This window comes from Ipomoea triloba, chromosome 14 (assembly GCF_003576645.1).
Source record: "Ipomoea triloba cultivar NCNSP0323 chromosome 14, ASM357664v1".
NCBI classification, from domain to species: domain Eukaryota; kingdom Viridiplantae; phylum Streptophyta; class Magnoliopsida; order Solanales; family Convolvulaceae; genus Ipomoea; species Ipomoea triloba.
In genome coordinates this window covers 14,024,212-14,096,300 of record NC_044929.1, presented here as the reverse complement: position 1 = coordinate 14,096,300, position 72,089 = coordinate 14,024,212, and the positions used below count along the sequence as shown (strand labels likewise).

The window sequence follows — 72,089 nt, the reverse complement described above, 5'->3', positions numbered from 1 at the left end:
TTGATTGAACTCAATTGGTTATTCGTTCAGATATTTTTAATTATGTTATATCGGATACAAGTTTGGTCCCGAAATCGGATATCGAAATTTCACATATATTACTATATCAAAGTTCAAAATAAAAATTATATATTATATGTCATTCAAATAAATATATCCAAACATATTTTAAATATTAGCTCAAAAAATATTAATATTATCTAAAGTAAATTTTATGTGAACTTAATAGGTTATTTGTTCGGATATATTTTTATTTATTGTTAATTTTATAACGTTAATCTAAAAAAAATAAATTTTAAAAAATAAGTGTTAGTAAACAAGTTTTCTAAACAGAAAACAGAGAATGAAAACTGAAAAATTGGAAAACAGAAAACAGAAAACAGTTTTCTATTAGTAAACATGCCCATAAATTTTTACTACCTGACGGTAATAATGTGTTACCGGTATATTATTTGAATGTTATTGTTGATACAGCGTTTGAGTATTTGAATACAGTATTGAGTACAGTGTTTGAGTGCAGTGCTCAATATAGAATTGAGTTCAGAGTGTTTTTGTCTAAGTTCAAGTGTCGTCCCTCTACTTTGCGTTGTGAGTCTTTTTATTTCCTTCAGCTCAGTAACGGAGCGTTAATGCCAGGGGGCTGGAGAACCGTTGAGCATTAATGCTGAGGAGCTGAACGTTGGGCATCAATGCTGAGGAATTGAACGTTGGTCATCAAGGCTGAGGAGCTGAACGTTGGTCATCAAGGCTGAGGAGCTGAACGTTGGGCATCAATGCTAAGCAGTTGAACCGTTGAGCATTGATGCTGAGGAGTGAGGTGTCTTGGGTAGTTTGAACGTCCATTGTCTTGCCTTTGGGTCCTGCCAGTCGTTACGGGTCGGGTACCCAATTATCCTGTCACTACCTTTTCTAATCTTATTAAAGATATCCACAAGAACTTATTCAACAATAATGATTGAACCAAAAGTACTTCGAGCAAAACACCTAAAAGACTAGTGTGTTTTTATGCTGATGATAATATGTAAATGATAATTAGATTATTATCTTACATAGCTACATTTTAAAATCATTAGAGTTAATTCCACCAATGGTCCTCCGACTATGTTGATTTTCCAAAATTAGTCCCCGACTTTTAATTTGAACAATTTAGGTCCCTTGACTTTCAAATTATTTCCAATGTTGGTCATTTTGTCAAATTTTGGTTAAGTTGAGGTCAAATGAAAGGGGTAAAATTATCCGTTCACATGTTTAATGTATTATTACTCGTATTTCTTCTGTCCTATACGCTGTATATATGAATATGATCTCAGTCAAAGTCTAAATCGGAACCATTAATCTCAGTCAAAGTCTCTTCGACTGAGATTATATTCATATATATAGCGTATAGGACAGGAGAAATACGAGTAATAATACACTATACAGGTGAACGGACAATTTTACCCCTTCATTTGACCTCAACTTAATCAAAATTTGACTAAAGGACCGACATTGGAAAGAATTTGAAAGTCAAGGGACTTAAATTGTCCAAATTAAAAGTCGGGGACTAATTTTGGAAAATCAACATAGTCGGAGGACCATTGGTGGAATTAACTCAAATCATTATTAAAAATGTCAATGTAGGCAATAGAATATCGTGACATACTTTATTGACGCATTGAAAATTAAAAATGCCGAGACTATAACAATGTTGCAATCAATCTTGTAAATCCAGAAAATGAAAAAATTTTAAAAAATAGTCACTGTTGCGGCATTCATTTGATTATGTATGTAAAATGTTTATTGTGCATCCTTTAAATATATTAGAACTAATATAAATTTACAATTCATTTCATTTTATAGACTCAACTTGTTTGGATTAAAGGCAAAATCAGCCTCATATCAACCTTGACAACAAAAACACTTAGTATTCGGGCCATTGTTGTTACTATCAAGTAAACAAGTTATAGAATTGGTAGAACAAGAGGTACTACTCATGAACCTTCTACAAATATAATAAATATTAATATTTTGTACAATACTTTCACATGAGAATCTACAACACACATCTATTAACACATGAAACATGTAGGGGAAAAAAATTATCACTGCCAAGTATCAACAGACGGTTGCAAGATCAATAGTTGATACTTGATAGTACAACTAATATCATATTTATATACACGACAAGGCAATTCAAATCCATAACTTCCTACTCCATAATCTTATTGCATGATGCTGTCGTCTATGCTACCACTAGTCACCCAATTGCACATGACACATTGCTAATAAAAAAAAAAAGAAGAGGACATGTACTAAAGGTGAAGACAATGACAATGCTACCCAAAAGAGAATTAAGAAGATTTAGAAATATTCAAACCAAAAGTAATATTTATTTAGTATCGTTTTTAGACTAGCGTTATTACAAAGTTGCAAACATTTATTTTAGTGACAATTATAATTAGTATCTTCTATATTATATTGTATTCATATACTTTGAATTACCGATTTAAATAAACAAATTCAAGTTTTCAAAAAAAAAAAATAAATTCAACATTCAATTACCTATGCATGAACATCTCTTATATAATATTGCATTGATATACTTTCAAGTATTTATTTTTAAAAATATATATTGGGCATTATCTCATTCGCACAATGCGCGTGCAAAAACTAATAAAATCTAATAAGGGCGAATGAAGATTATACCCTTTATTTATGTCCTTTTTTTCATTAAGTTTTTTTAATACTTTATATTATAAGAGTTGTACTATACAATATTTTGGACAAATATACCTTTAATTTATCGTTATAACTTCCGTTATCTTTTCCACTATTGTTACCATGCACATACATCCACCATATATTTCCTTATCTTTTTCAGTAATTGTAATATATACACATTATAAATATTAGTTATATATTAGTTATTTACTAAAATATAAATATCAAATTTATAACAATGTTTTACATTATTATTTATTTATTTATTTACAATAATATAAATATCTAAAATCTAAATAAATATAATATTTTAATATAAAGTATTAATATTGGGCACCTATATATGTGCATCGCGCATAAAAAACTAGTTCAATAATATCCATCAACATTAAATATACTTTTAAAAATCTTAGCTTTTAATTAATTTAAAAGTATTTTTTTTCTAAACGGAGGTAATATTTATTGTTTTCTTCGTTCTATGCAAATTCAGTTCTTATTTTTTTTCGCATTATTATATTTACCATTTTTTAAAATTAATTTTGTTATTTTAAATTTTTTATTTAATAAAATTTTTAATTAATGATAAATTAGTTAAAATTAAAAAATTAAAATGTAAATAATTTTTTTCTTAACCATCATTAATTTAATTAGATAAATAAAATGGGACAAATTTAGTATAAATTATAATTTTTAGAAGATTTTTAAAAACTATAATTTTTTATTAAATAAATAGCAAGATATATCCAATAAAGATCAACTATTTTATTAATTAAATATTTTTATGATCTTTAATTTATAATTAAATACTTGTTATGATCTTTAATTTATAATTTATTTCAAATATACCAAACATAGGGTGACAAGAAAATGGGAAAGCAGTCTCTTATATTGTTATTTTTTAAATGTAATTCAAGAGCAATGAAGATTTCACAAGAATGTGGAGGGTTAAATCACATAATTCTTTTTCAAAAAAAAAATCACATAATTCAATAGATTATTAATTGGGAGGATCAATGACTATTAACTTGATAGGGCTCGATCCTAATGTCAACGCCCACCATTTGCAACCCAAGAAGTACCAACTGAGCTTCCAACTTGTTTTATTGGTATATGTACTAAGAGCATCTACATAAGAAAATATTGTGTGGTTTATGTCAGACTATGAACTTGAAAAAGCAAACTTGAACGGGTGTGGAGGCTAAAGTTTGAAAAAATAATTTCCAAACAAATATGGAGCTCATGTCAGGAATGGCAGAGAAAATAAAAAAATAATAATAAACAAACAAACGCGAAGTGCGCGGTTGAGTGCACATCACGCCCAGCGGGCGCGTGTTCCTGGGGCGAGTCAGAGTGGCTGCCAGACTTTATACAACCTTTTCATTTTTTTTTTTTTTGTTTTTAAATTGTAAGAATTTGCTTTTCTTTTCAATTTTCTTTTTCTCTTTTTTTTTTTTTTTCTTTCCTCACATATTCTCTTTTCTAATCACACTTACAAAAACTCCTCAATTACTGCGAAATAACACTACTGATAAGGATGCTCCAATAGACAAGCCAATAAACTTTCAAGAATTACTTAACACTGCAGCAGACTTAATTTGCATCATATTGCCAAATAAAAGGAAAAGAGTTACATACTAGTCTGCTTACTGCCACCCCATGATTGGACATCCAAATACTGAGTATATATATAATAAGATTCATTCCTAAGACTGAAAGTTAAAATACACAGTATATGATTCATCCCTCAAACTAAGTAATGGAGCCAATAAAAAGTTCCTTTCTGGTCCTTTTGCCACAAAACTGATAGGGTGATATTCACTGATCCCAGTTTCCAGTTTAAAACTTGCAGCCTGTTTGAATCCAGCATCTGAGGACCCATCCATGCAGCTAAGCTTCACACCTAAACCGGGTTTATAATCCACGCCACTATAAACATAACACCCTTTCTGCGACGTGGATTCTAAGGATACTGTCCCGTTTTTCCCGTCTAAACCAGTGCTCAAAAGAAAGGCAGAAGAGCCACTGTGGTCTGAAGAACTTGCCACTACCAAGTTGTTGTCTTTTCCTTGATGCATCACAACCATTCCTGGATAGTCGAATGGCTCTAACGTGACAAGTTTCCCTATGAAGTCTGAATGCGTTTTAGAAGTGTCTTTTGAGATTAGACGGAAGGTGGCTCTGATGGCAGAATCTGTTCCGGTTTCAGGGTATTTGTCCATGTTGATTGATTGATTTGAGTTTGTAAGAATGAAAACATCGTTCCCGGATTCTTGGGTAAGAGAAATTAGACGAGAATTTTCAGTTGCAACTGGGGCTATCCAGTCTGAAGGAGAATCAGATGGTGTTGCTTTAATAACCCAATCTCCATTGGAGAGACCAGCTAGAAGGTATGGACCATAAATGATTGCCTGCACAGAAGCGTATTCTGACCTATCATCTGAAGCACCAAACAGACAGAATAAGGTGTTATACTAACACAGGCGAGGCGAGGCAGCTAAAGATCTCACAATACCAGTGTATGTTTTAATTAAAGTCCGATTGTTTAATACCTTTAATGGCTTCGGTTCTAATACTCATAGGCAGCTCAAGAGTAATTTTGTCACCAGAGGCCCAACTTCTGGTAATTGATAGGAAGTTGCCTGCATCAATATTAATATTGAGGTGAAACAGAGTAATGGAACCGAACAACAAAAGAAAAGAAAAGAGCTCATATATACATACCTGGTGGTGGTAGAGATACAGCTTCTCCATTTAGCAATGCCTTTGCACCACTTGCATATGTCCAAATTGGTACTCTCAAATGTAATGTAGACGATACACTAGATGACCGCTACAGGAGACAGAAGACATAAGAAGCGACACTTTTTTTTTTTTTTTTTTTTTTTTTAATTTGGATTTATTTCATATTTTAAAGTGAAACAGATAGATACCTGCTTTGATGTTATTGTAATTGTGACGAGAAGGCGATTATCCTGTGAACCAACTGGATCTACACTCTGGGTCAGCGTAATCTGACCAGATTCCCAATCAAGTGAGCTAGATATGTACTGAATAATGTAGATTCCTGGAACTTTTCCTTGTTCTTCAAAGTATATAGAATCTCCCAACTTGGAAAAGGATTCAATTCCTATCCAAAAACCAAGAAATCAAGTCCATAAACACAGTTAAATAATATAGCTTTTCCGCCTATATATGAATTCATATATACCTGTCCCGTAGCAGCACCAGAAAGAATCGAATTGTGTTCCCCATCCATGGTGAGTTTTGGCCTTGGAAGCACCAGGATTTAGTGGAAGCATATAAATCATGACTCCAGGGTCTGCTCCTCTCTGGATGCTAAGAACTCCATTTGTTAAGGCTCTCTCATAATAATCAGCGTAAGCCATTTCCTTGGTCCATCTGAACAGGTTTCGAGAGACCAGCAAACAAATTTAAAATATACGCATTTAGAACCAAACATATACGCATTAAGATAGATTCATCAGACACGCACCTTCAGCATGTTATAAGTTGAACATGATTCTTCATTCTCGCTCTGTAGTGTGGTAGCCAACCTCTTCGGATCAGACCTGATCAGATCAGAGAATGAAAATTAAACAAAATTTCAACTGTCCTGTCACTCTGTCAGATATGAATCAAACCATAAAGGAAGGGAACTTGTTTATAAATAAATATAGTATAATGAATATCACTCGATCTTTATACCAGAATTCATTAACTGCTGTTCCTCCAGTTGCATAGGCGTGCAAAGTATTGACAATATCCATAAAATAAGTCCCAATTTCCTTGATAAACAAAGAAAAACGAGCTCAGAATTGAAGAGAAGATACATTTTTTGTTGGTTATGCATCAAGCTCACAGCTTCTTTCTATTATCATTAAATTCAGTACGAGATCAAGTCACATACATAAGGTCTTGAAATAGAAATATGCATCTAGTGTAGTGTACCTTATAAATTGGATCGCCAGTTATTTCATAACGCATTTGAGATCCAATGACAATTGGGATGTGTGTGTTTGCATGAAAACCTGATAAGTCATCAGCCTAAACACACAAAACAATGACAACGAAGAAATAGATCAGAATTACGCTTTCATTGCACCAAAACATATATAATCAAAGAGAAACTGATCAACCAAGAATAATCATATAATTAGCCACTGAAGTTGAATTTGAAGAAAACTGTGATTGATGGCTACCTTAACTGCCAGCAGACCCAGAAAACATGGTTGGTCAAAAAGGTGAGCCAACAATAAGTGCTTTGGATCAGCCTGCATGCAGTGTATTCAAAAACAAAACGATGAAATAAGGAAGGATTAAGAATATATATATATATATGCAATGTATTATGGATAAGTTATACATACGCACCGTTATGCTGTACAACCTATAAAGAACATCATTCATACCGCCAGTTTCTTCATTTAAGGATAACCAGTGTCTTTCAATCGTATATTTTGAGATCACATTTTGCACACGGTTATAAAAGTAATCAACCATCCAGGTTGTCATTTTCAAAGCTTGAGAATTGCCAGCAACTGTGTACTGATCCAACAGACCTGCCAAAACCTGTCCAACAAACTCCCACATGGACTAGTCTCAAACAAATACATATTTAATCACTGCAAAACAAACTGAATTGAAGCATATATATTCAATTCTACCTTGTGAATCGTATAGTATGGTGCCCATACAGGCTTTATAGCTTCAAAGCGGTCGAAAAACTCAGATGGGAAAGCAGATAAATATCCCGATCCCATTTTCTTTTGACAGGCCGATAACGAAGAAACAACAGCAGACATTTTCACTTTCAGAGTGTCATTGTGTGTACTAGCCCACATTTGTGCTGAGGCACTAAGGTAATGCCCTTCAGTATGTAAATGTAAATTTAAATAAGCAACCTAGCTATCCTCCATGGCATGATTAAAGCTGAAGCTGTATATTTAAAACACGAATTGATCGAACTAACCTACAAAATGACCTCGAAGCTCAATAGTTTCTCCCTCCCATCCTCCATATGGCTCACCAGGAGTGTCCAAACCAGCAGTCTTCCTGAAGCTCCACACCAGTCTATCAACATCCAACATCAACAAGTACTCCAAGTTAGTTTGTTGAGCTCTTCCATGGATCGAATTCGGGTCTAGCCTCACATCATTGAGCGAAACTTCATTCAGAAAACCTCCAGACTTCTTTATCTTCTTATACATCATCATCCAATCAAATGCATCTTCCTCCTTCAACATCTTCCTCGGAAGCAAATTAGACCAGGCCGAATCATCGGTGGGAGTCAAATGGTAGTGACCAAACATTTATTTTCTCCAGCTTTCATTCTTTGATGATAAGAGCTCATATCTCACAGTGTGAGATGACAGATGATTACGAGTCTTAGTACATTCCTTGCTCACAACAAATCCACACATAAACCAAAACATAACCACTCCCAACATCAACAAACACCTCATCTTTTTGTAACAATGATCTCTCATCTTTCAATCAAAAGTAAACCACTAAACCACAAAGTAGGATAAATATATATGTATATGAATACAACCTCAGGATAACATTTTGCTATCAAGATGGTACGTACCAAATTTCTCTCTTACTATGTATGGAATAAAAATAATACTTCATAATTACTTATATAGTAAAAAATCTTATATTCATAATTATCAAATTTACTTGTATCCTTAAAAATCTTATATTTCTATTTGTAGAAAAATAATGCAAAACAATTTAATTACAACAGATGGATATATTATAAATGAAGCAAGCTAACCCAAGAAGACGGGAGCAAGGAGGACTCAAGCGGACCCGAGGTTCCGAGGTAGAGCCCTGTACTCAACCCGGGTGGCCCAGGCCGAGCCTATGCTTGGGCCTCGGCCCACCAAGCCTAACCAACTCCCTCTTTTTATGGAGATGGTTACAACCAACTCCCCTTTTTAGGGGGGCGCGGTTAGGTTGTTTAGCATGTATAAAATGCTTCCTTATTGTCTCATTAAGACATTCCTATCTATTGTTGTCCTAATCCATTCTTGTAATAGCATTACATTTTCTTTGTGGTAGCTTGACAACTACGATCTATTACAATATTGGATTTCCGTTATACACATACTCTTTGTCTTTTCTATCGCATTATTATCCCTTTATTATTTCCTTTATTTATTGGTGCTTTCATTGAAAGTTCGACGTTAGGCTCGAGTGTGCTAACGGGGATCGGTCCAACTCTCGTAACTTGAACGGTTCCCGTAACACCCACATCACCCCAAGCGGGAACGGTCCTAACGGGGCCGCCAACCATCAGTGAACCCTCTCCATGAGGTCGGCGGGGAACCTGAGGGATCATCTCACCAACAATCGTAACGGCAGTCAGCACCTACCGCCCCTCCACCAGCCCCAGCCCCTAGAGGGGTGGGCCGCTATCCAGCAAGTCGCTATTGCGCTCACTCGCCTCGTGGAAGGACTCCAATCCCCCAAGCTTGGCCCCGAGGCCTCTTGCTGAACGCCTACACTTACCCCCTCAACAGAACCGCTAGCCGGCAACAAACTCTCTATAAGGTCGGAAGGTTGGCTCTCGTCGCCCCCTTTCGGCCCAGCGCTTCCAAGAAGGGGTAGCCGCGATCCAACAAGTCGCCGCCCTATTCACTCATCTCGTGGAGGGGCTCCAGGGAGGTATCCGAGCCCCCTAGCTCAGCCAAAGGGCCTCTCGTGAAGTGTTGACCTCCACATCGAGCCCCTTAGGGAGTATGGTGGGCCAAGTACCAGACATACCCGAGCCCCAAGGACCCTAGCCGAGGGGAAGGTAACCTCACCCCGACCATCCGATAGGCGGGGAAGAGGCAAGGTTAGCCGAGACTGGCAAGTGTCATGTCTAGAGTAAATTTAGGATTTTCCATGTCTGTGTTTGCCCTAAAGTTAGTCCACTTAGAGACTAAACCATCACTATCAGACTCATTTATTGACGCATCATCAGAAAAGTTTGAACAATCATTAAGATTAGACCCACTAAAACCACATTTTCTTACTGTTTCTACCTCTGTATCTGCTCCGTTTTTTTTTTATCACCTGCCCCCACATATTCAACACTGGGATCCACATGATTATCAAATTCAAAGTCATTAATAATATCAACATACTTATCCCCCACATATTCACTGTCATTTTCCTCAATACCCTCACCTGTACAATTCAACCTAAATTTACCACATTCAATAAAAATAATATGCACAACGGTAATTCCAACATATTGGTCCCCACAATGTGAATACTTTAACATAAAAAACAAAGCACATTAAACCCATTACTTTATAGAATGACCAATATTTGCATATGAAAACACAGTACAAGAAAACACATTATGAATATAATACTTTACGCAATACAGCATAACACATTAGCCAATACAACAAAACACATTGTCCAATAATTTACACACAACCAACTCGAAACCCAATTTGTTTTACTCACAAAATCAAAATCGAAACCCAATTTCTTCTACTAAAAAAACCAAAGTCAAAACACTCAATGCGAAAGAAAAACTTGTATATAATGAAGGAGACTAACCATACTCTTTTATCGGTTGCTCACTTTCTTCTCTCAGATAATCCATGGTTAACTTCAATGGAAGAATGAAGTTGTTGGCGAGCTCCTTCAATGGCAAAATGAAGTCGTTGTCGAGCTTCTTCAATGACAACAATTTGGAATTTCTACAACTAAGGATTACAATGGAGGATTTCTTTTCATTGGCAGGTGAGGGATTTCTTATAGGAAAAGATTATAATAAAAGATGGATTTCTTTTGCATTGGTAGGTCAGGCGATTGGGTTTAATGGAATTCAAAAAATAGTTTGATTTTAATTACAAATGGACAAAAATACCCTTATTATTTTAAGAATCCGGCCTGTCCTAACCTCTCCAGTGACCGGAGTGATGGACTTTGATAGTAAAACAATAGTGGGATGAGTTTTGGTAGGAATTAACCAAAATTATCATATTGCTAATACTCGTAACCCTAACATTATCAATATCATTAGAGATGATTAAATTAGAGGCAGACGAAGAATTTACCTCATCTTCTTTTTCCATTAAGCATAGCTCTTCTTCATCTTTGGCGAACATGCATATAGACCCTTCTCGTGATCCGAGCTCTAAATTTTATCACTTGAGCTTGAGGATTCAAATTCAGCATTTGCCTTCTTGGGTTCATCTAAGAACCAGACTTTTTCTTCTTTGGTCACTTCTCAATTGACTTTTTTAGTCACCTTTCGAGTGTCGATTATTGATTTCTCTAGGAGAACTTCTCGACTCCTATTTGTTGGATCTTGACTCACTTCCATTTTGGTGATTGCTCACCAATGGATAAAGGCATTATGCTTTGGAAATACTTGGTCGCCTATAGTTGTAGCAAACGTTTTGCACTTCATCCGCTCCTTTATTTCTCGAGCAAGATGACTTCTCAGACGACCTTTTTCTTTAAGAACGATGGACTTGCTTAGCTTAAATAGTTATTCTTCCTCACGAACCTTTTGAATTTACAAAACAAAACGATGGACTTTAACTCCATACAACAACTTTTAGTGGGCACAGCATGCCCACTAAAACGTAACTAATACATATTAAAGACAAGTAGGTAGGAAAATGATATATGTACTACCATGAAGTATAACTCTCACCACGTGTACAAATTTTATTAAGTAAATAAAAGTGAATGAAAAAAAAAATAGTGGCCCACTTTGTTTTTTAAATCAATCGAAGGATGATACCTCAACTGGGAGTAAAAAATGGAAGTACATATAATATTACTCGAGTAGGTCCGACCATAACAATCGAAAATGTCTCCAACTAAGCTTACACGAAGTTCACCATCCCCACACACACATAAAAATTAAAAAGAAAATAAACATCTAGCAATTCAGTCATCAAAAACCTTCCTAAATAGTTTTAGAGTTTATTCAAGTTCGGTGGCTTTAATTACTTCCCAAAAAGTTCAGTAGTTTTTTTTTTTTAATTGGAAAACTAAAAATAAAAAATTAAATTCCCAGGAGTCCAGGTGTCGTGCCTAGGCTGTTTCCAACAGTCACTTCCTTCTTCCTTCACTATCTTCTTCCCCGGCGCAATACAGTAATACACAGCCAAACAATTCGGAATCCCAAAATAGAATATCATACTCTCTTCTGTAAGTTCTACTCTTTTTATACGTATCCTCTCTGTGTGAATATATGCAGTTTCGTATTTTTGTTTACGTGATCAGTGATATATATTGCAATAAATCTGCCGTTCATACCGTAATCTCCACTCTTTGCCGATTACGTTGTTTTGAATTTTAGTTTCTTTAATTATCATTCAGAATTTCATTTCAAGTATGTTTGCCCTGATCCTCACAATTTTCGTTGCTCTCTTGATTTTAATGCCTCTTTTGATTTTATTGTTTATCTTTCCTGTAATATGTGGGTGTATACTTCTATTACCTTTCAACACAGTGGTATTTATGTGCGGAATATTCAACAATTTTCACTGGCTGTGTGCTAATATGTATATAGTTTTGGGGACTCAAAAAAGATGAAGTATTTGGAGTTTTTAAAGTAGATTATATGGTTCAGTAAAAATGGTAGTTTTATTTCAAGTGCAGCTATCAAAACAATTTTTTTTTTTTTTTTTTCACAAAGGCTCACTTAATTGACCCTAGTTCCAACACTCAAGCTAGCTAGATTATTAATTTTTTTATCCACCCTGAGTTTTAAGGGGAATGATAATGATAACAGTGCTTTTGTGTCCACAAATAAATTACGCTTAGGTATTCTCTGTATTTAAAATGAGTTGCAATACCTTTTTCACATCCAATAGTAAACTAGGCATAAGTGTTCTCTGTATTTGGCTATTGTAAACGAGTTGCAATACCTTTTCGCATCCACAAGTATACTAGGCATAAGTATTCTCTGTATTTGGCTTTACTAAAATGAGTTGCAATATCTATTACTGCAGCAATTGGCTTACTGTCTTTTGTCCATGTTCTATACTACTCTTAGGCCAATGGATATTTAGTAGCTCTTGATTTCTTATTTTCTTCTAAATCCTGTGGAAAGCATTCAGTGTCCACAAGTAAACTAGGCATAAGTATTCACTTTATTTGGCTTTACTAAAATGAGTTGTAATATCTATTGAGGCAGCAATTGGCTTACTGTCTTTTGTCCATCTGCTATGCTGCTTTTAGGCCTATGGATATATAAGAGCTCTTGATTTCTTCTAAATCCTGTGGAAAGCATTTAAACATTTAAATAAAAGAAAGGGTCTTCGATGATGTTGCTGGGAGCAGTTGTTTTTTCTCTTATCTATGGGTTTGTTTTGAGTAAGGAATGTACTAACATTCCTTCTCATCTGTCATCACACACTCTGCGATATGAGTTGTTATCATCTAACAATGAAACATGGAGAGAAGAAATGTTTGCTCACTACCATTTGATTCCGACTGATGATTCTGCCTGGTCAAATTTGCTCCCGAGGAAGATGTTGAAGGAAGAGGATGAATTTGATTGGGCAATGATGTATCGAAAGATAAAGAATTCCGGTCACAAAGGTCTTGGCAATTTTCTGAATGAAATTTCACTCCATGATGTGAGATTGGATCCCAATTCAATATACGGAATAGCTCAGCAAACTAACTTGGAGTACTTGTTGTCATTGGATGTTGATAGACTGGTATGGAGCTTTAGAAAGACTGCTGGTCTGGAAAGTCATGGACAGCCTTACGGAGGGTGGGAGGCTCCACATATTGAGCTTCGCGGTCATTTTGTAGGTTTGTCCTGTTTCTGAATCTTGGAAGTGTACAGTCAATTTTTCTCTTGCCCAGTGATCATGTGCTCATTTCTATGTTTTACTGTTTTAGTGTAAGTTAAACTATCTCCTAGATGTTGGATTTGTAGCAATAATTTAATGAAAGTAGCTGTCCTATTAAGTTACTAAACACTCCTCAAATGTCTTTATTTGATATGAGTGAAGATAGAACTAGAAATTTCTTATATTTTTATTGAGACCTAGCTAGTCATAGTATTGCAGCTACTATTCAAAGTAAGTGTTCCAAGTTTTGTTCGTCCTGTTTCTGAATCTTTGAACCATATCATTTATTCACCTACGAATATTTGCTTCTATTGAAGGGCATTACCTCAGTGCCTCAGCACAAACTTGGGCTAGTACACACAATGAGAGTTTGAGAGAGAAAATGTCAGCTGTTGTTTCTGCATTATCTGCTTGCCAACAGAAAATTGGATCGGGATATTTATCTGCTTTCCCATCTGAATTTTTTGACCGCTTTGAAGCTATAAAACCAGTATGGGCACCATACTATACAATTCACAAGGTAATTTGTGTTCCCACTTTTCAATTAGTTGTAGTTGTATCCATTTTTGTTAGGATGTTAGTAACTCACTTTTGGACTTTGATAGATTTTGGCAGGTCTCTTGGATCAGTATACATTGGCTGGTGATTCTCAAGCTTTGAAAATGACAACATGGATGGTTGATTACTTCTATAAACGTGTACAAAATGTGATCGCAAAATATACAATTGAAAGACACTGGAGTTCCTTGAATGATGAAGTTGGTGGTATGAATGATGTTCTGTATAGGCTGTACAGCATAACAGTGAGTATTACTTATCCAGAAAGCTGCCTACTTTGTTCTTCACTTGATTAGGGTTTAATAGATGCTTCTTGGTAGATTTTTATTTAAGATTAACTGTTTACTTTTTTACTTCAAAATTTTTTCATATAGGTTTAGGTTTATTCTTCAATATGTACCATATGTTTTCACATTTTCTAAGTATATATCTTCCAACTTTATACTAATTCGATCTTGTTATAAAAATAAAGTAAATAAAATTATATTGCAGGCTGAACCAAAGCACTTGGTGCTGGCACACCTGTTTGACAAACCATGTTTTCTAGGTTTGCTAGCTGTTAAGGTAGTAGGGGCATCACATTTCTCTCTAAAGTCTATCCATTGGCTAATATGTATACTTAGATATAATATGCTTTAATTTCTATTTTTTACTTTAGGCTGATAGCCTGTCAGGTTTTCATGCAAATACACATATCCCAGTTGTTGTTGGATCTCAAATGCGTTATGAAATAACTGGTGATCCAATTTATAAGGTATTTTTCTCCTACAAGACATTCTTGTATCTCCTCTATCAAATTGTTGAATTGCAGCTGAATGGCTTTATTTTTACTAACTTTGCAGTAGTTAGAACATCAAATGTATGTTCATAAACAGATCATGATTGATAAACTATCCCATTGGTTCCAAAATTTTGGTAGCACTAATGGAAGTAGATGCTCACCAGTGATTTGATGCAGAACATTAATTTTTATAACAGATTTCTTTTCTTCAGAAGTTCTAATTCTGAATTTTTTTTTCATCTTTTCAAGGAAATTGGGAAGTTTTTCATGGATATTGTTAACTCTTCGCATGCCTATGCCACAGGTGGAACATCAGTCAATGAATTGTGGTATAAACTGTATTCATTGCACTATGTGAGTTTTTACCCTTCTATAAACTTTCTTCTTAATCTGTTCTCTTCCTTTCTCTTTGTTTCCTCTGAGCAGGTCAGATCCAAAGCGGCTGGCCAGCACACTACAGACTGAGAACGAAGAATCATGTACAACATATAACATGCTAAAGGTGTGATTTTCTTACATGGTGGCTCCAGGGATCATAACAATTCATTATGAATACTGAAATGAATATTCTTCTCTAATGCAAACTGGATCAAAAGCAGTTAATAATTCATGCTGCATCGCGTTTATTCTTGAGCAAACTGGAAAGTTTTTTTTATTTTTATTTTATTTTTATACAAGTTCACAAATTGTTCATTACAGGTGTCTCGACACTTGTTCAGATGGACTAAGGAAATTGCATATGCCGATTATTATGAGCGAGCCTTAATAAATGGTGTACTCAGCATCCAGAGAGGAACAGACATTGGAGTGATGATTTATATGCTTCCATTACGCCCTGGTGGTTCCAAAGCCCATAGCTCTGATGGATGGGGTACAAAATTTGATTCTTTCTGGTGTTGCTATGGAACAGGTATTGGCCACATTTCTCACTTTTAATGAAATTCCTCTTATTTTTCTTAACTTGCTAAAAAAATAAAAGTGAAGGGCTTCATATTAAATCACCTAGGAATCATAATATTTTCTCCAAACCTTTGTGATTAAAAGCCAAACTTCCTTATCGGTTCTTGGTTGAACACTTGGACCATTATACAGTTCAGAGCTCCACTCTACCAAATTTTGATGGTTACTTTCTGTTTCTAGGAATTGAATCATTTTCCAAGTTGGGGGATTCTATATACTTTGAAGAGCAAGGAAATTCTCCAGGAATCTACATCATCCAGTATATACCTAGTTCGCTTGATTGGAAATTGGGTCAGATCAAGCTGAGCCAGATCATAAAGCCAGTTGCTTCATGGGATAATCACCTTCATGTGACAATTCCAGTAACATCAAAGCAGGTATTTTTTCTGCAAAAAATAAATAAATAAATAAAACCAGAACGGAAGTAGTAAAAAATGTTTCTTGAAAAAGATAAACCAATATTGGTCAATGCAATTCGTCATAGCTTAGTACCAATGCCCTGTCCCTGTAACTGGTAGGCTTTGATTCCTGGCATCATCTTAATCTTAATATGTCTTTGTCATCATAACTAGTGAATGACATCATGCTATATAATGAAGGGTGCAAGGAGCAACATTTGCTAGTTCATAATATAACTTTTGTTTTCCATTGGGAATATTTACCTTCTGTTCTGTTTCACCAGGTGGTTGTCCTTTCCTTTAGAGATTATGTGATGTATTCTACCTTTCTTATGTAGGAATCTAGCCCGCCATCTACATTAAACTTAAGAATACCAACTTGGACGTCTGCAGAAGGTGCAAAAGCCACGCTAAATGGAAAACCTTTGTCTCTGCCACCACCAGGTATGAACTCTTGTTTTTATCTGCATTAGTTGGTCTATTTCTATCATCAAACCTTTACGCCCTGTTCTATGTTTGATGTTTTCCAGAAAAGAGTGCACAAGTATTTTATATAGCTTTTTTTTTTTTTTTTCTAAATTAGGATGGAGATCGAGATTCATATATTTGTGTGTGTCAATGCAGGAAACTTCTTATCAATCACCAAAAATTGGACCTCAAGTGATATAATCACCCTTGACCTACCTCTCAGTCTTAGAACTGAGGCCATTAAAGGTACAACAATGTTTTTATGTTTTGTATGACAATAAAATCTCTATATTTTTTTACGACTGACCAGGTCCTGCCTGGTGCTTCAGATGATCGTGCAGAATATGCGTCTGTACATGCAATTCTTTATGGTCCTTACCTTCTTGCTGGTCTCTCCCGAGGTGATTGGGATATCAATACAACATCAGCAGGTTCTCTTTCGGACTGGATAACTCCAATCCCATCTGACTACAACTCTCATCTGATTTCTCTTTCCCAAAAGTCTGGAAATGGAACGTTTGTGCTGGCAAACTCAAACCAATCAATAATTAAAATGGAGAAATGCCCAGAAGCCGGAACAGATTCTGCCATCAAATCCACCTTCAGACTCATATCAAGACCCACATCTAAAGTCCTCTCAGAACCCAAAGAACTCATAGGGCAGTCTGTGATGCTAGAGCCACTTGATTACCCAGGAACACTAATGAAGCATTGGGGCAAAGACGAAAGCATAGTAGTCGAAACATTCTCAGACGAGAGCGGCTCTTCTGAGTTTCGTTTGGTGAGTGGCTTAGACGGTAAGGATGACACAGTTTCCCTAGAGTCAGAAGACCACGAAGGTTGCTTCATTTATAGCGGCGTCGACTATGAACCCGGTTTAGGTGTCAAGCTTGGGTGCAGTGGTGAATACCCAGATGATGATGATGCTTTCAAACAGGCTGCAAGCTTTAAACTGGAAACTGGGATCACTCAATATCATCCTATCAGCTTTGTGGCAAAGGGAGGATCAGAAAGGAACTTCCTTTTGGTTCCATTATATAGTTTGAGAGATGAATCTTATACTGTGTATTTTAATATTCATGGTATAGGACTGCCACCTGAATCTGAGCATAGGTTGTGGGATCATTAACAGGGTAAATGACCGATTTACGAAATCGTGGCCGACCCGTTTTGTAGATCAGTCGACTTCATAACATTACTTTTTGCCTCCCTTGAAGAACTTAAAATGCTAATATTTGCTACGGAGTACTACTTTTACATTTAATACTCATTCTGAAAATATGAGATATTCTTTTTTCTTCTTAAACTTGGATGATTCCAGCTTCGCTGGACTAATCCTAAGCCCATAGGACTTTGCCTCAAGAGCCTCTATGGATGTAAATTGAGAGTCACGCAATTAGCTTATCGGCTAGATCTTAGTATTGATGTGATCCAATCTAGAGCTTATAACATTCTTGGACCATTTTTCCTATACATGTTTCTAGTTTGCGTCCTCCCATGATGACTTTTTAAGTTAGTTGACGAACCAACTACACTAAATCCCGGAGCAAAGATAAAATATTCTTAAATTTATTATGGACAAAAAGAAAGTATCACTTAATCAATGAATTAAGTTTACTTTTTTTAAGAGAAAATTGTCATTTTGGTCCACTGACTATTGGGGTCTTATTAATTGCAATCCACGACTTTCAAAACTGTTAATTTCGTACCTTAACTATGTAATTTTTATCAATTTTGGTCCATCCGGCCAAATTACCGGCAAAAAGTGGCCGGAAAATTTTAAAGCATAAAATATTAAGGGTAATTTAGTAATTTGTTCCCCTCATTTCTTCTTCTCCGTTCTTGATGCCGCTACTGTCGTAAACAAAGTTGCCGTCTATTCTTCCGCTATCAGTTCTCAACACTACCGTCGGCGCTCTGCCTCCGGCCACGCAAACACAGCTTACCCGTCTCGTGAAGACCCACTTAAAGCCTTCATTCACGCCCAAAGATCTCTTGTCCTTTATCAAGAAGCACACTACTGTCACCCACCTCGACTTCCACTTCTGTATAATATTATGATTCATGGATTTCTTAAATTTAGGCCGGGCTCTTGAGTTTTATGATAGAATGATTAAGGATCGAATCAAGCCTAATCTTATTACTTTCAATACCTTGATTAGTGGCCATTGTAGAAATTCACAGTTAGGGTTAGCATTGCAGATGTTCAAGGAGTTGAAAAACTATGGTTGTGTATCAAATGTGGTTAAATTAGCTTAAACACTTTGATTAAGAGGTTCCTTTGGGAAGGGAAGATTGAGGAGGGGATTCCGATGGCTTATGAGATGATTGAATGGCAGGGGCGGCAGCGGCATCGGCATCAACGGAAGTGGAACGAAGAAGAAGAAGAAAATAGGAGAATAAATGACTAAATTGCCCTTAATATTTTAGTCTTTAAAATTTTTCGGTCACTTTTGCCTGTAATTTGGTCGGATGGATCAAAATTGATAAAAATTGCATAGTTAAGGTACGAAATTAACAGTTTTGAAAGTCGTGGATTGCAATTAACAATACCACAATAGTCAATTAACAATCCTTTTTTTAATAAAATGAAGCAATTTATTATTCAACTACACAATTATATAAGGAAAAAATTTAATTGCAAAATGCGGAAAAATGGACGAGGAGGTAAATGGAGACATGGCCGAGGTGAACACCGGAGCTCCGGCGAACATGCACAAGGTTGAATACCAAATATGGGGAAAATATAATCGAATCAAGAGTAGATAACGGTAAATCAACCACAACTGCTAAAGAACGCGGAGGAAGGAAGGGAAGAGGAAATTGAGGGTGTTACGGGTCTGGAACAAGAGCAATATGGGAGACTAAACTTGGAAGGCAAAAGCACGCTTGGAGATAGGCAAAAAGGGAAAGGAAAGAGAGCTGCGGTTCAAGTCTCCGAGAAACAGATTATTAACAATAAAGGACCTGGACCTAAATATACAGAATCAAGTCAATCAAAACTAAATGATCATGTTAGCACCAAAACAAACACGACTCGGATTCAGCATAAAGCAAATCAAGCGGTAGCTGAGAAAACACATACGGTGGTGCGCGGCTTAATTAAGTAGAGAAAGCAACAATATTAATAAGCTTTGGTTAGCCATGGGAGACTTTAACTCTGTGATGAATAGAGAAGAAGTGAGCTGCCCCAACACATTTAATAACCAAAGGAGTAAGGAATTCTTATAATGGATTGACAATGAGAATCTTATTGACATGGGATTCAATGCACCAACATTTACTTGGAGAAGAGGAACTAAAGCAACCACTTTCAGAGCAGCAAGACTTACCATCAGTGGCGGAGGCAGGAAATTTTTCTAGTGGGGTGAAACATAAAAGAGGTAGTTTAAAAAATGAAACACTTAAAAGAATATAGTCATAAATATTGTTGGATATATGCGAAAAATAAAACACATCAAAACTTTATAAAAATATTCATAACAATACATGAAACATAATTAATTTGATAAAATAACATAAAAGATGTAGTTTAAAAAATGAGAAGAGAGATTTCAAGAGAAAGTGTGTTTTGATTTTGGTTGTAATTGTGTTAGTTTTACTTGAGATTACGTTGTAATGAACGCTTCTATTAATGACTTTATAGTATTTAGGATATCTTGTAATGAAAGTTTGTTACTCTAATGCCATTTGAATGCAATTTCTGTTTATTCATTTATTTATAACTGATTGTGCATAGAGCATTTGTTTTGTTGTTTTCTGGAATACACAATGTACATAGTAACTTGTTCTTTTTTTGCAAGATTTGGTTAGCATTTTGTGTATTTTGCAACTTGGATTAGCATTTGGCAACCTGCAAGAACAACTCCTCTTTTTTAAGCTCATTTTAAATTGATGCCTCACCTTCTTTATCTCATATCAATCATCACCACTGAAATTCACCTCCCAACCAACACTGGCTACAATGTTGTCATTCAGTTTCTTCATAATAAATAACCCAAATTGGTCACTCTACCTTACAACTGAAGACTTCTTGGCTGTAATTCTCTTCATCACTCCAACTCTAATGTCTTCCAACATTGAAAGATTTGGTTTTGCCCTAGCATTTACCAGTGTGTTGTTGAATTCTTCTAAAAGGTTGTTGTCCACTATGTCACACTTAACATTAGTCCTAAAGAAAGCTTTACACCACAACTTCATTGGGTATATATTTTTCTAAGTCCTTTCTTGCATTCACGTCTCTTTTTTCGAATGACTTGAGTTCTTCTTCAAGTTGTGCTTCTGTGGTTGCCTTAGCACATTGCTAGAAATGCTTCTTCAAGACCTTGCCTCTATGAGTTTTACTCCAATTGGCATGGGCATGCCTAGCACAATTCTTGTGCTCAATTTTAGGAAATAATTCAGAAATTATATTACTTAAGCAATGCAGAATAACATAATTAATTAGGTAATATTTTGGCAAGCTAGCAGTTTATAAACAATGATTAACCAAAAATGATATCTTTTGTTGATCACTCATGACTGTCGAGTCACTGCTATTCCACATCCTTATATCTGCCTTCAACAATTCTAGAAATCATCTCCAAGAGAAATTATTCTACATCTCAACAATAGCTCAGGCAATTAGATACATTAGGTTGTTTCCATCCCTACTAACAGTAGTTAATATCTCTCCCGCCAACATACCTTTCAAGAAACACTCATCTAACCCAATGACATTCCTACAACCTTTTAAAACCCCTTTCCTTTAGTGCAGAAAAAAAAACATATATTCTTTGAAATACACATGGAGCATTAAGAACTACCCTGTCTATTTTTATCACAACTGTGCTACTTGGATTTGAGTTAAAACAATCTTCAACATAATCTCTCAGTCTTTTAAACTACCCTTTATAGCTTATATCAAGTTTTTTCAGAATTCCTCTTATAGTCCTTCTAGCCATGTTGATCGAAATATTTAGCTTTAAATATGCCTTTATGTCATTTCTCAGCTGAGTATATCCTATGCAAGGATCCTTCCTGACTTTGTCCTCGACTTTTGACTCACAACTCTTAACTTGAACTTTGAATTGCATCTATGGACCAAATTAATAGCCTTCACTTGAAAACATTTGCACCTTTCTTCCCACCCTACACTACAATAAAATGGACATATCTCTCTAATACTCTATCCTTACATATTTAGGCTCATTTTTTCAATAAATATTCTTTTATTATGTACAATATAACTTATCATTGCATGTTTAAATTGGCTATTGTCATCAAATAGCATACCGAACTCAATACCAGGTGGATCAGAATAAGGAGTATACCTTGGGTTGGACCTCTTCACCAACATCATTGTCATCATCTTCTTGAATGGTGGGTGGATCATCAGAATCATAGTATGCACTTGCATTCCCTTCATGATGATCTACATCTCTAGTTTCAAGTTGCCTACCCACACCCTCATTGTCATCATCTTCATCTTCCTCACAATATTTAGCCCCGACATCACCTTTATCTTCATCATCAAGCTCAGCTCCACCATCACTTTCAAATTCAACCCCAACATCACTTCCTATTTCAGCCCAACCATCACTTTCAAATTCAACCCCAACATCACCCTCATTCATTATTCTCAAATTCTGCCCTATCAATATCTAATTCAATGTCACTCAAACCCACAAATTGAGCCATATTTTCAGTTTCTTAAAAAAAAAAAAACACCAGGTAAAGACAATGAAACAAATTATGGATCCTCTAGTCAACATATATCTCACACTCATTACCTAGCTGAGCAATCTAAACTAAGTGTAAAGTGCTGGCATTATCACTTAAAAGCTTCAAGCACTTAAAGGATTCTTGTGTTAATTTGTAAGATAGTGATAGAATTTTTTTTCATATCTCGACTCTTTTATATACTTCATCATATGTGAATAACATAGAAAGTCTAGGTCAATTTTCACAGATTCTACCTGTCCATATATGTACTCAAGGCTAGGATTTTGTATAAAGTTACCATCATGGTGAATTATTAATTCAATATTATCTGGCATCCTGAAACAAAATAAGTAAATGCACAATTTTAAAATCACAACAACCAGACAAAAATTTATCTCTTTCACATGTTTTTTTTTCAAGTGTAGACAACATGTAGCACCACGCATATTCTACTTCTTAAATTGTACTCCCTCTGTCCTATTTTATCTGTCCTACTTACTATTCATTGGTCAAACCAACTCTTTCTTCTTTCTTTATTTTCTTTAGTATTTTTTACTTATTTTTAAATTTGATTTTTTTTTGTGTTTAATAGTATTTGTAGTGTAATTTCTAAATATCTAAATTTTGAATAATAATACTAAACTTAATATTATGAAAAATTGAATTAAAAGTAACTTTAGTCAAGTCTCGTTAACCGAACCAGACACATAAAATGAGACAGAGGGAGTACACAAAATATATGACCCCCACAAAAAAAAAAAAAAAAAAAAAAAAANAAAAAAAAAAGCACAAGCTTTAGGAAACATATTATGCACAAAAGTAATCCTTTCCAAAAAAACAAAGCAGGACCACAAACATACTACACACTTTATCCACCTACTGCTACAAATTCAACACGTACAGAATAAAAACCATACCACTACATATTTATTCGTATTTGCTACCGAACATACCACAACATAATTTTAAGCTTACATTCTCGATCCTCTTGAGTTTGCTACAGATTCTCCACCTCACCGGTCATCAATGTTGTCAACTCTCTTGCCGGTTATCAATGTCTAGTCACTACGAATTAGGGATCTTTGGTTGCAAGCTCTGTCAATTAGATTAAGGATTTGAGATTTTGTGGATTACGTTGCACATCTGTCATTTTTTATTCGTATTTGGGGAGATTTTAGGATTTAGTTTAGGGGGGATTTTGGGGATATCCACATATTATAAAATAATAAAATATTAAATTATTTTACCATGCCACCTCATCCTAACCGACTACTAAGTCATCACAACCAGAGGAAAACCTAGGAAAAAAGCTAATTCAACATCTTATTGTTGAATGTTCATTTGAATGATTATGTTATTCATCATGGACCTCATCTCCTCATCAATATGTTGGCTTGCTTGTGGAGGTTCTTGATAGAATGGCTCTTGAGGTTCCCATTGATTATTGGCATATTCTTCCTCACTTGGTCTCATGGGATATCCAACATCCTCAGTGTCATCATCAGGTACAATAGTTACTCCCCAATGCCTAGCCAATGCTAAGGTCTCCTCATCAATAGGTTTGCGTGCTTGTGGAGGTTTTTGGTAGAATGGCTCTTGATGTTCCCATTGATCATTGGCATATTCTTCCTCACTTGGTCTCATGGGATATCCACCATCCTCAATGTCATCATCGGGTACAATAGTAACTCCCCAACGTCTAGCCAATGCTAAGGTTTCCTCATCAATAGGTCGGTTTGTTTGTGGAGGTCTTTGATAGAATGACTCTTGATGTTCTTGATGTACAGGTACTTGAACTTGGCCTGGATATCGAAAGTTAGGATCAAAGATGTAGCATCTTTCGGCTTCATGTGATCCTCCACATATGGCAAACCAAAGAGGTTGTGGCATGAGCCTTGGTGGTGCACCTCCTTGAAAAACTTCTTGATTCATATTGGCACCAAACTCTTGAGTGAAAGGTTGATATTCCTGAGGATGTGGTGGGTAAGGATTTTGGTAGTGTGGATTGAAATCTTGTGAAGGTTGTGGGTATGGATGTTGGTAGTTTGGAGTGTATTGAGAGTATGAGTTTTGGGGGTGGAATGGTGGTGGATGAAAATTTTGGGATTGAACATCATAGTAATGGTTAGGAGGTGGGGCTTGAATTGTACAAGGATTTCCATATCCATCATATTGGTTGCCCTCATAAGATTGAGAATCGTAGTATCCTCCTTGACCCAACATGGGAATCCCTTTCAATCAAATTAAAAGATATAGACTTGCAGGCACATTAGCAACAATTTTTTTTTTTTTGTCTTTTTTTTTTTTGATAAAAACTTGATCTCTTAAAATTCACTAAGTCTAATGCTAGTAAGAAAATAATCACACAATTAAAACCAAATAAACCAATCCCCGGCAACGGCGCCAAAATGAAATGAGTACAAATGATGAGTGTAAAAAGGGTGTAATGTTGTTCCGCTGAGGATTGGGGCTATGGCACGTAATTGTGTGAATTACCAGGCACTAGAGTATGTGAATTAATAGAATCCAAGCAACAAAGACTGAATGATGTGGAATAAAAGAAAGCAATTGATTAGGGTGAAAACTATATGATAAAAGTATGGGCCAGATTAGGGGGATTGTAACTTTGATGTTCTAACAAGCTCAGGATTAGGGAAAGAATAATTAACCAAGGGATATATAGGCAATGCACAAAAGAATTCTACTCAGCTACTTTCGTAATCAATAAGAGAATTAGGCTAAGATTGCCCCACTGTCGTGATGCATCAATCATAACCTTAAGCACCTAAGCATTGTAAGCCCCCAATATTACCTCTACTTTCATAGTAGGAAAATTAGGTTGAAATTGGTAAGGCTCGAGGTCTCCATCCAACTTTCGTTGTAATGAATCACTCTCCCAGACTAGCAATTAATTGTGGCCATCAATCAATAACAAGTAGAAAGAAATCCCCAAATCAACATAAACCCTAGGTAAAAGATTCAATCCCTTTATGCAATTAATTACCAATTGAACATCAAGATTAACAATGGATCCCTAATCCAAACCCATAAACGAACTACTCCCGCATGATGGGAGTAAACAAAACAAAGCAATAATTAATAACCATAAACATTGCAAGAAAGTAATAAAGGAATAAGAGAACTTAACTGATAAAGAACAAATCCAATCTTCAATCTTTGATTCCAATCTTGAAATTAAATAATCTAATGAATAACTAATCTAAACTATGCTAGGGAGATATAAACTAAAAGCTAGGGTTTTGAACTCTCTAAGGGGACCTCCGAATATATAGGAGATAGATGGGCCTTGGGCCCATGAGGCAACTTCCAATTCTTTTCCAATTCATATTCTTGTTTCCTATTCTTCCTGGGTAATTTCCTTTTCTTCCAAAACTTGTTCAAAATGTTCCAAAACTCTTCCTTTGCTGCTCCTTGTGAATAATTCAACTCTTGGGATAATATAACACACAAACAATTCTCAATTTCATTAGGATAAAGAAAATAAACACCAAAACAACTAAAATAAGGGGTGAATTATTGTACAAAATAGTAGATATCAGCATGCATTATCTTCTAGATGCATAATACAACCTAAGGATTGTGGAAAAATCACACAACCAAGGGATTGAGGGGATGCACATAGGAATCCTAGTCTATACGCCACTCTTGTGATCAATAAACAAGGATTAGAACAATGAATTGCCTCACTCTTGTGATGCATTAAGTCCAAGTTCTTCAAGCACAATTAACATCAAACCCCCAATTTTCCCAATTTTTATAGAGAGATATCGGATTTATGCAAGGAGTGGCTTGGAATCTTGACCCAACTCTCATTGTAGACAAAATTCCTCCAAAGGCATGCTAATGAATGTTGTACACCAAATATTAACAAATTACAAACACAAATTTTTCATAAACTCAAGAACCCTAGGTGGGCAAAAATTTCCTTTATGCAATAATCAAAGAATATAACATCAAGATAGATAATACAATCCTAACTTAAGTCTATAAACACATTACTCACGCATATTAAGCATAATCACCATAAAAGCACAAAAATAAATCATAAATGGCATAAAGGAAAGAGAGAGAAAGAAAAGAGAACTTATCTAATAAAATAGAATAACAATCTTGAAATTCATGCTTCAAATCCAAAGTTGCAAATTTCAAAAGTGTTAAGGAAGAACATAAATCTAAGTATCTAACCCTAAAATATGAAAGAAATTAGTAGAAAATGGCTAGGGCTCAACCATGGGTCGGAACCATGAAAATAAAGCTCAATTGATCTTTAAATAAGTGGTAGAGCAGGTATAGATGTCCTTTGGGACGGTCGTCCAAGAGACTATCCAACATTCCGGTAGAGAAAATCACGATCATGGACTAGAGGGCGTCCAAGTAATTCCAAAATGCACAAAAACTTCACTTTCTAGGCCAGAGGTGGACACCCTCTTGGACAGTCATCCAAGAGGCAATTCCTTGCTATTTAGAAAACTCTCAATTTGCTTCCTAGTGCTTTCCAATTGATTTCTTGGTTCAAGAATATAATTGTTCAAAATTCTTCAATCTCTTACTTGTTGTGAATAATTGCACCTTGAAATAAAACCAACACAAATTAGTCATATTTCACACAAGTTTTGAAGCAATTCACAAATAAAATAGATTTAAAAAAAAAAACAATAATGCACTTATCACGGTGCCGTCATCTCCTTCGAGATCTAAAAGGAGACGGGTGCACTGTTTTCTTCTAGACTAGAAGAAGACAAAAGGTGTTGTCATGGTAATCAACAGTGGTTGCCAAACTGCCATGGCAACTATAATCTTATATTAAAAAAATAATAATAGCAGCCCAAACGCACAGTGAAGAAATGAATTGAAGCATATGTAAACTTTAGAAATTTATTATTTATTTTTTTTATTTATTACTATTATTATTATTATCATTATCATTATCATTATCATTATCATTATCTCTAGATACACGTGAATGTCAACTTATATACCTTTAACTCGTTACATAATGGTAACATGTTAACAGTGGTTAACTGCATTTTCATTGTATATTTAAGGGGTTAATTGAAATTTTTATAGTTCAAGGTTCTAATTATATTTCTGTAGATATTAATTGAACAATCTATGAAACTTTTTATAGTTCAAGATATTTATTTGTTTATTTATTATTATTATTATTATTATTATTATTATTATTATTATTATTATTATTATTATTATTAGAAACATTATCTCAATTATAAAATCTAATCAAATTATAGAGAACTTAATTTTCAAATTTACATTGTTAGTATCATAAATTATTACAAATATTCATAACATTTTTTTTTTGTTTTTTTTTTCTTTTTAAACCAGGAAGGCAACCCTGATTACCTTAAAAGTGTAATAATTCATTTATGCGACTCCTATGGCTCATGGTGGTTTTGCCTTGATAATGTGCTTAAAATAGAGAATTAATTCCTTGTTGAAATTTTATTTATTTATTTCAAAGTAATTATTGATCACATCGCCGGTCGTTATACCGTGGACCATAGATCATGGCTGATACTGCAGTTGTGTTGAACTGATACTGAAGTTGTGTTGAACGGATATTGCAGTTGTGTTGAAAGGAAACTGCAGTTGCGCGGAACAGAGGCCGTGTCATCCGTCTGGAACTGTAGTTGTGTTGAACGGATACTACAGTTGTGTTGAAAGGATACTGCAGTTGTGTTGAACGGATGAACGGTCTCTGTTCCGCGCAACTGTAGTTTCCTTTCAACACAACTACATTATCTTTTCAACACAACCGCATTATCCGTTCAACACAACTGCAGTATCAGTCATGATCATTATCCACAATATAATTTGCGTCACATCGCATGTCCTCCCATCCCTATAAGGCTTTATCTTACGCCAAAATAACACCCAAAATTATGGTACATCTAGGGACGATGGCACTATGTATCTATTTATTTAATACTACTTGACATTATGAAGATAGGTGGGTAAATAGAGACGGTGGTGGATATATAAGGCCTTTTGATATTTTGTACTTTTAATCCCACGACTATGGTGTCACTAACAATTTTGATTCATAACTTTCAAAACTTGCAGAATTCGTCCACGACTATTGTCTTTTTCATCGCACCATTAGTAATAGTGTCTTTTCCTCTTTCATCTTCTTTTTTAAATAAAATAAAAAATTCTTCTTGTATTTAACAATATTACAAAAATGATTGCTTAAGGCTCTATTTGACAGAGCTTATTTAGGAGCTTATAGCTTATTTTAAGCTATTAATAAGCTATAAGCTCTGTTTGGTAATGTTATCAAAATAAGCTAATAGCTTAAAATAAGAGCTTATTTTGAAACGCTACTTGGGGTAGCTTTTCAAAATAAGCTAGTAGCTTTTTAACTTTTTTTCATCTTTATTCTTATTATTTTAAATAAATGACATCCTTTACCCCTCTCAATTAAAACCCTTTTGACATTTTCTTTTCATTATATTTGGTTGTAATTTCAATTCAGTTTGATATTTATGTTTGAACATTAATTTTTGTATGAACTAATCTTATGAATTATAAATTTTTTTTTTTACTTTATATATTTTCAAATATATGTTCTTACTTTATATTTTATTTAAATATATTGATTTCATTATTTTATATTATAATATGTAAACAAACCTATTTAAATTTATAATTATTTAAATTGTATGAAGATGTCCTTTTTAGTCTTTATACATTTATCAGCTTATCAAAAAGCTAATTTTACCAAACACTTTTAAGCATAACAGCTCTTCAGATTTCAGCTTCGACCTTATAGCTTTTCAGTTTTCAGCTACTTTTCAGCTTTCAACTACCTTTTCAGCTAGGTTTGCCAAACATAGCCTAAGATGCATTTGGCGATTTATTTATTTTTCGTATTCGCATCTCTATCGTCCGTCAGCATGTTCAACACACAAAAAAAAAAAAAAACAAGAGAGAGAGATAGTGATTTGATTTTATTCAAAAAATAATAATAATTTTTTTTACTTGATGGGGTCATGCGACCCCATGGTTCATTTTATTGGGAAAATCTTGACCCAAATGAGAGTAGTGAAGGAAGAAAGGAGGTCGGCCAAAAATCTTGTTGGGCTAGGAAGACATGGTTGCCCAAAAAGACATAAAAGAAGGGAGATAAATAGTTTGCCGGGGAAAACCACCGATGGCCGACCGGCCATAGACCGGCGGGTTGGCTTGCTAGAATCCCCACGACATGGCTGGCAGTGGTAGTGCGGGTCCCGCTAGAATCCCCACGACGTGGTCGGCAGTGGCGATCCGGGTCCTGCTGGACCGGTTGCGCCCTACTGGCAAGCTGGTATGCATGTATGTATATATGTATGGAACTTTAAAGATGTAAGAATAATTTTGTCAGATAAATAAATAATAGTATAATATCTGTAAAATAATGTACAATTGTACCATTATAGAAATACATGCAAAAATATTAATACCATAATGACCTAAATCATTCCCAATAATGCAAAAGAATAATTAAAATATTGAGTCTTATTCTAAATAAAAAATGATTAATTAAATGGAAAAAAAAAAAAAACTTAACCTAGATTTGTTTACAAAAATGCAAGAAAATAATTTTCAAGGTTCCTTATTTGTGATCTTTGAAGCTCAAGTTTGAATGCTATGTATATTGTCAGGCTAATTAATTGACCAAAGTTTATATTAAAATTTATATTGTATTTTGTAATATACTCTAACATATACTCAATTTATATTGTATTTTTTAATATACTCTAACATATTCATAGAAAAATAATAAAAATATACCAAAATCAAAATAATATAACCATTCATTTCAATAAACAATTGGTCCAACGTTTTTTAGTTTCCTTATAGACCTAACTTTATTAATTCTTATTAGATTTATTATATACTTATTATTAGGAAAAATGACACTTTTCACCCTGAGTTATATGTTTATTACACTTTTTCCCCATGAATTATTTATGTATCCACATTTACCCCTCAATTATATTAAAAGTGACAGTTTTTCCTCTTGTTGTTGAATAAACATTTTTACCCTTAAAAATAAATATTTTATTTATTTTTTTCTCCAACAAATTATTGCTTATATGTAGGGATGAGTACTGTTTGATTCAAACCTAACCGGGCACTGTAACAATCGAACCGAAACAGTAGGGACGATTTTGATTATAATTCAAAACCGAAATAAAATAAAATAAAATAATTATTGAATTTAGACTATTTTAAAAATAAGAAATAAAATTTATAACAATAAATAAATAAATAAAAATTTTTTTTAATCAGTGTTTCAAAACTGATACTGGAACAGAACCGAACTGATTTATCATTTATCAATAGTGTTTGATCATTTTCACATTTATTCTAATTCCACATATAAGTAGATATGATTGCGGTTCCATTTTGGTTCATGGTTCTGGGAAGGTTATAGTTTCGGTTTGAACCGCCAATTCAAAATGTATTTATTTATTTTTGTAAATTCTATTTTCTATTTTTAAAATAGTCTAAAATTCAATAATTATTTTTTTTCTGGTTATAAATCGTAACCAAAACCGTCCTTACTATTTTGGTTTGGTTGCTACAGTGTCGGTTAGGTTCAAATCGAACCGTGGCATCCATAATATAAGCAATAATTTGTTGGAGAAGATAAATAAAAAAAATACTTATTTTTAAGGGTAAAAATGTTTATCTACATAAAAGGGAAAAACCGTCTCTTTTAATATAACTGAGGGAGCAAATGTGGATACATGAATAGCTCAGGGAGAAAAGCACTATAAACATAAAATTCAAGGGGAAAAAATGTCATTTTTCCATATAAGTAGATTCAATTAAAATTTAAGTTTACCAAAAATATATTTAATGCAATTGATGAAAATATCTAATACCTAAAAAAGCATAATCCCTAACAGGGATTTGATGCTTCCACTTTCCAGGAGTTTGACCACACTCGCGGCTTTTTTTCCTTCCCTAGCATTGACTTTCATCTACTCTCGCCCCTTTCGCTGTTCAAATTGGGTTTTAACTCTTAAAACTCTCATTCATGGCAGTCGCCGAATTGCTTAGTCATGGTAAGTGCTTCTGTAATTCTTATGATGTACTACTATGGGTTAATGCTTTCAACATTTTCTTGCAATTTCACCCGGTGGGTGATTTTTATTTTTATTTTTCCTCGTTTTTGTACTTGAGTTTGTGAAAAATTGGATCTTTATTCTGGATCTACTGGTTAGGTTCGTTTCCATTTTCTATTGCCATTCGATTTTTCGTTGAGATTTTAAAGAATTCTTAGTTGTTCTGCTTCTGATGATTGTGGTTGGGGATAAATGGCTTTGGTTTTTCTGGTAGTTCTTGCGATTAGACTTATCTGATCATTTCGGTACTTGTAAATTGAAATTTCAACTATTGATAATTATAATGCTAATAATAGATTAATTGAATGAATGAGTTCCATTTGAGTTTTGTAGCACTTAATATTCTCCTAGATTTTCAGATAGAGAACAAGAGACCTGGATTTGAAAATCAATTGAGTTTAGATCAAAAGTTTAAATCTGTAATTGCTGGGACAAGAGGTCTCACATTCAATCTCCCTTCCCCTCAAATGTTCCATAAAAATATGTAATTGTTCTTGAGTTTACTTTAAGATTTTTAAATTCTTAGTCTATTGTGCAATCATTTGTGGACTGCCTTTTTGGTTTACTTACTCTGTTTTTTTTGGCACCTCTTCATCTTAGACCCTTATCTCTAATACTTTAGAAATTCAATTCGACCCAATTGCTAGTATGATCTAATTCCCCTTTCTCTTCTTTGTATATTGTTGAGGCCAGTTAGTATTGTTTATGCTCCTCAGTTCATTATCACATTTTTTGTGGTTATTTTAATAGGAATTGGAGATATGTCCATCACTGTGATCAAACATTGGCCTGCAAAGTGACAGTCATTAAACTAAGAAGTCATTGTGAGCTTGAGGTGTTTAATGTGCTATTTTATTGTATTATCGACTTTCACCAGCCCTCCTGTCTGATCAGAGCCCAGTCTGCACAAAGTGTCCTGGGCGCATTTCATTTACATTCATTATACTTGGAAATATGGGGAGCAAGAGGTTTCCAACACGTTACTTGATTGTATTCTTGACATTCATCTGCACTTGTGTCTGTTATATAGAGCGTGTGGGCTTCTCTATTGCCTATACGGTTGCTGCTGATGCTGCTGGAATAAACCAGACGAGCAAAGGGATGATCCTTTCTTCATTTTACTATGGGTATGCCTGCTCGCAGGTTCCCGGTGGCTGGGCCGCTCAGAAAATTGGAGGAAGGCGTGTGCTTCTCTTTTCATTTATATTATGGTCTCTAACTTGTGCTTTGGTACCGCTTGATCCAAATCGAGAAATTGTTTTGATAATTGCCCGCTTGCTTGTTGGGGTGGCCCAAGGTTTCATCTTTCCCTCTATTCACACTGTCCTAGCACAATGGGTACCACCACATGAAAGATCAAGATCTGTTTCTCTTACAACTTCTGGAATGTATTTTGGTGCAGCTATAGGAATGCTTTTGCTTCCTAGCCTTGTAAAGTTCAGAGGTCCTCAATCTGTATTTCTTGCTGAAGCAGCTTTAGGCGCCCTGTGGTCTTTACTCTGGTTAAAGTATGCTAGCGATCCGCCTCGTTCTGAGCATCCAAAAGCAACTGCTGCTGGCTTTGGGGAAACATTACTACCCCTCAAAGGGAATTTAAAGATGAAACTGGAGAATGGAGTACATTCTAGCAGAAGTCCCAAAATCCCTTGGAAGCGAATTGTCTTCTGCCTACCAGTTTGGGCAATTGTTGTGAACAATTTCACTTTTCATTATGCTCTCTATGTGCTAATGAACTGGCTTCCCACATATTTTGAACTGGGCCTCCAGCATAGCCTTCAAGAAATGGGGTCTTCCAAGATGATGCCTTACTTCAACATGTTTGTGTTCTCAAATATTGGTGGGGTGGTTGCTGATTACTTTATTACGAGGAGAATCTTTTCTGTAACTAATACCAGAAAAATTTTGAACACTGTGGGTTTCATTATAGCTTCTTTTGCATTGATGGCAATTCCCACTTTTGGAACACCTGGCGGGGCTTTGTTTTGCTCATCTATTGCTCTTGGGTTCCTAGCTCTTGGAAGAGCCGGGTTTGCTGTCAATCACATGGATATTGCTCCAAAGTATGCTGGAATTCTTATGGGTGTTTCCAATACAGCTGGTACATTAGCTGGCATTGTGGGTGTTGATCTTACCGGTCGACTACTTGAAGCTGCTAAAAGTGCTGAACTAGATCTTACAAGTCCAGATAGTTGGACAGCGGTTTTTTATATTCCAGGGTTCCTCTGCATTTTCAGCTCTTTAGCTTTTATATTATTGTCAACGGGAGAGAGAATTTTCGACTGAGGAGAACCTAAGGTGCTTGTGCATTGATTCTGTGGCTCATTTTAATGTGTATTTATGAAAAGTGTTTCTTGGAGATATATTTCGACAAGTCATAGGGTTACAGAATTGTTATAACATTGTTATACTTGGCTATGGTACTTGTTAAAGTATATGGCCAACTCTCTGATATGTGGTAATTATCATCAATGAAGTTCACATAAGATGTCCTCTACAGCCTAATTGCAAGTTCACTGACAGGAGTAATCAGATGCATAGATTCTTTTTAAGATTTTGGATTATTTTTGCAGCTAGAACATTGTCAAATTGCTGTAATGTGTTAGATTTCTTGATTTTCCCATTGTATTTGCACACTAACAATGAATTTCATGTTTTCTGTATTGCCATTGTTTTAAAATTTTGTATAAACGAGAATGCAGCAGCTAGTATGCAGAATAGTTTCCTTTCCTACATATATGTAACCTCTCTTCATTTGGAAAAATAAAAAAGTACCTAGGGTCATGCTTCCTTGGATTCATGCATTGCTAAGAACTTGATCTTCACCTCTGTTTTTGAGCATCAGGGCAAAATGTTGCTCGAGAAATATGTGCTTCTTGTCTATACAGTGGCGGGTAAAGCAGAGAAAAAGGAAAGGAGCTGCAGATACCTTATCCTGTGTGATACTACTTCAAAATGGTGAGTTGATCTTTTCCTAACAATTGAGAACATACTGAATTGTGAGGATGTGTTGGATTTCTGCAAGGGAATAGTGTCTGATACATGAGTATGTGATAGATCTTTGCCTAACAATTGAGAAATTGATGGCAAATTATACAATGAACTAGGGTCTACCTTGCATTGTAGACCCTGGTCTAAAAATAACCTTCAGATTCTGTATCTGTAGTTGATACATTCTGTAGATGCAGTGACAGTTTCTGTACTTGTAGTTATCATATTATGTGTCAGCAATTATCAAGGTATTTGTTTACATGTATAGAAAATATTAACTGTAGGTACAAAATGTGTTAACTAAAGGTACATAATTTTGTATCAGGGTTCACAATGCAATATGAACTTTGATCCATGGTGTAACACTTGAAAATTGATGATTCCCAGTTCATTGATGGACTAATTTTATTGTGTGTCCAATTTATTTTATACCCTTATAAGATTAACATGACCTATTTTGCAGATTGCTAGCTTGTTCTTGCCTAAATTTGAGTGTGCATTCACATGGAGTGGGTAACAAGATGTACTTGCGGTTCATAAACCTTGCAAATAGTGAAAGCATGAACCAAGATTCATATTGGCCATAATGGTTATCTTGATCTCATGTATATAGAAGCCACTCTCATGGCAAAATGAATGAAATTTCCCACAAATTGCACTGTTTTGTGGATTGGATACACTGCCTATAATAAATAACAAAATTTCTCATCTCTTGTTAGACTAATATTATCCATGCCTTATTAGGTCTAACCCAATACGTCTTGATACATCTCAAGTCACAAACTGTTCGATATCTGCTTGATTATTACCCAAATTACTTACATATCATGTCATTTGATTCATCATATGATGAATCATGTCTGTGGTGTTTTTTGTGGTGTATTTGGCGCATTTTATTGTTTTGCGTTTCCTAACACTATTGGTCGTTTTTGCATACATAATGGTGAGGATGCACCGGCAGTACTAGAACTTGGGGCCCTTATATATGTATGTATGTATGTATGTATATATATGGTCATAATCAGGTGTGGCCGTGCCTTTTCGTGCGGTCGGTGCGGTTTACACCACTCAATGTTAAGAAATGCACCACTCAATATTAAGAAATACATCACACAAATATGCACTATTAGGTACACATCACCAAAAACACACCACTACGAATGAAAAAATACACCACACAGTGTTAAGAAATACACAAGGAGAGTTATGAGGTGTTTTTATGCATTTTCATTGTAGTGCATTTCTTAACATTGAGTGGTGTGGACCGCACGGGAAAGCGCGGCCACATTTGAACAGATTTCTATATATATATATATATATATATATATATATATATATATATATATATATATATATATATAACTCTTTTGTAAATCGGACAATTATGATTTCACTTGTTGGAGTTATTATTCATGTTCCAATACGTGCGTCTTGGTGTACCTCAATTCATTTAGACTTGACCAAGATGTTTTATCTATGTGAATTACTTGATTATTACCCACATATCAAGTCATTTGATTCACCAATGGATGAATCATCTCGGGTCATCTAATAGTACTAAGATCTTTTGAGTCTAAAAGAAATCACTAAGACAAGTTAAACGATTATCACCAACAATTCAAATTGGTTGGAATAGTTATCTTGATCTTATGTACATGGAAGCCACTCTCATGGAAAAATGAATGCAATTCCCCATCCACCACCACTTGCACTGTTTTATGGGATGGATAGAACAGTACAATATATGATAAATGACAAATCCTATGATTTCAACTAATCTTGAACTTTGACAACACAGGAAGTTGATGAAATTGGGATCAACATCATGATGCTATACTGAACTTCAATTCTTGAAAGGGTCATCATATTGAAGCCCACAGGATTCTTAATGGATTTAGGTAACATACCATGTTATTTGTTGTTTCTAATGACATATGTCAAACTTGTAACCACTGAGATCGAGCAGAGCTGTGTTCCTCTCTGTGGGTAGTAAAATGTCACAACACACTTTCTTTCTTGTGGGGATGGATTCATTGTTTTTGGCTTAGCCCTCTGAGAATTAATTACAAAGCCATCTTCAACCATTCATTGCATAATCAATGAAATGCATCCTCCTTTCACTTTCACTTTCGATCTCCAGGCCAGTTGTCCCACCCAATAGAAGTGCCTACAATCTAGCGGAGAGATTAATCACTGTGTCCGAGTGAATGTCCGAGTGAATAGAATTGAAGTGCCTATAATCCAGTGGAGAGATTAATCACAGTGTCCGAGTGGAAACTCTGGGCTACACCCAAAAAAAAATGAAATGCATGCTCCTTTCACTTTCAATTATATATATATACTTTTTAAAAAATTTATTGCTTTCTATAAATTTTCAAAGAAATGGAAATATATCAATATAATTATAATCCTTTATAAATCAGTACTAATCAATTAGGTACAAATTACATATAAAATATAATAACTCATAACTAATAGAATGTGAATAAGGTCACAAGTTCACCACACACTATAAGACTCAAACACCTACCATAATGCATCATCATAATTGATTGTTTTAAAAGTGAATATATATATATATATATATATAACACATACAACTAAAATTATTTTTTTTAAAAAAAAACACGAAGGAATGTTTATCCCTTGGATAATGGTTGTTAGGCAGCGACTCGCATAACTGAGTCCTGCAACTTGTCATTGAAACACGACGCCGACTGCTACATAAGTATAACGAAATAAAGTCACATTTTTGCTACTAGCTATTACTTTTGGCATAATAGTAAGCATTTGATCTCACGTACAATTTATATATATATCAGAACAGGTCAGTGGTAAGTGCTTGTTTTGAGTCTTAACATTTTAATTCTTGGAATAATTAATAGTGTTATGTTGATTCTTGACTATTAATTTAAACATTTTTAATCTCTCAACTTTTTAAAATCATCAAACTGCATCTAAACTATATATACCAAAAACTCTCATATAAAAAATGGTTAAATTTTTGTGGAAGTGAGAGCATTCCAACGATTAAACGTTATAGCTAATATTGAACCAAATTAAAGTATTAGTTTATACAAACAAATTAAACTACTCAAAGTTGAAACCAAATAATTAATTAAGTGCAATGCATGAAACCCCAATCAAGCAAAATCTCAACAAAAAGAAAAACTGATTTGATGCCTTATGCATGTAAGAGCAATGATTGAGAAATAATGAGAAAATCAGAAATGAAATGACATAATAATAATAAGAAGAATAATTAATTAAGAAAGTGATTATATTAAAGCTGAAGTGGAATTGAAGAATTCCTTTTCAGTGCCAAATCCGTGTTTGATTGCAAATGCAAGATAGGCCAGGTTTGGTCCACCGCAAAAGGGCCTTCACGTGTGCTGTCGTGCCACTCTTCATTGCCAATTCACCACTCTTCTTCAATGTACACACAACTAATAATTTACATAATAATTCTAAATCACACACTATAAGTAAATTGTTGCATTAAAAAATATATTATGTGATAGACTCAATTGATGGAATATTGGACATGTTAAATCAAGAGAGTATTGTTAAAAATCAAACTTGTGATTTTCATGTGCAAAAATAGACAGAAGTGTCAAATAGTTTCATTTACCAATCGCAAGTGTTCAATTAACCCCTTATTCTAAAATAAGATTAAACTAATCACATTTACTTTTAAAATTGTGTTCGCGTAGCATTTTCTCCAAGTTTACATCAGGTAATCCTTCCATAATGCTGACATGTAATTTAAATAAAAATAATTTGATGACTTGTTTCATATATTGTTGATTCATTCAAACCCAAAGAAAACCACTACTCCCTCCCTCCTCATCCTCACCACCATCATCACGGTTGCTGATCTAAAACCAAAATCAACAGCTTCTCTTGACTTTGCACTATCATTTAGACTCTTCCTTGTGTGCTCGTGAAAGGTTGGTGAGTGATAGCACTATTGACACTCTGCATATCCAAAATAAACAGAATAGATGCACTCATTGGTTGTCCATGTTAAAGTTTCATGGCAAATTTAGTTTCAAACACCTCGTAGATTATAGGACATTTTACAGTTGATGTAGGCCCAACCGAGCCAGCTGAAGCAAACAGGAGAAATAAAATTTCAAATTGTGACTAGGAGCACAAGGCCACGAATAAGTTCTGCCTCCGAGCATGTTTAGAAATTTGGCAGCGAAGAGTTTCGGGAGGGATGCTAGTGAGATCTACAGCAAAGCATGAAAGGGAATGATAATAGGCATATAAGTATTGTACAACCATAGAAAGTTTAAGCAACCCCATACTAAAGATATTGTGGGATTACTTGGGCACACAAGTAGCAAGTAGGAAGCATCAAACAATTTTCAGCTTTCAGATCGACAGCCGCGATTATGGTGGTGTGGATGAGGAGGAAGAGAGTAGTGATTTTCTCTGAGTTTGAGTGAACCAACAATGAAACAAGTCATCAAATTATTTTTATTTAAATTTTATGTCAGCAATAATATAGAAGGGTTACCTGATGGAAACCTGGAGAAAAAGTAAAGCGAACATAATTTTAAAAGTAAATGTGGCCAATTAGATCTTATTTTAGAACAAGGGATTAATTGAGGACTTGTGAATAGTAGATGGAGCTATTTGACACTTCTGCCACAAAAATATGTTCTACTTGGCAACCTCTTTCAAAGCTGTTTTTCATTTTTTTATACATTAAGTTTCCCACACCGTTGTTGGAGCAAGACTTTAGGGTGATTGGCCGAACCAACTAAGCTAGCCCCGTGGGACTTTTCCTTGTTCTCCTATATCTATATAAAATAGAGATCTAATTAATGCGATGAATGTGTCTAGGTGAAAGATGCGGTAGAATGGTAGCCATTGCTCTCTCTAAAATCAACTATCTAGATTGGACACGGATTAAAAGCAATAACGCGGTGGCATTTTGGTCATTTTTCTTTTATATTAAAATTAAGGTGCATGGTTTCTGTGCTTAATGTGCGTCAGTTCTTCAGTTGAGAACTTAATGTGCGTTTTTGTTGAAACTTAAGGCCCGTCGATCTAAAGGTTTAGGTGCGTTGCTTTACTTCTTAAGGTGCATGGTTTTTCTTCTTAAGATGTGTGATTTGCCTTCTTAAGGTGCGTACGTTTGTGTGATTAAGGTGTGTCATTTGTTGAAACTTAATGTGCGCCGGTCTAAAGCTTTAGGTGCGTGGTTTTACTTCTTAAAATGTGTGGTTTTCCTTCTTAAGGTGTGTGATTTGTGTCCTTAAGGTGCATCAGTTGTTGAAACTTAAGGTGCGTCATTTTAAAACTTTAGGTGCGTGGTTTGTGTTTTTAAGGTGTTTTGTTTGTGTGCTTAAGGTGTGTAGTTTGTGTACATGGTGTGTCATTTTAATGCTTAAGATTAGGTGCGTCAATTCTAAGTGCGTCCTTTTGTGTTATCTACTTATCTGCACTTCCGTACGGAAAGTTAATTACCTTCGCACCTGATCCAATATATATATATATATATATGTCCTTAATCAGGTGAGAACCATGTTCCAGGTGAGAACGTAAGGACAAATTCAGATCATTGATCTAGTAGATCTAACGGTTGAAATAAACAAAATTTTGTAATATTTATGAAAATGACCCCGCTCATTTTAAAAGTTTATAATATTTATGAAAATGACCCCGCACATTGTTTACTTTATTTCTCATTCGTCATATCTTGCAGATCAATGGTTTGGATTTATCCTCACGTTCTCACTTGAGGGCATAGTTCTCATATGATTAGGATTATATATATATATATATATATATATATATATATATATATATATATATATATATATATATATATATGACTTGTTTGATATATATGCAATATAAAGTGAAAACCTAATCATTTCGTGTCTCAAAATAATTCGTTTGTTAAAAGTTTCATAGGATAAATAATTTCAATTTATCTCATCATTTGTAAAGTATGTAATATCACTTAAATAAATAAGCTATATAACCTTATTAATAAAAGCAAGGTTAGGTTAGCTTGTTACATGAACTTACTTAATATTAGTAAGCCCATCACAAAAACTAATGAAAATGCATTTACATAACTACTGATATCAACTTTATACTCTATCTTCATAAGAAGAAAAATTTGAAACTAAAAAGATTTATGCGATAAAATATATATTGTTGATAAAAATTCTTATAAATATATTATAATGATGACTCGTAAAACTTTTGTGTATAAATATAATATAATACTTCGTATAGTATCAAATCTACTCAAGAGAATAAGTAGTAATAGACAATATTGAAAGAAAATTATTTTATTTAACACTCTAATTTCATATTCTCTTTCCAATTAAATACACCAAAAGACAACATTTTTCTTGGCATATTTGCTACTCCCAATTCCCAAACCATGAATCAACATGTGCTTGTAATTTATATGCAAAGAAATTATAGAATAGAAAAGAAATAGATGCAAATATGCAATACATAAAATAATATAATTTTCATAATGGGAATTAGGTTTACGGCTTCAATTATGAACAACGTAGTGGTAACAAATGTGATAACAATTATAAATTTTTTTTGTGTGTGTTTGTTTTTGTTTTTGTTTTTGCAGTCTCGATCTGTACACTTGCTTGTGGTGATGAGATGGATGATTTGGTCTTATCATGTTTCCAACATCAACATCGCCTGTCATGAGGCATGTGATCAAGAAGCTTGGCCAGCAATATCCCATTGAAAATGAGTTGACGTACTGGTACAATCTCACATTGTCCACCTCTATTATAATAATAATAATAATAATAATAATAAAAAAAGGTGAAATATGCCCTTAAATTTTATATGAGAAAGTGATTAGATCCTTGAATTTTTAAAAGTTACAATTAAATACTTTAATTTGTGATTTTTGTGTATTTGAACTCAATAACCGGCTACCAAGGACTTTGTGGTCCAGTAGTATCAAACACTTCTCTTTATACGGGAGGTGGTGAGTTCGAGCCTCAGTGGAGGAGAGGAGACAATATTGACTCTTGTGCTTCAATAGGTTGAGTGGTGGGTCCACTCCTCAGTGGAGGGCTCTTGTGTTTCAATAGATTGAGAAAGTAGTTATGGGAGGTGGTGGGTCTAATAGAGTTAGTAGTATTCAAAAAAAAACAAAAGAACTCAATAACCGGCTATCTACCTAGAATAACTATTCAAAAAAAGAACTCAATAACCGATGAATCTGCCACTGACAACCGGTGACCGTGTGAAGAAGGTACCAGTCCGGTTGATCGGCATTCAATTTGGTCACCTTTTTGCGAATGACCGTGATTTTGTTATTAGAGGCGGTGATCAATGGTCTATTTAACTGAAAAATTAGATTTATTTGATCGATTTTAATAAGTTAGAGTTTTTAATTGTAACTTTTAAAAATTTAGGAATTTAATTATTTTTTCGTGTAAAGTTAAATATCATATTTAACTCTTTCCCCTAAAAGTATTGTACAGTGATACTTAAATTGAGAATAAATCTTCACTTTTGAATTATTTATGTAGTATGATTCAAGTTTTGATTTGAGTGTAGTGTCAGTACTCGCCATATTTTTTTTGAATTTTAATCAAGTCGAATCAATCAAAGGGTTTCGTTTGTCTGCTTCAGTTAAACAAATGTGTAGATTCGTTTGTATTATTACTATATATATTGTTGTGTCAATGAGTTGTTACTTTTCCCATGCGACATTATTGTACAATCCCCAAAACTTTATCTGATCTCCCATGTATATGTAAGCCAACACATACTATAGTACTATACCCAGTGTTAGTTAAAACAATATAACAAGTCTTTTATTTATAGTATTGCCAAAAATAATAATAATGCCTTCGTGAAATAAGTTTGTAATAAAAATGTATTCTAGAAGTAATTTATTATCACTCGGGACGACTAATTAAACAGATTTGAGCAGGTCATGAATTAGACTATCTAAGAGCATGATCAATGGCGGTTTTTTTTTAATATTTTTTTTAAAATTTTTTACAGGTTTTTTCAAGTCAAGTAAGAAGGAGAAAATGAAAGAAAAAATAGTCTCAGAAAAAAAAAAAAAAGGAAACTAATTAATTTACATGCCTGCTGGACGCATAATGTTAGAAAATTGACTTATGCAAGCAGCTATTTTGAGTTGAGTCTATTAACAATTTGAATCAAGTCAAAATAATTGAATTCGAATTTCTTTAAATTAGTATATACAAATCATATATTTATATACTCAAAATAGATAATAAATAAATAAATAAAAATAATTTTCAAATTACTCCCTGAATCATGAACACTAATGACACGACAATTGTTACCTTTTTATAAATTATTTGATAGTACAAATATTGAAGTAATACAATGCACAAAGTAATTTGAGAGTGTGATTGAGTGGCAATCTCATTTATTCTTAATCAACGGTCAACTATAAATATTAGTCATTGTGTTTCACGGTAAAAATCTGAATACACCCAACAAACAATGCAGGTAGACAAACGTAGTAACATGTTGTATGTGATATGTACTGTAAATTTCTAAGCAATTGGGGTTGGTCAATAATTGCATCTACCGCCACCAAAACACTGTAAATACACATATATTTATGCAGGAAATATTTTACTATTTTTTTTAACTCACAAGTACAGACAAGATCGTTACCAGACGCCTTTACTTACCACAGAAAGCAGATAAAATATATTTTTATCTTAAAATTTTACATCAACCCACAAAATTAAAATATATATGGATATTAATTAATATCCAATAATACTAAAATTATGTTATCTTAATTAACAGGCTCTAAGTGGCTTCCCACAGAGACAGTCGTTGAAGACGAAAGATGAGGCCTCCAGCCGGTCGAACGGTGGACCGGACGGGATTGGACCGCAGAGATGGTTGTGGCTGACGTCAAGGTGGCCGATATATGACGCGGTTTTGATCGAGCTTGGAATATTTCCGGTGAGTTTATTGTAGGATAAATCCATTACCATGAAGTATGATTTGGGGAGAAAAGCGTCGGGGATGTGGCCTTCAATCGCGTTGTGGCTTAAGTTTAGTATGCTTATGCCGGAGCTCAGCAACTGCGGCGGAATGCTGCCGGAGAAATTGTTGCCGTCGAGGTTTAGTGTGGCGAGAACCGGCATTTTCCCCAGAGAAACCGGGATTGGACCGGAGAGGCGGTTCATTGAGAGGTCTAAATCGGCGAGACGGTAGATGTAGGAAACCGAGTTGGGGACTGGACCGATGAACCGGTTTCCGCTCAGCAATGCCCGGCTCAGCATTCTAAGCCGGCCGAAGGTTCTCGGGATTCCGCCGGAGAATCTGTTGTTCCGGAGATCTAAATGCTTCAGATCGGTGAGGTTAGCGATGGACCGGGGGATCCGGCCGTTGAGGGCGTTATCCGCCACGTTTAACACAGTGAGCCGGCTCAACCGGCCTATATCAGCCGGGAGCCGACCGGAGAGCTTGTTTCCGATCAAATCAATGATTCGGAGGTACGGCAAGGAAGTAATGCACTCCGGGATGGACCCACTAATCCCCTTCCAATCCGCTATCGTAAGGCTGGAAAGCCGCTCGAGTTTACATATCTCGGGCGAAATCGAACCGGTCATGAACCCGGTTTTATTCGCGAGAATCGGGTCCTCCGATTCGCCTCGGAGGTTAATGTCGGCGACTCGGTGAATCTCCGGGTCACAACTCACTCCATACCACCCTTTACAACAGTTTTCCCCTTCCCACGTCTTGAATACCCCCACCTTGAATTCATGAAACCCATTCTTGAAAGCCAGCAGCGCCGCCCTGTCCGACGGCGGGCACGATTTCACGCCGGAGATCATCGCCGTCAAAAGTAGACTACTAATGTATAAAAAGACGAATCTACCCATGATGATGAGTGTCAGTTTCTCTCTCTACAGCTCGGTGCTCTTTTTATTTCTCTCTGTAAAACTAAGTTAGTTTCTCTCTCTGTAAAGCAGCTTGCATGTGGAGTGCCTTCTCCATGCACGTAGCTTTGTAGGGGCATATATATGTGTATATATAGCGATGATCTTTATTCGCTTGGACGATTTTGCCCCTCACGTGTGTTGTTTAGATTTGGAACAGCAAGTCAACATGGGTAGGTAACTCCGTAACTTAACATTTTATGTAATTATATTTATTTATGGAAGTGACATGATTTAAAGTTTTAACTTATATATATTGATTATTTTTAAAAAAACTTATGTATATTGACAAAACTCTAAAAAGGCATAATATTATAATGCTCTATGGAACACCTAATATAGTATATAAATGTGAAATAGAGAATTTGAATCTAGATCTTGGTTTTATAGAAATTCAAGGAAAATAATTAAGGTTATTTTTATTTTAATAAAAAAAATTTCAAATATCATTAGTTTTACATTTTGCATTATCTATTTTTGAATTGAAGAAATATATCAAATAAGCATATTTTATTTCTTTAATTTTCATTTCTCTTGAAAAATGGATCGGAGAATAACACACTCTAAAAATTTGTAGTAATTAAAATGTATATACTCATGAATTTTTAAAATTAAATATTTACATAGGATCAAAGGGAAAGATGTTTGCAGTCAACATTGGGTTACTAATAGCTTTCTTGCTAAGTTGTGAGGCCGAAGGGAAGGTCTACGGTTTAGTAAGATGAGAGGGTTCCAGAGTTGGTCGTGGAACTGGATTCAGAAGTAGGGGTTAATATGGTGATGAGTGAAAGTTATGAAGTTAGTGATTCCATCATTATGTTCTGATGGTAAAATTTTAGCCTCGAGGTTTGAAGAGGTGACCTTCACGCATGTGTTGAGAGAAGGCAACAAATGTGCTGAATTTTCTTGTCAACCTTAGCTTGGTCAAAGCCTAAGCTGATAGTTGGATTGCACATTTATGTTTATATATTATATATGCTCAACACCATTGCACGGTCTTAGAGGATCCACTGGAGAACATGTTGGGGCTCCTTTCTGTCGATACCAGAGGGGCAAGATTCAGAAGGATCAGTTAATGCTCGCCTTGAGCGATGTCGATCTCACCAAAAAAAGGGAAAGATGTTTGGTTATTTTCAAGTAAGGTTGAAATTCAAATTTTATAAATAGAGTAATAAGCAAACACTCGTTGTAATGGTTTATTTTTTCTTACTTCCTTGGTATTAAAAAGAAAAAAAAAATAAAACAAAAAAAACAAAAAAAAAAAAACAAAGTAATAAGAATGGAAAATTTTCTTTTAACATACAGTTAAATAGCTGCTCGATTCAAATTATTATAATCGAATTTGACGTGAATATGGAATATTAAAATGCTATGGTACCAAAAACATAATGAAATTTTCAACTTAAAATTTGCTTGAATTTGAAGGAAAGGAACATTTGTAGAGATTTGGCTCCTCCCATGCATAAAATTGAGGATAAGATTGAGATGAAAGAAAAATAAAAATAAAAATAAAGTAAAGTAGTAATTAATGAATGATAAGAAGGTGAGAGAAAATGGGGAATTTGGCAACGTGGCAATAGGGTGTCCAGATTCTGGGAATGAATTATATGGAGGATAAATTGAAGAAGACGAAGTGAATGTTAGGTGACGCAATGATATCTTTTTGGAGGTAAAACATTAATTCGAACATCACATATCGATAAGAGTTTAATTAATGTTGCTGAGGATATCAGAAATGGAAATCTAAGACGACACACTTTATTGCTGGAATAGTGGAATATTTAAACTCGCTCATAAAAAAAAAATTTAAAAAATAGGCAAAAGGGTCAAATAGGCCCATGTACTACTATTGATTGTTCATCTAGCACCATGAACTAAAATATGGTCCATCTAGGCCATTATATTCTTAATAATTTTTCATCTAGCATTTGTAGCCTATTTCTAACAAGTTACCCATCTAATTTGATAACATGGAAAAATAAAATTAGAAAAAATGATGACATGTTATTTATGTAGATGTTTTGGATGATTTTACCTTATTTCATTAATGAAGAAAATGATTTCTTGTAATGAAATATGGTACAAATCAAAGTTGTTATATAAATGTTTTAACTACAGTGTACTGCACTACTGTGTATGTATAGTGGGGTATTCAAAATTGTTCGGCAATGAAATTCCATGAAAATCGATATATGAAAATTAAATATAATAACTTGAGATATTGTATTGGGTAAATTTTATTATTTTTTAAAAAATAATTTAATTTTCATATATCGATTTTAATGAAATCTCATTGTTGAATGACATTGAATAATAGCCCGCTATATATATACAGTACACTGTAGTTGAAACTTTATATAGCAACTTTGATCTCTATTCTATTTCATTGCAAGAAATCATCCAAAAATACAATATCTTAAGTTATTCAATTATCCAAAAATCCAAAAATATTAATTTATTTTTAAAATAAAATAAATTTACCCAATAAAATATCTTAAGTTATTATAAAAATAATTTAATTTTCATATATCGATTTTCATGAAATCTCATTGCTGAACGATAGTGAATACCCCGCTATACATACACTGTAGTTAAAACTTGAACTAATATCATTTTTGGTCTCACGACTTTTGAGGTGTTATCACTTTTGGTTCACAACTTTAAATTTTTTCAATTTTGGTACCTAACTTTGTTATTTTTATCAGTTTTGGTCATTCCGGCCAAATTGATGGCAAAATGTTGCAGAATTTTATATTTTAAGGACAAAATCATTATCCCAAAGAAAGATCTTCAATATCTAAACAAAAGAAAAATCATATTAAGAGAAAAATAAGGATTTGTCAATCGTCGATGCTATAAATCTCATAGATCTCTATCTAGTTTCTGTCTGTCTTCCCCATTATTTGCGCCGATAAAACACCTATAAATATGATTTTACAGTGATTTTGTTTAGATAATGAAGACATTTCATTGAGATGACGATTTTACTCTTAAAATATAAAATTCGTCAATTTGGTCGGAAGATCAAAACTGATAAAAATTATAAAGTTAGAGACCAAAATTGAAAAAATTTAAAGTTGTGTACCAAAATTGATAAAACTCAAAAGTCGTGGGACCAAAAGTGAAATTAATTCTTAAAACTTTATATAGCAATTTTGATTTCTACCCTATTTCATTGCAAGAAATTATTTTTTTCATTAATGAAATAGGGTAGAAATCATCCAAAACATCCACATAAATAACATGTCATCATTTTTTCTAATTTTATTTTTCCATGTCATCAAATTAGATGGGTAACTTGTTAGAAATAGGCTAAAAATGCTAGATGAAAAATTATTAAGAGTATAATGGCCTAGATGGACCATATTTTAGTTCATGGTGCTAGATGAACAATCAATGGTAGTACATGAGCCTATTTGACCCTTTTGTCAAAAAAATAAAATTTCTCATCCCAAAAGTTTCCAAACTTCAGCCAGATAGAATTGCGAAAGAGTACGTAAATTATGATGACCCAAAAAAAAATGAGAGAATCAGTGCCTAGTGCTCACAATGAGTCACTCTACAAGAGAGTGAAATTCTCACATTACGACTGTCAAGACTGATCCGGCGTTCTTGTCCGGAATATTTAAGCTTAACTTCAACTAATATTTCATTATGATATATATAAGCTTGATGTTCATTTCACTTAAGCTTTATATTGATGAGAACTGTATGAATTGTAATGAATGAGATTGTCCAAAGATACACATTATATATAATGAAAGAATCTCAGGAAGACTTGAATAGGGAAATCACAGGAAGCCTAGAATAGGAAGTTATAATATGACTCAAATATATAGTGTCCTAATACTCCCTCTCAAGCACAAGATAAACTAGTAATTTGTAGCTTGTCTCTAAGAAAAGAAAATCTAGGACCAAACAAATCTTTTAAATATATCAGCAAGTTGATATTTGGTTGAAATAAAGTTGACTTGAATATCTCCTGAAGCAACTCTGTCTCTAACAAAGTAATTATCAATCTCAATATGTTTGGTACACATATGCATAGAAAACTGGATTTGCAGACATGTATGTAGCACAAAGATTGTTACATCATAATTTGGGAACAGAAATATTGGGGACATTGATCTCACGTAGTAAAGAAAAAATTCAAACTAGTTCAGCACAAACATCTGCTAGTGCTTTGTACTCAGCCTCAGTAGAAGATCTAGCAACAATTCTTTGTTTCTTACAGACCCAAGACACAAGATTGGACCCAAGAAACACAACATAACCACTAGTTGACTTTCGGTCTTCAGGACAGCCAACCTAATTAGAATTAGAAAAAGCATGCAAATCTCTAGATATTGACTTTCTTATTCCCAGATTATAAGTGATAGTTCCCTTAACTCAATACTCGTTTCAGTTGTTCCCAATGTGAAACTGTAGGAGCATGCATATGTTGACTGCAAAAGATAGATTCGGACGCGTGACAATCAGATATTATAGTGCTCTTGCCAAACTCCTATAGTGCGTAGTATCCTCATACAAGTCTGCACTGAAAGGAATAGATTTCAAAACAGAAATAAGAGTAGATAATGCTTTGCATTCTGCCATTCAAGAACATTTCAAAATATCAGTAATATATCTCTTTTGTGAAAGTAGTATCTCATCATCACATTTAACTGTCTCAATACCAAGAAAGAAACCAGGTTCACCAAGATCCTTAATCTTAAAAACAATAGACAACTTTGATAATAAATGAGTTACAAGATTTGGATCACTCCCCATCATAAGTATGTCATCAACATAGACTAAGAGGTACACATAAGCAAAATCTTGTGAGTAATAAAACAGAGACACATATGTTTTGGATGCTTGAAAACCAACAGAAAGTAAAAAAGGAGTGCAGACGATTAAACCAAGCTCTAGGAGCCTGTTTTAAGCCATACAACGAACATTTAAGCAAGCAAACATGGGTAAGATACCGAGTGTCAATATAATCAGGGGGTTGCTTCGTATCAGTTTCAGACAAATTGCTATTTAGAAAGGTATTATAGACATCAAGCTGTCTAACAACCTAACTAGAGGATATAGCTAAAGACAATAATAATCTAACAATAGTGGGTTTGACCACAGCGCTAAATGCATCAAAGAAGTCCTGACCTGGAACCTGATTAAAACTTTTTGCTACTAGCCTAGCCTTGTGTTTCTCAATTGTACCATCAGCCTTTCGTTTTGTGCGAAAGACTCATTTGTGTCCAATGATATTCATATCGGGTCTAGAAGGAACAAGACACCATGTCTGATTTTGAAGAAAAACATTGAATTCTTGATCCATTGCCTCATGCCATTCGGTGTGCTTAACTACTTGAGTGTAACAAGTGGGTTCAGTAGGACAAACCTGAGCAGTTAGAGTTGTATGAGGAGCCTGAGATTGGCTCTGAGTAGTCATGGCGTGAGTGCGAGCTGATGGCCAAACAGATCTGCCACGTGGGTGAGGAGCAGGAATGTTAGACTTCATCACAGATTAGGCCCATTGTGTATCGCAAGTGTGCGACACCACCTGCAAGGGAGATTTAATAGTAAAGGGAAAAAGCCCTTCATCAAATCTGACATGTCTATATACATATATAGATTTTATTAGTCTGTAAGTCCATGCACCTATACCCCCTAAAAGACTCTGGGTAACCTAGAAAGATACAAGGAGAGGGACCTATAGTCCATTTTATGACGATTATAGGGCCTTAAGTAATGATAACATAGACAATCAAATACACGAAGAAAAGAATAGGAAGGAGGGGGATTTATGTAGCATAAGATGATGGCTGAAGTTATTTAACACAGAGAATGTCATTTTATTGATTAAACATACTGCAGTCTCAAAAGCATAATCCCAAAACTTAGATGGAACAGAGGCATGAGCCAGGAGTGCTAGACCAGTTTCAACTATACGTTTGTGTTTTCTTTCAACACGACCATTCTGTTCATGAGTATACGCACAAGATTGTCTATGATGGATCCCTAACTGAACAAAAGATTGATGTAGCATTTTGTATTCAACTCCCAAATCAGACTAAATGGATTTTATTTTTCGATTAAAGGATCTCTCAACAAGGGTACGAAATCTATCAAAAATAGCATCGAGATCATATTTCAGTTTCATGGGAAAGAATCAAGTGTAGCGAGAGTAATCATCAACAAAATGACAAAATAACGATAGCCATTTGTAGACAATAAAGGAGTTGGACCCCAAATATCAATGTATACTATATCAATAATATTCAAACTAGATGACTCAACACGTGGTAAAGGAAACCACGCAAATGTTCCCAATTGACACGCATTACACAAATTAGAAGTATCATGAATATTATTTCTAGACCCACTAACTGAACATAACTGAAGAACGCGACTAAGGACACGATGATGAGGATGACCTAGTTGGTTATGCCAAATAGACAGAGAAGCACGAGTTGACAAAAAGGCAGAAGGAGAGGAAACTGGAATAGGAAGAGTATAGAGCTCCCCTAGAGCTATTGCCCTGTAGAAGAATTTCCTTGGTGGTGATATCCTTTACAACAAAAAAGGAGGGGTGAAACTCAAAAAACACTTTATTATCTGATACAAACTTTTGAACAGACAATAAAGATGTTGACAAACCAGAAACATGGAGAATGTTAGATAACTTAAGAGACCTAGATGGGGTATCAAAAGAAGCATGACCAACACGACTAATAAACAGGCCCATACCATTACCGATACGTAAAGTGTCATTAATTACCAATGTACTTCTCCGAGGTAGAATGGGCATCTATGTCCAGAGTTGTATGATGTGTAGCTCTAGTGTCCGATAACCAAGTCTGAGAATTTGATGAGGCACCCAAACCATTATGAACCTCCAATTTAGCTTAAGGATGCGAAGTCCTTAGACGATGCCAAAAACAATTTGTTGCCATGTGTCCGAAACTAGAACAAATGAGACACAGTTTTTCAAAGCGTAGAACACACTTAGTTGCCACGTGACTGAAGCCATTACAAAGTTGACACTGAACATCAAAGTGACTGAAAACAATTGTATGTCATGTGACTGAAACTATAACAAGCGTGACATCGTTTTTAAAGCGTAGAAAACAATTGGATGTAAAGTGAACGAAGCTATATCACAAAGTTGATACTGAATATTAAAGCTGTGTCTGCCGCGACTCCAACTACTACGCTGAGGGTGCTGATGATGGTGCTGCGCCATGTGTGTTAATGAATTGGCAGCTGAATATTATTCTACGATGTCGAGGCAGCGCAACAATAGGCGGCTTTAATTCCAATCTCTGGGCAGAGATTTTCACGAATGCTTTGGATTAAATTGGATTTGCTCCTTCTCGCAAATTGAAACTTTTTGGATTTGAATGTTGCTTCTGGACTTCAACCTCACGTCCCAAAACTGTGAATTGCAACATAGATTAAAGCTTAGCAAGAATTTCTAATACAAATTGTTTTTCGGAACCCCATCATCGAATTTCACTTTGGTGTTTAGGCGTGATGATGTGGTGTGTCCACTCCAAACATGAGCTTGCCTCACAAGCAGATTGTGTTGAAACAACAACAATTATTATAAATAATAATTATCATGAACCCTAGCTAACTGATACTACATGAGAATTGTATGAATTGTATTGAATAAGATTGTCCAAAGATACAAATTACATGAATATATATAATGAGAGAATCTCAGGGAGACTATAATAGAGGAATCACAGGAAGCCTAGAATATAGAGTTATAATCTGACTCAAATACATAGAGTCCTAATAATATTCATCTTATCTTTCATTTTTATTACATTTCATGTCATTTATACACGGAAGATGTCTTTTACCCGTCCTAAAGTTTTTTCTCCTAAATTCTCTCTTAATGTGCGTAACTTATAATCAATGGGTGCTTGTCAAATCTCACAGAGGGGCGGCCATAGTCATGTTTGCTGTCAAAGGACCACAATTGTTTGATAGTTGTAAGACACTAGTAGAAAACAACACATCCACTACACGTACTTGTACAAGTGTAGCGGATGTGGGTGTTGTGAAAAGGCCTAGACTTTTAACGAAACTTATTATGGTTTCACGAAAAGTCTTTTTTTTTTTAATTAATGACTTTCCGCAACACTCTACCCCGAAAGGGTCGCGGAAAGTATATTATTATTATAAATTTTTTTCACTTTTAGTCCTATGACTTTACTGCTTTCGTCAATTTAGGTACACGATTTTCATTTATGACATAAGTAGTGCTTGACTTTGATTTTTTTCCCACTTTTAGTCCTTGACTTTGATTTGTTTTCCACTTTTAGTCCTTTTGGCCATCCAAGCGACAACTTTTAATTGGAATCAACAAACTATTGTGTCAGAGTAAAAGTGTCTTTTGATAAAGCCCTAAATATATTTATAAATAAAATCAGAGAAAAAATAGGAAAAAGAAACGTTATTTGCTTGTTTTGCTTCGCTTTTTAAGCGGCAACTTTTAATCAGAATCAACAAATTGTTGTGCCATTAAGGGTAAAATTGTCTATTCATAAATCCCTAAATACATTAAACGTTATTTACCCTTAATGGCACAACAGTTTATTGATTTCGATTAAAATTTGTCGCTCAGATGGCCGAAAGGACTAAAAGTGGAAAAAAAAATCAAAGTCAAGGACTAAAAGTGACAAAAAAAATTAAAGTCAAGCACTACTTATGTCAGGAATGAAAGTCGTGTACCTAAATTGACGGAGACACTAAAGTCATAGGACCAAAAGTGGAAAAAACTCTATTATAATTATTATTATTATTATTATTATTATTATTATTATTAAATACAATCCACGACACTTTCTTCCTTAATTATTTACAAAATATATTATTTAATTTTAAAACACATTAATTATTTTGTTTATTCAAAACCTTGTACAGAAATTTCCAAAACCAACAAATCAACTCAAAAATTAACAAAACTAATACAACAAACTATCTATTCAAAATAGTTTACAACCAACACAACAAACTATCTACTCACAATAATAACTATCAACACAAAAATCTTCACAATATATAGTTTGTAAATTATACTTTAGAATTAACAATCAACACAATATATTATCACAATATACTTAATATCAACACGGTAATAACAATCAACACATTTAAAATTGAAATCAAGATATATAATTGATCAATAAAACCTTATAATAATAATAATAATAATAATAATAATAATAATCAAGATAATGTTTAATCTAAATAAAGTTACACGCATTCTTCTAAAAAGTATTTTGCCCACAACTCTCGGATCTCATCTATTTCATTCATACAGTATACTGCTTCTTCAAATGCGTGCTTACAAAAAATTTTAATTAATCAAATTAGTAAATATGTTAACTGATATATTATAATTTAACTAGACATAGTTCTATTTAAATTACTTACCACATCTAAATAATCAACCAATAATGAATGTTTAGTAACAATGTCATACATGCATCTCAATACATAGTATCCACATTCATCACCTCCCGTTTGTTATGGATACTACAAAATATATATATATATATATATATATATATATATATATATATATATATATAATTTCAGGTTAATATCATATTGAAGAAATAAACAAAAATTAAGTTAAATAAACATTCATCACCTCGCGTGTTGCACTGCCGGCCGGAGAAGGCGACCAGCCTTCTTCATCCGGACGTCACCAGCGACCGTGACAGTCGCCGGTGGTTGATGTTTGGCTTTGTTCGTCGAAGCTTCGCAGGAGGATCGTCGGAGTTGGCCAGAATTGTAGATGACCTGCAATCACAGGTCAGAAATAGGCTAAAGGGCTTATTTGCTTCAAAATAACAAATTTGAGTGCCTAATTCGAGCTTTATAAAGTTGAAGGGCTTAATTGTACATTTGAGTATAGTTTGAGAGTCTATTTTATCCATATCCCAAATTTTTATCTAGATCAAATAGTCGTAATTGTAGGCGCTCTCAAGGTGCATTAACTCATATATTCGTTTCAATCAACGGTATGGTCGATCATTAATTTGCGGTAGCATCATGCTCATCTTGGATAGTGTGCATTATTCATTTGATCCATGCCGCTTCATGTTATATAAATTAAACACGCAATATATAATAGTACAATAATTAGAGAAGATAGAGCCAGCGGTGCAGTGTTGTACTAGTTTTGTAATGTTTTACTGCTTAAAATTTTCATATTTAGAATTATTATTATTTTTATTTTCAACCACTTCGAAACTTTATGAATTTTGATCTTTAAAAAAACTCAATTTTTTATTACTTTTCAAGTGATTGCAAAATCTTTTATGGACAATTCAAAATGTTTTTTTTTTTTTTGAAATCATCAGAAACTAACATTGACAGACAAATTTTTAAAAGTTTTAAAAGATTTCACTTCCCCTATAGTGAAGAAAGAATTTTATTTTTTTTTTAAAAGGGGTTTCTATTTGAACAGAACCCTAGAAAAAAAAAAGGTTTCGCAATGCAATCAAGGAGGTAGAAACCTAGTTACGTATTTGTGATTATGATGATAACTATGGTAAAAAAATATAATTTGTCCTAAGACCTAATCAGTCAAATTTTCTAACGACTTTGATGTTGGTTACGTTGATGCTACATATCACTTTTAATGGTGGTATGTAATAATAATGATGAAAAGGTAAATTAATTTAAAAGTTACAAAATAAAATTAAAGAAAAAAAAAAGATAATTTGTTCAATAAACAATAAACAAATAGATTAGTCTAACCCATCATCATATACATTTATGTATTGGATTAAATAAAAGAGTTTATTCTAGTGGATGTGCCTTGTTTTTTGTGGCAATAATTATAAATTTATTTTCATACTATTGTTTTTGTTATTAAACACCTCATATTATCATATTTTGGACACTTTTTATCCTTTCGATGACTTTTCCGGTGAAACCCTATTTTAGGCAGTGGTATATTCGTCTCTTCAAATTTTTAAATTATTTTTTCCAATAAGTTAATTCAAGTTGAAGTCCATTGTCTTTGGTCACATTTCTAAATTTAGTCTTAGACAATCGTTTTTGTCATTTAGCACCCCATACTATCATATTTTGGACACTTTTGGTTCTCTTGATGACTTTTTTCTTCTAAAATCCTATTTTATGAAAGAGTATTTTTCGATGACAAATAAGAGGCTTTTTTTTTTTGTTTTTTTTGTTTTTGCTCTACAACTGTAGTAGATGATTCACAAAGTCATCATGGACTAAAACAATAATGGTCAGACTAGAGCCGATTGGGTGGTGACATCTTGAGTTTTCCAATTGCGTTGCAAAATGATTCTCTCACACCCGGAGGTCCTCACGTACTTGGTACCGTGACAAAGGATGATTTAGGGTCGGGTTGAAGGAGATGAAGATAAGAGCTGGGAAAAGGATATGGTGCAATCCATGGCTGAAGAGACGAAAATCAGGAAAAAAAAATATGGCGCAGAAAACTATGAAAATTTTGAAAAAACGAAATTGTCATTGTCTAAAATAGGATTTCACTTGAAAAAGTCATCGAAAATACCAAAAATATTCAAAATGTAATAGTATGGGTTGTTAAATGGCAAAAATGATTGTTTTTGACAAAATTTAGAATTGTTACAAAACACAAGAGACTTCCGCTGGAATTAACTCATTGAAAAAAAGTTAAAGAGACGAAAATACTATTGACTAAAATAAGTTTTCATAGAAAAAGTCGTCGTAAAGATCAAAATTTTCTAAAATATAATAGAATATGGTGTTAAATGACAAAAGCAATAATCTTTGACTAAATTTAAAATTATCAATAAAGACAAATGACCTCTGCTGAAATTAACTCTTAAATAAAACCTTTTATCATTACCATGCCTAAGATCTAACTAGGTACAAAAGATTCAAATAATTCTCAGTAAAATAATGAAATACATGCGTAAACTTTGGTCCCCGACTGAGACTGAATCTTTGGGTGTGAATCCAATTCACCAATTCAAATTGGTACGTTAGTTATACATACTGAATTCTGAAAGGGGTGCAGACATTTTGTCTAGCTAAGGTGAAATGAATTGAACCCTACTTATCTACACACACTGTTAGATTGGCCCACAAATAATGGCGATTATTTAAAGCTGGGCATTCATGAACGTAAAGCTGTTCGAGCTACGACAAGACAAGATGTTCTTTCTCCATGTGTACGTGGTCAGCAGCTTTTTATAATTATTATTATTATTTTTTTCTTTTACAGTGATTATATTAGGTAAATTTTGTTCCTATATAATACACCCTTCGTGCCGAATTGGATGTCTCATTTGCTTTTTGCACGTTTTTTAAGAAATTAAAGTAAATGTGATGTACTTTCCAATTATGCCTATAACTTTTTCACTTTTGAGAATAAAAGCAATAAAGAAAGCAAAAGTCATTAGGGTAAATTGGGAAAAGTAGAATGATGGTGATGTCCAATTTTAGAAAGAGGACAACATTTTGGGACAAACTAAAAAGGAAAGTAAGACAAGTAAAATGGGACAGAGGGAGTAACATATAAGTTAAACAGGAGAGGTAAATGAGTAAATCTATAAGTCTATAATCACATTAAAAAAATCATGTGGAATAGACTCGACTAAAAGAATGTTGATAAAAATCAAACTCATACTTTTCAATAGAATCATACTCCACATGCTCGACCACCCCTTTCAGGATTTTAGCAGCTCGGGAGTAACAAAAAGAAGACTCAGGGAGAAATTAGTATGAAGATTGAAGAGTTTTGTTGTTTTAATTTTTCTTTTAAATAATATTACACCAATATCTACAGTGCTAAACTAATTTAATTGAATTTTGATTAGAGCCTATTTAGAAAGACGTGGGATGAAGAACTTTTTTAATCCCGGATGATATGTAAATTAATATATAATATATGTAAAGTTAATTTGCATGCAATAGCTTTGGGTAATTACAGTATTTTTTTAAAAAAATATTTTTATAGAAATGGTATTAGTGATGTTTACAATAATAATGTTATGTTATATATTAATTTATTTATGAAGGCCGTTTATTATAGATAATTATTTATAACATTATTCATTAAAAAAATTACAAGTGTCTGTCACATGGTATAAAAAATATTGTTTCCTTTGTCTTGACACATATGTTTTGAAAAACATGTTTAATGTATTGATTAAGTGATGTCTTTAATAATGCATAAAAAAATTTCACTGTATGAGACATTAGAAAAAGAAAAAAAATAGTTCGTGAATTTTTGTATTGAGCATTAATTACATATGTAGGTAATAAATATTAATATTTTGAATTTATATTTAAAGTCCAAGTATTTTAGTTAATGAAGTTATACATGTTATATTTATGATAATTGAAAATTTGTTGGGCATTACGTAAGATTTTCCCGTATAATAATATATACTATACATTAGGATCTTAAATTAAGTTGACTAGACGTATTAAGTAATTTGGTTTGACTGAATAACTGTAAGTTGTTAGTCAACCAGACTCAATGCCTAATATATAACCTATATTGATGACATATTGGCGATACATTATATAGCACATTCAGTTACGGTACTCATGCTGCTCAGAAAATACTAATACACCATTTAGGGTTCTGTGTCAAATATGAGCAAAAGAGTTAATACCACAAATAGTCCTCTAACTATTGGGATTGTACTCCGTTTAGTCCTCGACTTTCAATTCGACCACAAATGGTCCTTTGACTTTCATTTTTGACCACAAATAGTCATCCATTAAAATTTCCGTTAAATAGGTGTTAAATCTAGGGATATTATTGTCAAATTGATATATATATATATATATATATATATATAATGGTCATAAAATAAAAATGTTTAGAATTTTTCACCAACAAGCATAATTGAAACAATTAACAAATATAAATACTCCTAATAAAAAGACAATACACCTTATTCTCGTAATTATGCATACAAAATGAAGATTTAATAGTAAAGCTATCTGTTTTAATTTAATCAACAGATTAAAATGGAAGAATTTTTTTTTTTTTTTTAAAAACCTTGCTTCAATCATTTTCATGGTTATTCATACATGACCGATTAATAGTTTTCAGTTTTTATTAATTGATCAAACATTTTGTTTGGGATATAACTGAAGGCTGCCACCGTTGAATTAATATAATTAATCAAGTACAAATTATGAACATTAATCATTGATTTTTATTTAATTTGTTCATTTATGTAATTTGTCACGTCCATTTTGTTTTTATATTTATTAACTTAATGTTTATTAATGTTTGAAATTAATTATGTTCTCATATAATTCTAATAAAGAAGTAATCATAATAATATTAATCAATTTGACGATATTACCCATAGATTTAACACATATTTAACAGAAATTTTAACAGGAGACTATTTGTGGTCAAAAATGAAAGTCAGAGGATCATTTGTGATCGAATTGAAAGTCGATGACTAAAAGGAGTACTACCTCAATAGTCAGAGGACCATTTGTGGTATTAACTTTGAGCAAAAACATGCTAACATTACTCTGCAGGTCTGCCATTCAAAAGGCAACAGAACACATCACTGATTCTGCCTCTGCTGCTACGAGTAAGGTTCCTCGTATTTAATTTATTCAGCATCGTTACACGACAGATATATCTAACACATTTGATAGGGTAGGAAGGACAATTTTTTACAAATAAATATCAAAGAAGTAGAAGTGAAAATTTTATAATTTATAATTTTCTAGAGTCCAAACACTTTCTCTTTTTTTTTTTATTAATTATTGGTGCTGCCTCCAAGGGCAGTCCAAAATGTATAATCCCTGGTATAAGTACAAAATGTATGATGTGTGAATAAAGCACATAGAATAAGGATATGTGTGAAAGAAGGAATTGAAATTTCATTTCCTTTAACAGGAAATGTCACATGATGAAGATATGATTCTTGTGTGCCAAGGGAGGGGAGAAAAATTTTCAAGCAAAGAATCAATCTACTACTTTCCCATGTGTAAATTCAGAACCATTGAGATGAAAATATTAGATGTTGGAAATAAGGTAAAAAGAAAGATGTTTATTCATTCAACTTTTTCTTGCCATGGTTCAATTCGAACTCATAAAGTCATAATAATAACTCAATCTCACGATGGAGGGGTAATTTTATCCTAATTTTTTTCTCCCATTTTATAATAATAATAATAATAATAATAATAATAATAATATTCAAAGCCACTTAAATATAATAATATGAACAAACTAAAGCAAACATAAGTATTTGACAAGCGAAGTAACGGCAAATTTATTCATTCATTATCTTTTCTCTTCTCATCTAGCATGGAATAGAAATTCCTGGGGTGGAGTTGTAATTAAAATCCTATGAAACAAAGGAATTGCAATTCTCTTATTTAGAAATTAAGGTGTTTTGTAAGAAATGGATTGAATTGAAATAATCAATTGTACCAAACAACTTTTTTTTTTTTTTTGAATACTATTGACCCTATTACATGTAGTATCTGACGATATACTTTTCTCAACCTACTGAAGCCCAACAAAGTCAACATTGCCCCACTGAGGCTCAAACCCATGACCTCCCACTTGGGAGAATCACATCATGTCGCTTGACCACAAGGCCTTTGGCTGTACCAAACAACCTGTAATAATCAGATTACACATTTATATTTTGTATGTTACTCAATAAAAATAAACATAATTAAACGGTATACGGCATCAAACTTTCATTTTATGTTATAAGATTTTATATATGACTAGTTGTATAATTATTGACAATTAATTTAAAAATTTATATTATATCTACACATTAATCTAGGCCTAGTTGTTCATTATTACATGGATCATGGTCCACACAACTATGTGAACCATAAATAAAAAGATACATTTTTAATATACAAAAAATACATTATTTGTGTACGTAAAGTATATTATTTGAAAGTACATATTATTTGAATATTGAAAGTTCATTATTTTATATATTATCAAATAATGTACATCCAGTACTCAAATAATGTACTTTTAGTATATTAAAAATGTATCTTATGTTCATGATTCACACAACTACGTGTACCATTTCCTACACAATAATTTGCCTTAGTTTGGTACTGCTAAATAATAATACTCGTATATGAGCTCAGAAATGATTCAAGAGATATATTACATAAAGGATGAAAATAATCACCATACAAATAATTCAGATATTAAGGCCCTGTTTGGTAAATAATCAGCCTATCAGCCAATTTTGGCTTATTTGACCACTATTAGTTATTTGGTTAATAAGGTTTTTGTAACTCCAAAATACTAAAATTGAAAAGGCTACTCAAAGCAAACAACTTTTTGAGAAAAGAAATTATACTAAACAGCTATTCTATCTACAATCAGCTAATAGCTCTAACTCCACTGGCTCGAACCCACTCCCATTATCCATGTAAAAGTGTTAATCAAAACACTGGATGCCACTTGACCACAAGGTCTTTGGCGCCTAAACAAAATTATAATTATAATTAAATAACTGAATTGTTCATTATGTCACAATTCATGGGCTAATTAAAGTATTAATTTTCTCTAATAATTTAACAAATTCAGCACTACGTTTTTTTTTTTTAGTAAATATAAATTTATTACAAACTCAGGCATTATTAGCCAACATTAAATCAAGCAAAGAAGGAAAAGTGAGAACATCCCATTCCATACGAGCTGTCCTAGAAATGGCATTTCTAGCAAAAAGATGAGTTGTTATATTCGCAGATCACTTAGTAAATAAAAAGCTAATATTACCAAAATGTTTAGCTATTTCCTTAATATCTTTTACAATAAGATCAAAAGAGGAGAAATCATTGTTAGACTTTAGCCCATCAATAACTAGCTAATTAAGCTATCAGTTTCAACTAAAACTTGGTCTACTTGTTTCTCTTTAAGCCAACTAAGAGCCCCCTCATGCTAACTGCTTCTGCAATTTTAGGAGGAAAAGTGCCTGCCCATTGAATGAATCTGCAGCTTGGCTGCAACTAATTCAACCCTGGGTTTATATACTGATCGAAATATTAAATCAAATTTAACAATCAAGATTGTATGTATTAAAATAATAAATTTGACGTATACATATTTTATGCGTAATGATTACATCAAGATTAAAAGCGGCAAAACTTTCATTGATACATGTGTTGGAACTTTGAATCTATTTATATTAAAAGAAATAAAATTATATAAATATCTTTTTAAGGTTAAAAAAAATTGAAAAATGGATGGTTATCCTATCTAGGAATAGTATAGTGCACATGTGGTTTGGCCAGTAGTGGGCAAGTGCATGTTGTCACACTGCAGCCTATTATATGCATATTTAATGGAATATAATTGAAGCAACTAATTAAATACAATGTCATAACATGTGCAAATATTAATTAAGAAATATTGTTTTAGGAAATCTTAATTGTGTTGATGATATCCTGAAATGACCGCTGACTCCACCGTCTTCAGATAATGCTCGAGGGAATTTAGGCATGTCCTACGTAATCTTGTACAATGTTATCACCAATTAAGCTTTTTTATTATTTTATTTATTTTTTACCCCATTGACCTTCCCCAAACATATAATTAAAAAGGTAATAAATCGAGACGATTTAGATTTAGAACTTAACACTAAATTGTAGGAGTCGATTCTCAGCAAATTGTTAGAAACAAGTTTTAATTAAGTCTTCTTATTTACTTAGACTAATGCTCTAAGAAAACATTTTTTTAGATTTAAAAAAAAAAAAAAAAAAACGTAAACGGTACACATTATATTAATATTTATCAAAAACTTGCCTTAGCTTGGGCAAGAGATGTCCAGAAGGTGTTATTCAACAATAACTTTCGTTATTTCTGGTGTAGGTTTTGTTTGCTCTTTCTAGCTATTGTATTGGCTAATTTTTATGGGCAAATTATACTATGGACCCGGATATAGCCGTACACTCCCATGTGGAAGGGAGTGGGTTCGAGCCTCAGTGGAGGCATCTGTTGACTCTTGTACTTCAGTAGGTTGAGAAAGTAGCTATGAACAGATACTACATTGTAACAAAGTCAGTAGAATTCAAAAAAAAATAAATAAATTGAAGGTACATAACATGGTAAATATATACACATAACATGATAATTACAAACACATAAACTATTAACTGCAGGTACAAATAAAATATGTTTACTGCATACACATAACATGTTAATCAAGGTCTTATGTGACTGCAGTTAACATATTCTTTACCTGCAGTTAACAATTTGTGTATGTAGTTATCATATTATGCGTTTGTAATTATCATGTTAATTATGTACTTAATTTCTATTTGTTTACAAGTACAAAAATTGTTAACTGTAGGTATAGAATGTGTTAATTGCAAACACATAATTTTTGGATCAGAATTCACAATGCAATATGAACCATGGTACATGGTATAACAATTGATCTTTATGTTAGCCATAAAATCAACAACTTAGTTTTGGAGACAGTATACATGTGTGGTTGTTATATCGAATTTTTACTTGATATGCATTTAATCGTTGTCGTTGAAGGATCCTTATTTATCAAAATGTAAGTATTTGAAAGCTAAGGTATTTAGTTATTTTGTTAGGGTATTGCATTTGATGGATATATTAGAGATTGACCCAGAATAAGTTGACGCAGTGGAGCGGAACAAGATGGCTTTGTTTGGACCCGGGATCCCGAAGTGGAGTCCCGCGCTTGACCCCTGGCTGCCTGGTTCTGAGCCCAGGCTCAACCTAGGCCTTGGCTTGGCAACTCTGGCCCAAGGCCTTGACCTAGGCCTCGGCCTCGGGCTCAGCTTGGGTTCAACTTAGACCCAGCCCCAAGTCCTTGACCTAGACCTCTGAAAATTATTGTGTAGACCATGGTCCACATAGTGCTGTGTGGAGCATAACAAAAAGTACATTTTTAATATACTAAATGTAAATTATTTGTGTACTGAATGTACATTATACAATATAATGTACATTCAGTACACAAATAATGTACATTCCCTAAATACAATGTACATTTTTAATATACTAAAAGTACATTATTTTTATACTGAATGTACATTATTTGATAGTATGGTCCACATAATAATGATTGTTAGGCCTCGACCTCGGTCGACGGCACCGGGTGGGGGCCTAACCACGGGGCGGGGCTGAGCGCAGTCCAAGTAGTTGCAACTAACTCCTTTTTAGGGGGACGGTTAGGAAGCTCTTGAGTATAAATACTAGGGTGATTGTCCTATTGAGACATCATCATCTCTATTGTTTAAACACATACTCGTTTGTAATCATCTTACTATATTCCTTAATACAAGATTTGTCTCCATCGCACAATTTTCTTGTCTTTTCATATATTTGTTTATCATTTACTGTATCCTTGTTCCTTAATTAATCTAGTTTATTAATTCAGGCCGCCCGAGTTAATTAAATCCATTATTGGTGCTTTCATTGATATACAAGCTCGAGCGTTCTATTGTATGGCTTTGGGCATCAAAGTGGTGCATCTTGTACCATGACAGGGGATCAATTTACCGCAAGGTACGCTGACTACATATTTTATGAAGATCATTTCCCTGCATTAGGGGGAGATAAAAGTCCATACTTAATAAAATGCCGACAAATTTCATGAGACAAAAAAAAAATCTTTGCTATCTAGATCCACGTACTAGTTAAACTGAACTGGAAGTTTAGAAGATTTTTAATTTGTAGAATTTAGCAAAATTGTCTGCTAGATGCTTTCACTAATTATAGAGGGATGACTAGGTCCCATATTCCTGCTAAGAATACTCCTTCGAGAGTAGATGTCCCTGAGGGACAGAGTATGCATGTTGACACTCCCCATTACTAGAAGTGTGGGAGACCAGTCAGTGCAAAAGATTTAAATCCTTGAAAAATCAAAATTGGTAAAATGTCACAATCACTCCATAAAGCTTTTAACCGTCCCGAAGACGGAGAACCCAGTAAACCTGTACGTGCTCTATGTAATATTAACACTAGGGATGTGAAACTTCTAAATCAAAATATTTTTTGAAAATGACAATGATTTTGTTTATGTAAACATTGAAACTACCATAAACTTTGTTGATACAGGAGAAACTTATAGTAGAGAATTAATAGTCATCGACAACACATTTGCCTGCGCGATTGGCTCTAATGTATCACATGAAAATCTGAATCCAGAACCAAAATCAATAACAAAGTGTCGGTAGCACTCTGTCTAGTTAAAATGGAAAGAGGGAATTAAGTTAGAGCTAACTCGCTTAATAAAAGGAAAGTGTTTGGTCCCACCGTACTTACCCCGAGTAGTGTGATCTTAGTAGGATCTAAGTAGATGTTCGTACAGAAGAGGAACGAAAACAATGAGGTAAAGCGAGATTAGTTGCTCAAGGGTTTACGTAGAGACTCGAAATTGATTTTGAAGATATATATATATATATATATATATATATATTCTCTTGTTATTGATGGCACATCGTTCCTCTATTTGATCTCACTGACAGTAAAATTGAATTTAGATATGCAGTTGATGGATGTAGTGACCGCTTATCTGTATGGGTCACTATATGCTGATATATACATGAGATTACCCGAGGGCTTTCCAAACCCCATTATGAGGGAGAAAAAGGATCATAACATGTATAGTATCAAACTTCAAAGATCATTATATAGTTTTAAGCAATCGGGTGGTATAACTGATTAAGTGAATTCCTCTTGAAGAATGAATATGTAAACAATGATATTTGTCATTGTATTTTCATTAAGAAGTCATCTGATGGTTTTTGCATTATCTCTATCTATGTTGATGACATAAACATTGTTGGGACATACAATGTAACACCCCTAATTCTAGGCTGAGATAAAGGCAATAAACTTAAGGGAATACTGGAATATCTCAACACTTAAAAGAAATGAATGCGGAAGTGATAACTATTATAAGCGGGGTGCTATGCCACACCTAAGCCCAACAAGACCTAGATGCTAAGGCTTGTCCACAAACAGTCATACACTCCTCAAATAAGGACTAACAAATCCATTATTACAACTAGCAAAGTACTAAGGCACGCAGGCCCACAGTCTAGATAACTAAAAACACAACTAGAACATAAGAGAGGATAGGACATAAATCTAACGCGCCCGCGAACTGGTCCTACTCCATACCTGGAAAATATTTAAATAAAACCTTAGCAAATGAATGCTAAGTAATACTCCATTCACACCTGTAAAAGTACAATAATATACCATAGTAAAGAAACTAGGTTTTACTCACGCATATAGAATATATGCCAACATAATTTTTATTCTTGATTATAATTATCTACAACAATAGTCATTTCATGACTACTTTTGTTACAAGTTGAAAATATTCATTTTAATTTGATTAAATTGAAAATAATAATTTTTTTTATATTAATTAACTTTGATATTTAAAAATTGTACTAAATATTTTACTTATTTTAATTTTTATGTTGGAGCATTAATTTAATCGGGCAATGTTCACCTTATAACTAGTACTTATATAAGAACGTTGGATACATTTATATAACTAATAAATCCCTCAAACTTGCGTCCATCCTTATGCACAATACTCATTAAGAACATGAACTTCTCTCATATCACAACACCCACTTACTTTCACCTCATAATTGATCATGGAGCGATTGAAAATTAAATGGCCCGCCCAAGAATATAGGTATGAGGTCTAAGCAATCATTATTGGTCTACACAGCTGTGTGGACCATACTATTAAATAATGCACATTCAATATAAAAATAATGTACATTCAGTATAAAAATAATGTACATTATATTCAGGGGATGTACATTATTTGTGTATTGAATGTACATTATTTTTATAGTATAAAAATAATATACATTTAGTACAAAAATAATGTACATTTAGTACATTAAAAATGTACATTTGATTATGGTCCACATAGCTGTGTGGACCATGGTCCACACAATAATTTGCCAGGTCTAAGAGTCTGTAACTCGAGGATCAAGGGTAGGATCTGGGTAGTGGGCAAGGGCCCTTGGGGTCGGCTTTTGAAGCCAGCCCCGAGCCGGTAGTCACTCTCGCTTCGAAGCCGGTCTTTGCGCCTACATGGTGGGTCGTGACTTGGTGTCTTGGCCCATCACAATTTTAAGAGTTTGTTGGGCTTTCCACTTTGTATAAATTAGCATTGATGACTTATCAATTGCAAATTATGTTCAACTCCATTACAAATCTTGTAATACTCTAGCATTAATCCAAAAGAAATATTATTACACTTGATTCATCTTTACTATTTTACCTATATTATTTATGCAGAGTTATTGATTCGCACATACCCTGGGTCAAATTGCTTCATTATTGGTACTTTCATTTAGAACTCGACGTACAAGCTCGAGCATGGTTTTCACTTTCGATCTACAATGATCACAATCAACCATGGCGAGGTCCACCTCTCGCAATTCCCGAGATTCCCACAGCACAAATGTCATCTCGGGTAAAAATAAATCGAACCAAGTCATGAGCCGACAAATTGTGCCGTTGGGCCTAAGAGGCGACAAGGGGACCAAATTAGTCCGAGTTAAAAAAAAACCATGTGAGCGAGCAGTGCACCTTTGAGGCTCAATATCATCCCAAGGATGTGGCAACCATGCGAAAGAAAGCCCAGGCCAGAGACCCCACGTCGCCCGGGGAGGGCATCCCTCAATCCCAAGACGCGGCCCCGTTCACGGTGGACGATCGGTGTAAAAGATGGCGAAAAAGAGTTCGAAGGGCACATCATGGTCAGACTAATGGTGTGTACTTGAACGACGTACTTACTTAGGGAGGGCTCGAGTAGCCAACTCGGGTCCAATAATTGTCTGATCTAAGCGAAAGGTCCCAAATGACGTGTTCTAAAGGGTCCGTGAAATAGGCCTGAACCATGCGAGGGCCCAAGGTGAGGGTCTGGAAAGAGAAACAACGGAGGCAAGATAGCTTTGGAGAGATTATTGTTGGGCACTTCCTATGCTCGGCTAGAACTCGGAGACTCATCGCGGGCTGTTAGGTGCTAAGAGTGGTTGCTCTATCTCTCTTGTTGTGGACTTCTCAGAACTCAGAGGGTGGAAAACTGATGATGGAGATATTGAAAATGGCCTAAAAATATATGCTTAGGGTTTATGAGCCTGTAACTTGAGGACCCAAGGGCGGGACCTGGGCAGTGGGCAAGGAGGCTGGCACCGAGCCGCTGGCCATTCCCGCAATCTCGCTCCAAAGCTTGTCTCGAGGCCTGCGTGGTAGGCCTTGACTTGGTTTCTTGGCCCACCACGATTTTATGAGTTTGTTTGGCTTTCCACTTTGTAACACTTGCTTATCAATTGCAAATCGTGTTCAACTCCATTACAAATCTTGTAGTACTCTAGCATTGATCCAAAAGAAATAATATTACACTTATTTCGTCTTTATTATTTTACTCATATTATTTATGCGGACTTATTAATTTGCATATACCTCTGGTAAATTTGTTCCATCAATCGCTATATATCATGATATATCACTTGTAATCACAAATTCACTTAACTTTAACGTGAACCCGTTATTGTGAATTCGCTCTCTCAAGCAGTGGGAAGTTTCATTCTCAAAGGATCACTTTGGCCAGCCCTTTATTATATGGAAATTATATATAGAATAGGCCGGATAACTTTTGCCAGCCCTTTATTATATATAGAATATATTATATGACTCTTATATTTGAACTAGTTTTTCTTATGAGTGATGCGCAAAAAATAGGTGCCCAATATTAATATTTTATATTAAAATTTTAAATTTATTTAAATTTTAATATAGTAAATAATAATAATAATGCAAAATATTTTTATAAATTGGATATTTATATTATTAAAAATAAATAATATATAACTCTAATATTTAATGTTATATATTATTATTATTATTGAAGAAGATAAGAAAATATATGGTGGATGGATGTGCATAGTAACAATAGTGGAAAAGATAACGGAAGTTATAACGGCAGGGGTATATTTGTCCAAAATATTATGTAGTACAACTTTTATAGCATAATAATGTACAAAAAGACTTAACGGAAAAAACTGACATAAATGAGGGATATCACATTCATTCACATTTATTATGTTTTTAGATTAGATGTTATGAGCTCGATTTTTGTTAACCCTATATCAATCGAGCTCATTATATACAAGATCAATGCAATTTACTTGTGTGGAGGTGACTCATTACATATCCTCAAATTGTGATGGTAAGTTTTGCTCAACAAAAAAATAAATAAATAAATAAAAGATTGCAAAAAAGAATCTAAGGTAAATTAGGAAGAAAAAAAAAACATATTCTTTAGATCGGACAGGCGGACTCGCACGAACATCGCCGCAATAGTGCAGCGTATGTTCTGCCGGTTGACTCTCAGCCCACAGCTCCTATCTGGTGGAGTTTATATCCCCATGATTATGGGAAACAAATAATAATAATAATAATAATAATAATAATAATAATAATAATAGTTAATACCTAATTTAGTCATCGATTATATTAATTTTTCTCGATTTAGTTATAAATTATTTTTTGTGCTTAATTAGGTCTTTGACTTTGATGATTTTACCCAATTGAGCCCTCGTTTGTTAGAATCAAAGATTAAATGGAGAAAAATCACTATAGTCGATAACTAAATTGGATAAAATCACTATAGTCGAATACTAACTTGGGTAACTATTATAGTTGTGGACTAAATTGGATATTTATAGAGGTGAAATTATTAAACTATCCTAACATATAACTCAATTTGGTAAAATCATCAAAGTCAATGACTTAATAAAGCACAAAAAGTTATTTAGGACTAAATCGAGAAAACCACTATAGTCGACGACTAAATTATGTATTAATTCATAATAGGGTTAATACCATATATGGTCATCCGAGTATAGTGATTTTGTCACATTTCGTCCTAAACTTTCAAATTGACTACTCGTTCTTCTTCGACTTTCAAATTGTTACCATTCGTGATCCAAGTTAACTAGCCGTCACCCATGTCCCATGGTCCTTCCAGGAGGACCACGACTGGTTAAAATTTGAAAGTTGAAAAACCATTGGTGGTTAACTTGAACCACATATGGTAACAATTTAAAAGTCGAAGGGCCACGGGTGGTCAATTCGAAAGTTTAAGACTAGACGTGACAAAACCACTATACTCGGGAGATCTCATATGACATTAACTCATTCATAATAATAATACGTAGTAATTTTTATTGATGTTTTGAGTTCATGTTAATTACTCTATTTTGGTTCACATAATGAATTTTAACGGAATAGAAATGTTATTTCATAAGGATTAGAATAAGCAAGGAATAGAATAAGAGTTGTATATGCATATATGAGGACATGAGCAAATGAGAACATGCTCCTACGATAAAAAGTGAGGACTGAACTCAGTCGTTTATCAAGGTTAATCAATGGTTGAGAGTTTTAGTAAAAAAGCATGATTAATTTTATAATTATTAAAAAATTTTAAATGCGGGATTCATTTTATATATAATTATTGCAAACATAAAATTAATTTAGTAATGATAATATCCTAGCCGGCTACAAAAGACATTAACATACAACGAAATATGTATGTTTTTAAGAATCTCATTCCATTTCAAGCTTATTCGACGAACTAAACATGTTGTAAATATCTAATTCTAGATTCTAATATTATGAGAAGTATACTTGAATTCAAATAAAAATATTAATCACTTTATTAGAAATGTTGAGGTTATGAGTTCCTTTATTCAACCTTATAAATCAAAATATTATTTTAATCAAGCCTACGCGACTCAGAGCATTAAACATAACATGGGCCTAACAATGCAACGTGGACTCAAAATCTTAAAGAACATTGAGATATGATTTTCAAGAATATCTTAACAGGTGTAGGTACATTGTCACCATGATTCCCATATCTCTATGTACTAATATAATGCACCTCATAACAACAACATTTTAAGTCAATTCAAGTTAGTGAAACATGGCATGGAACATGGAGCGAACCTATAGCGCGAAAGCCCAAACATCTAAACCTAAGGATTGATTGCTTAACGTTGGAGCAACTACTCAACTTGTGCAACAATTTCAGGCATGGTTTCAGCGGAATTGTTGCACTAAGATTTTATTTCATATTTTTAACTCCGCTGAAACCATGCCTGAAATTGTTGTATACAATCTAATTCTTTGCGGAGCATAACAACATTGTTTGGTTGGAGGATAGTCCGTATGCAGGGCCAACATTACCGATCGAATAAATAGAAGATAAATATTTGAAGGAAAAAATAAAGAACACAATGATTTCAACATGGAAACCAAAAGGTGAAAATCATGGGTTTTTTTTGGACGATGTCAAGCCGAAATTCACTATCTTTTATATGGAGTTGGGTACATGTATTGTAGAGTGTCTAGAGAGGGGTTTCTGATTTGATGCCCTTCTTTATGACTGGCTAGGTCCTTTTATAGTAGAATGAATACAAGATTTATGGTAATTTGGGATCTACACGGTAATTATGTATTTATGGTGAGGTAGGATAACTGATAGGGTTGAACAATGATTTTAGGAAATAGTAAGATAATTTAGGAGGTAGGAACTAATTTAGGTTGACCTTGATTGTCTTTCTATAATTGCGTAGTTGCCATGTAATTCATTCCTTTATCGTCGCGGTTGACTGGTCAAGTCCTGAACAAGTTGCCGAGTCCGAGTGCTGACTGACTAATTGACTTAAATTCGTATCCCATCAAGAGGGAATTGCAATTCTCTCCTTTCGTGGAATTGAAATTCATATGGCTCCCCCCATGAATTCCAATTCAGCGGTGGATGGAAAGGAAAAAAGAAGAGAATTACAACATTACCCTTCATCATCATTATTATTATTATTATTATTATTATTATTATTATTATTATTGTTACTATTATTACTATTATCATCACACACGGGCGTTTTAGTCTTTATATCATTTATTCCCTTTAAATTTTCAGTAATTCTAATCATGTCTATCGATCAAACAATTTAATTTGAATTCATACTTTATTCTACCTTTTTTTTTTCTTACAGAATTGCAATTCCTTCCTTCCAATCAAACCTGGTAAAAGTGTGAATCAGAAATTCAGAATCCCAACTTCTAAACTGTATTTATGTCACAGTGTTAAGAATGCTTAACATTGTGCTTAAAAAAAAATGTTAAATACATTAACTTTCCTCATACCGAAATGCTCTTGTGCAACCAAAGCTACCATCCGTCTCCTATTTAAGGCATATGTTACTAAGTATATCAACACACACCAATTAATAGTGATAATATATATCATATCACAAACGGAAAATGTCAATTTTTATAGTGTATTATGAATAGAGTCTCAGTAAGGACAATATTTCAAAATAAATAATGACTAAGGGTGCGTTTGGTTCGCATATGGGAATCGGAATCGGAATGGGTATCAAATACTTGGTAAGAGTAATGGGTTTTGGTAAAAGTATTTAGCATGTTTGGTAATTGGGTGGAATGGGAATGATTATTAATAGTTTGGGAAGAAATGATGAAGGGAGATGAAACCCTTATTTAA

At 33.9% G+C, this 72,089-nt stretch overlaps 3 protein-coding genes and 1 pseudogene across 3 annotated transcripts; 2 read left to right on the top strand and 2 right to left on the bottom strand.

The window, feature by feature from the left end:
- Positions 1–4,382: 4,382 nt before the first annotated feature.
- Positions 4,383–8,363, bottom strand: LOC116004531 (annotated as a pseudogene).
- Positions 8,364–11,750: 3,387 nt separating this feature from the next.
- Positions 11,751–17,973, top strand: LOC116004529. The gene is made up of 13 exons (XM_031244619.1): positions 11,751–11,871; positions 12,907–13,488; positions 13,847–14,049; positions 14,135–14,332; positions 14,580–14,651; positions 14,746–14,841; positions 15,118–15,197; positions 15,295–15,370; positions 15,568–15,778; positions 16,009–16,205; positions 16,565–16,670; positions 16,851–16,940; positions 17,024–17,973. The coding sequence occupies exons 2-13, from the start codon at positions 12,990–12,992 to the stop codon at positions 17,821–17,823; spliced, it is 2,628 nt and encodes an 875-aa protein (XP_031100479.1). The 5' UTR covers positions 11,751–11,871; positions 12,907–12,989; the 3' UTR covers positions 17,824–17,973.
- Positions 17,974–31,360: 13,387 nt separating this feature from the next.
- Positions 31,361–34,267, top strand: LOC116005279 (probable anion transporter 5). Its single transcript, XM_031245541.1, has 2 exons — positions 31,361–31,492; positions 32,303–34,267. Exon 2 carries the CDS (start codon positions 32,507–32,509, stop codon positions 33,833–33,835), a length of 1,329 nt encoding a protein of 442 aa, XP_031101401.1. The 5' UTR covers positions 31,361–31,492; positions 32,303–32,506; the 3' UTR covers positions 33,836–34,267.
- Positions 34,268–43,103: 8,836 nt separating this feature from the next.
- Positions 43,104–44,551, bottom strand: LOC116005235 (DNA damage-repair/toleration protein DRT100). The gene has a single exon (XM_031245501.1). It carries the CDS (start codon positions 44,437–44,439, stop codon positions 43,345–43,347), a length of 1,095 nt encoding a protein of 364 aa, XP_031101361.1. The 5' UTR covers positions 44,440–44,551; the 3' UTR covers positions 43,104–43,344.
- Between the last annotated feature and the right edge of the window lie 27,538 nt (positions 44,552–72,089).

Coding starts and splice junctions, on each gene's coding strand:
- LOC116004529 (XM_031244619.1), top strand. CDS start 12,990: ATGATGTTGCTGGGAGCAGTTGTTTTTTCTCTTATCTATGGGTTTGTT. Junction 13,489..13,846: donor GCTTCGCGGTCATTTTGTAG/GTTTGTCCTGTT, acceptor CTTCTATTGAAG/GGCATTACCTCAGTGCCTCA. Junction 14,050..14,134: donor CATACTATACAATTCACAAG/GTAATTTGTGTT, acceptor GGACTTTGATAG/ATTTTGGCAGGTCTCTTGGA.
- LOC116005279 (XM_031245541.1), top strand. CDS start 32,507: ATGGGGAGCAAGAGGTTTCCAACACGTTACTTGATTGTATTCTTGACA.
- LOC116005235 (XM_031245501.1), bottom strand. CDS start 44,439: ATGGGTAGATTCGTCTTTTTATACATTAGTAGTCTACTTTTGACGGCG.